The following is a 69,991-nucleotide window of genomic DNA, read 5'->3' as shown; positions in this document are numbered from 1 at the left end:
TCAAAGGGACGTCTAAATCCAACTGACTAATGCCTAAGACTAAATCATTTGGATTTCAGGCTATACATACATGAAGCTTGTTTTATTTGGAGCTTCGGCTATAAATACATGAAGCTTGTTCTATTTGGAGCTTCATGCTATAAATACATGATATCAACTTTAGTTCTAGCATCTTGCATCTACAATCTTTGTCAATGCAAGATGTCAAATATAGTTCAACTTACCATATCATGTACCTTGAAATAAGATCATATTATTTGGTGACACATGAGTGTGGTGCGTAAAAAAGTTTGAGAGGTGCGCCTCGAGACGAGGTGAGGCGACACTTCTGCTGCCTTGTATGAGCCGAAGTCGAGCCGCACGCCTCTTTTCATTTAATGTCTTGATTTTTATTTAATGTCTTATAATAATGCTAATGAAACCCTAATACTTCTCTTTCTCACGGCTCCTCTCCCCTCGCTCTCTCACTCACAGCGTGATCTTCCTCCCTCCCTCCTGCTTTCTCGCAGCAGCAATCACTCCCTCTCTCCTCATGGCTTCTCTCTCACCAACATCCCCTCCTAATATTTGTTTTAGTAAATCAGTTTCCTTTTATATATGATATTTTGAATAGTTCCTTTATTTAATTTCACTCGGTGTAGTTAATTTTCTGATTGATTTTTATATGCATTTACTTTTGATTTGATATGGATTTGTGTGCTGTTTGTTATAAGTTCTATGATTCTTGTATATTGTTGAGGCATGCGCCTCCAGAATTAACCCCTCACGGTACCAAGAGAAAACCCCTTTCCTTGTTTATGTTCTGTCTTTTAAAACATTGGACTCGAGTATACACTATAGGCGGTTGTATTAATAATGTGCAGAACCTATGATGTACTAAGTTAAATATCCAAGATGCAACCTAAAATCATTGGTTTGGAATGATGTGGGCACATGCATGCAACTTGGAGATTAAAAATATAAGATGCTAGTCATAGACAATCTACCTAAGAAGTAGTGTGCATATCCATATCCTAAAATATAGGTGCCAAATCCCATAAAGCCTTTAATATAATCTGTACATCTATGTTACCACAAGTATGCAAACAGAGAGGTGAGTATCTGGAAGGTTGAACCATTCCTGTTTCAAGTTCCACATAGCTATTGCCAACATCTGTAAGTTCTAATCTCTTACAGCCACACTATTTTATTAATGATGGGGAAGTCTAATATTTTTCAAAGGCCACTAACTCTTTGATCTTCCTACTCCATAACTTTGATGCTAGATGGTATACAAAGCAATAGGATGGAAATAAACCCTATACCCTTTCAGCTGTGGACATAATTCTGAAGTACTTAAAACTTCATGAGGATGTGATCCCAACATGACGTTATTGTGGTGTTTCTGAAGAAGACAAGAATGAAAGAACCATAGAGCCGACAAAGGGCTTGATTTTTTAAAACTAATTTTTTGTCTGGTTTAAATACACTAGATTCACATTCTTATTTGCCTGGTCTCTGTGTTCATAAAGTTTTCTGTTTAGTTTCATGCTTATTAAGTTGCATCACAATAAGTAAGCCCTTGTTTGAGGATAAAAAGTCATGTCCCTTCAACTTATGGCAATATTTGTACTTTCATATATTCTCTCTTGCAAAAGTTTTTCTTTTTCCAGAACTTTGTCCCAAAATATTTGTCCAAGTATTTTAGTATTTAACTCCACAAATTCTAATTTTTAGTGTTCTGATGTTTAGATATTGAGAAATAGACAGTTACATGTTCCTATTTGTTAGTGTTGTCAATTCCAAGTACTTTTTCTTTCTTTTCTGATGGTCTCTTTCATGCTTGCAATAAACGTTCACATAACCTCCACATGTTTGTGCTTATATTCTGCATTTGTGCTTACAGGCAGTGACGACATGACTATACAGAGAGCAAATGACAAACATTTGGAGAGGCGTGATAACACATCTAAACTCTCCGACATGAAAGGTATTTACACCACTAATCATTATTTACCTATGCACACGAATGGTCTTCGTTATTTCTAACATCATCATTTGTCTTTTTCCAGGAGAGAATTTAGATTATGCCGATCAACCGAAAGGACTGAGATTGAGAGGAAAAGAGGGGAACACTATCAAAATCAGAAAGTTGAATCCAGACAACTCTGATGTTTACAATGTTGGTGGTGGAGCCAACCTAACTGATGTACAACAGTCTCTTCCTCCCATGAAAGCACGCGTTTCATTTGGTAAAAGAAACACAGAGAAGAGTGATGCTAGTGATGCGTTTGCAATAAGAGGTCAAAAGTCATCTGATGATCTGAATGATGGAAATAAGGGCCCAGCTTCTGTTGCAAATTCTTCGGAGAAGGAACTTAAGCCTTTATTGAGACTCAAGTTCAAAAACCCATATTCCGACAACCAGACCTCCTGGGCTCCTGCTGGAGAGGATGATAGGAGTTCTGTCAAGGGACAAAGATCTAAGAGAAAGAGACCGTCACCTTTTATGGATAAATCATCTTCTGTGAAGGAAGATGAAGGGGTTGGTCACTCATACGAAGACATAGTTTTGATGGAGATCATGGATGCAAATTGGATAATCCAAAAGTTGGGAAAAGATGCAATCGGAAAGAAGGTGGAAGTTCATCAGCGCACTAACAATACCTGGTAAGTAATATTTTTGTATTTTGTTTTATACCCTACCAGTGAGCAAGATTTTTGTTTTGATTATGAAGCATGAAAGTTAATTCTGGCTGTTGAATGGTTCACGAAAGCCAACTACATGTCATCTTGTAGTCCAAATATGTCCCTGCAGGACGGTCTGACAAGGAACACGAATAGCAATTTTGTGACTTATGTTATTTTACTCCACTGTCTCTAAAAAGAATCTACTTGCATATCTAAAAGATAATACTAAAAGATAGTGTATCTTTTGGAAATTCACATATGATTAAATGCATTTAACAAATGACTACGAGACGGGAAGAAGAAATCTGGAGAGATAGAGGATGGGAGTAGGGTTAGTCTGAGTCCTAGATCAGACAAGGGGTGTGTAGTTATTCTTACACTGGTTATGTTTTCTTGTACCTACTTCTATTTGTATGTTTAGTTTGTTTGTGTGTTGTTGCTTACTTCTAACTTGTTTTCAAATTTTAGTACCGCCTTTCATCCATTCTTTCAAGTTCTTATCTTTTCGCACACTTTGCACAATCCGGGGGGTCTTCATGGAAACAACCGCTCTACTATCTAAGATAGAGGTCGGGTTTGCATACCCCCTGCCCCCAACCCCGCCTCTAGGTGGGACATACTGGGCTCGTTTGGTTTATATGACTGCTTGCCCAATCCTTACGAAAGGATGGGTGATGTAGAAACACAAATTTGTGCTAGTGCTAAATTTTGATAGGGGCCTTTTCTGGGAACAAACAGAAATTGCAAAGTGTATTCTATTTTGTGACTTGAAGGGAGCATTGCGATTATTATTGTTAATAAACCTAAAATTAAAGGTCCGGATTCGGTTAGGCGTGGTCTCACTCCTGATCTAATTGGGGTTGTAAACGAACCGAACATTCACCGAACCGGTCGTTGGGAAGTTCGTTTATGTTCATTTATTTAATAAATGGATGAACATAAACTTGTTTTTTTGTTCGTTTAGTTAAATGAACGAATATGAACAATGTTCTTGTTCGTTCATTAATGTTCGTTTACGTCTGTTTATATATAAATATATTTATATATTATGACAATATATAAAATCTATAATTAAATTAAGTTTTTTAGAATTCCTTTTCAGTTTCCCCTAAAATTTACCCGGTTTTACATTTTGTTGTCTTAGAGGAGGGAAATGATGAGTAATGGTGGTTGTTTTCAGTTCATTTGTGTCCATTTTTTTATGTTCACCAAGTTTGTTTAGTATCTTAACGAACATATATGAACACAAAAAATTCCGTTCGTTTATGTTCGTTTCGCATGTTAACAGACGAACATGAACAACCACATTTTCTTAATGAACAAACAAGAATACAAAAAAATTTGTTCGTTTACCATTTGTTTGTTCGGTTAAGTCAAACGAACAAACACAAACAAGCCTCCGTTTGTGTTCGCTCAGTTCATTTACAGCCCTAGATATTCCTCAAACTGTGATGGTTCTTGCAGGCACAAGGGTACTATAATTGAAGTCTTTGAAGGCACATCCATTGTTTCTGTTACTTTAGATGACGGAAAGACCAGTAATGTTGACCTTAGCAAACAAGGAATCCGGTTTGTTTCGCAGAAGCAGAGACGGTGAGTTGATGGCTCGTTGTCCTGTTTATTAATCAGGTTAGTTAAAAAGCTTAAACTTATTTAACTGCAAAATCTGAAGTTATAGATTTGTTTTAAGTTGGAGGTTTTGGGGTTTATAGGCTTGTGGAAAAGCCTGGTATGAGTTGCTTAATGGCTCATTCTGTGCAACCTTTCTTGTACTGTAGCTGTTGTTCCAGTTTATGAGTCTAAAAGTTGTGGTATTTGACTGTTGGATCCTATTCAGATGTTTTTAATTATAAAATTGTAGGCTTTAGAGATTGTTGAAATTTTGTGTGGAATGTGTTGTGCTTGGTAAAATATGTTTGTTTACCTCTTAATAGTTCCATTAAGAGGCAACCTCTGAATTGTTAAGAGGTGAATCTTGTTTGGCAAAAAAAAAGTCTGCCTCTTAATGATTTTAAAACCTTCTGAATAATTTTGTATCCTGGATATCCCTTAACCATTAAGAGCTCTAATTTCATTGTACACAATTATCAAACAATTATATTTCATTTTGCACTATATCATAAGAACCTCGTAATCATTTTGACCACTTAATCATTCTGTACCAAACCATTCAGCAATTGCCAAACAGCCCCCCGTTCATTCATATCCAAATGGTTGTGGGTTCATGCTTACATGGCAGTCCGACTCTCGGAAGTTTCGTGCGTGTAAATTGAACGTTCATTCACTACAACAAAATGGGTGGTTTGGAAATGGGTGGTTTGGTGAGACGTTCAACGGTCGTTGAACATTTTATGTAATGGTGGTGTAATAAGTGGTTGGGATGAACTTAAGAGTTGTGCAATATGACACAAGAGATAAATCATCTTATTAGCTTTTGTGCAATCTGACGTAACGAATAAATGGTTTTATTTTTTTGAAAAGGCTATAAAGATGATTTATTTGTCTTGTTATATTAGATGTCCAACTTCTTAGATTACTTTTAATAATAAATGATTATAATAATGTTGGTTCTATATACATAAGTTGATTTTAGGAGGTGCTTGGGTGGGGTTAGTGTTGGTGGTGGTTTCTTCCAAGTTCCAACCTTGGTAGGGATGGGTTTGTCCTTTGTGATTGGTTTACATTGCAATTGCATCATCTGTATTACAGTTAAAAATTTATATTTGAATTCTGTAGGTATATCTAACTTTAAAAAGTTTATAACCTCAACTATAAAGGTGGTGTCTGATTAGTTTGAGCTTGACTTCAAAGGTCAAAAGTACCAGGAGGTCTTAGGTTCAAATCCAAGGAGGAATAAAAATCTCTTTTGGCTATGGAGGTCAAATGCGGTGACTCTGGGCTATCTGCAAAGCAGGTGGTCGTCTTGGGATTATTCGGCTCGCATAGCGGGTTGGATATCCAGGTTAATCAAAAAAAGTTTATAACCCCATTTATCTCTAAAGTAAGTGGGTTTTATATTTGAAAATTGGTTTGATATATTTATGGTTTCGATTTAGGTTTCTCTATAAACTTTGATTGTTTCATTTCTTTTACCAAAATTTATAGGTGAAACTAAAAAGTTCATAAATGAAACAATGATTTTTGTTTAAAATTCATAGGTAAAATAGTAATTTTGATTTAAAGTTAAAAATGTTTTTCGTGTATGAACTTTGATTGTTCTAATTCTTTTACTAAAATTCACAAGTGAAATCAGAAAATGAATGAGATATTAAAAAATGTTTAATAAAGTTCGTTAGAGATGGGCCAAATCGGCCTGGCCCGGCCCGGGACTGCCGGAGGATCGGGACCGAAACCGACAAAGGACCGGGCCTGGGACCGGTTTTTGGCCATCTCTAGAGTTCGTAGGTGAAACTAAATTGTTCATTAGTGAAACAATGATTTTTGTTTAAAGTTCATCAGTGAAACAATGATTTTTTTTATAGGTGAAACATTGATTTTTGTTTTCTTTATGAACTTTGCTTGTTCCAATTTTTTTTTACCAAAGTTCATAGGTGAAACTAGAGAATGAATGAGATAATTAAAGAAGTTTATACAAGTTCATAGGTTAAATTAGAAATTTTATAGGTGAAACAATAATTGAATGAACTTTAAGTAATATTCCTTAATATTTAAAAAATGTGATAATTTAGTGAAGAAGCCATATATTTTAAGGAATGTTGTAATTAAATGGATGAGATATTTAAGGAATGCGACACTAATATATAAAGAAACAAAAAGCCCCGGTCAACAAAGTTAATACTAATTTTTTGGTTAACAAAAGAATGTCTCTCTCTCTCTTTCTACACACACACATACATACACACACATATATATATATATATATATGTGTGTGTGTGTGTGTGTGTGAAACACCCTGTTAATCGTTCTTCTAAACTGTATGCATATGTGCATATTGGTAATTGCAGTTGTTTCTTGGTTTATATATATATATATATATATATATATATATGTGCATGTTATTATATGTTGCATTTTTATTTTTTCATATTAAAATATATATTGTATATTCAAGCTGTTTTTTTACTGTGATATTATATTTTGAGCAATCTATAATTATAATTAATATGGTATGAAATTATATCAAGATATCATGTATTAGATATCCATATAATAACTCATGTAACAAAAAGTATTTGATATTTATTTTCTAATAAAAAAAGAGTTACAATTTTTCTACCTTATCCTTACCTTAAGAAATAAGAAAATAAGAAACAAAATTCAACTTGTCACAACTACCCTTCAATCAATCACTTGAATTTTACATAAACAACAAACCCAAACCAGGAGAAATGGATTAAAATGGTCATTTTCCCCGTAAGCTTTGCAGATAACCCGAAGTCATCGCATTTGAACTTCTGTAGCCATAAAGAAATTTTTATTCCTCATTGGATTTGAACCTGAGATCTCTAGGTACTTTTGACATTTGGAGCCAAGCTCAAACCAATCAGACACCACCCTTGTGATTTTTTAGTCATTCTCTTTTTGGTTTTACTAGACAATGAAAAGTTGAGGGATGTATTTTAAAAAGTTGATTTAAAATATATAAGAGTCCGCCGGCTCATCTTATATATATATATATGTATGTATGTATGTATGTATGTATGTATGTATGCATGTGTCTTTCTTTTTCACTTTCTCTAATTTGAAAAGATAAGAAGGAGAAAGAAGAAAATAGGTGAGAAGGATATTTTGTTCCATGGTTCGTACAAACAGAAGGAAGAAGGAAACATCTGCGTGTTCTTATCTAAATTTTTGTGTCGGTTTAAAGTCTACCATCTATTTGTGATTCAAGTTGAGTTTTATTTCATAAACTTCATTTGATATGTTTTCAATAAGGAACCATATAGATTTCGAATTTGGGTGTTTTTCGGATACAATTATTTGCTATTTGTTAGCATAATTGGGTTTTTGTTATTGTATTATCAATTGTATGAAATAAAAGTGACATTATCAGGAAATGTGTATATTTTGAAATAATGGTAGAATAATCAGGAGAGATGTATATTTTGAAATAAAAGTGACACAATCAGGAGAGTTGTATATTCTGAAATAAGGGTGGCATAATCAGGAAAGATGTATGTTGGGATATGGGTGACATACTCAACGGTTTTGTTAAAAAATGAGATTTTGATCATAGGAGTTATTGTTATTGCATCAGTGTGATGCGATGAGTTGGTTTTTATCGCATCAGTGTAATGCGATGAAATGAGTTATCGTATCACAGTGGTGCGACAAGTGAGGTTTATCATATCTGCTTGGTGCAACAAGTGGTGGTTATCGCATCAGTGTAGTGCGACAAGTTGTGTTTATCGCATCTGCTTGGTGCGACAAGTGGTGGCTATCGCATCAGTGTAATGCAATAAAATGTGTTATTGCATCTGTTTGATGCGATAAAATGAGTTATCTCATCCTTGTGATACGATGAGTTGGTTGTCTATCTCTTTGGTATGACAAGTTGAGGTTTGATGTGATACATGTTATTTATATGTTAATTTTACAATGATTAGCTTTCCAAAAGTATTTTGGTGATTTTCATCTTGTAATAGTCATCAAGAGATTGTTCACTAGACCTTATGGTCCAATCCAATTTTGTTTTTAAAAATGTGCATTACAGGTTGGATACATATGGAAGGTAAAGGGAAGGGAAAGATGTGAATTAAAGTATTATAACGTTACATATGTGTATATGATGAAAGTGAATTTTGTGGAAGTTGAGTTCATACATGAACTTGTGAAGTTGTATTATTCAAGTCATGTATTTTGTGAAAAAAAAGTTTGTTTTTTAACTTTTGCTAGTAGCAATGTGTATATTTCAGACCAGTGTGTATTAATTATATTCCATGTTATATGAAATATGTATGTTTTATGCAAATATGAATAAAGTGTTACAGTTTAATGACTTAATCATTAAAAATGAAAAAATTTAATGATTTTTTCATTCAAAAAAATAGTCCAAAAACTTAATCATTCAAAATGAGATAGTTCCTTGAGTTTTTTTTTTAACTTTTCCTTTTTTTAATATTAATATATTTATTACCTTAACAAAATAGTAACTTTTAACCAACTTCCAATTTTTTTTGAAGTATATAATATTTATATACGACAAATACAACAAATAAACTCACACACCCTCCTCATATATGGTGAGGTTTGAACCCCTGACCTCCTAGAAGGCCAAGGGCTACGATACCGCTAGGCCAAAGACTCTTTAGTCCAACTTCCAAAATTTTGTGTCATAAATGAAAGAAACATTAAAATTGATCTGATATTTGATTTCATTAAACAATGTCTTGATTTTTGAAAGCAAACAATAAACAAATAAATTCAACTTTTTAACGAAATTAAACAACGATTAATATATTTTCTTTTCCCTTCAAAATTTAAATAGAATTAAATGATAAACCTAGTTTTATAGTTGCTTACAGTAATTTTCTGAAAAATCAAAGATAATAATTATTTTGTATAGAATATAAAATGAAAATACTGTAATCAAATATAATAATTATCCATAAGAGATCTGCAATTAACATATTAGACGAAAAATTATATAAGTAGAGTTAAGGTGAGAAGCTTGAGAAGAGATCTGGACTTTTGATCAACTTTAATCTCAAACCCACACATGAATCGTACTTGATATGAGGATTGATTTGAAGCATCTCGGTGCATTTCAGCCTAATGTGCATCAAATGGTGAAGATCTCTTCTTACGCTTTTTGCCTTAATTCTCACGGGACCCCAACCTAAATGATAAAAAGGACTTGACATGTTATATTTTCCGAAAGTACAGGGATGTACTATTTAAGGTCTATAGGTGTTGCATTCAGACTCCCAACATTTACCAAACAATAAGATGTTCTTGTTTCTTCCATACCTAACTTTTTTTTATCTTCAAAACTTTTTCCATTTATTATTCGTCACATCTCCTACAATTATCATTATCTGTTACATTGCTACTTAGGATAATTTGAGATTATACTGTTTTCGTGAGATCCGTATGACCATGTAAACAACACACATTTTCATAGGAAAACGCTCTTAAATATAAAACTTCACATTGTTTTTGTTGTAAAGGGTTCAAGAGTTTTTATACCTTCACAGTGTTTTACTGTGAAGTTTTAGTGTTATTTTGTGGTCTCATGGTCTCACGAACTAGGAATGACAACAGGCCGGATTCGGACCGGTTATTGGTATCACTGTCCTTTGAAACTGATAACCAAAACCGTTCCTGTAACCGCCCGGTCCCTATCGGATCCTTGCGGTTCCCAAATCCCCATTGAGGAACCGCTTAACGTTAAAAATCTCTGTGCCCTGTTGGTTTCTCCATTCACTGTTGGTCATACCCCAAACCAAAACCGGATAAAAAAGTTACAATATGTTGATTTTCACAACTAAAAGTAAATTATTATTTTTTTAAACATACAAGTCTAAATGTCTCAAACATAATCAAACCGATTATGAATCATGTCTTAGATTACAATATAAAAGTAAAAAGAAGTTCAAATATTATCCAACTAACATCACGATCTTACTATTAGACAAACAAACTAAACTTTTTCATGAGGCTTATTTAGGGTTTTGAGCTAAAGTGTTTAATTTTTTTTAAATTTAATGCTAGTAATTGCTTTTAATGATTATATATATCTACATATGTGTGTGTGTGTATGTGCCCCGAAGGGGATGACAATAAACAAGAAGTAATTGTAGAAGGAGGGTTGAATATAATTACACAGACTTTTTTCAACTTTTTAATTCTTATTGATTTATATCAAGAATTAATACACACAGAAATACAAAAGATTGTTGCGGAAGATAGGAAAGGAAAACCTAACCTAAACAATCTTACAAAAAGAAGAACTTTCAAGAACAACACAAAGAGTTCTTGAAAAGAAATGAAGAACACTAAGAATTTTTTCGCACATAGGAGAGCAAGGGAGAAGAAGAGAATAGCCGATAAGGGAGAAGAAGAGAATAGCCGATTGCCTTAAGAATTCACTAAGTAATATTTTAAAAGCCAGTTATGTGCATGGAAGATGCACACTGCCTTTTTATACTACCTTCAGCATTTAATGCATGGGGACACTTGTCACTTGAGGATAAGAAGGCAGGGGTTGACTTGATCAATGTTGATATCTCATTTTCATCGTACACAGCGTGCATACAACACTGTTCATCTAGAGACAAACTTTGCAGAGATATGGTCAGTCTGTAGGAAGATCTCCTTTGGATGGATATGTAGCTTCAAGCAGCTACTCACAAATTTTCGGTCCATGAAGATTTTCAATCTTCGGTCCATGATCTTCAATCTTGAGTCCATGAAGATTCTCGATCTTCGGTCTATGAAGATCTTCCTTCAATCGGCTTGTAGCATCAAAATATTTTCAATATTCATTTCAGCTATTTTGGAGTCTTGGTATACATATTAGACAGTTGATCCACAACACCATATCGGTGACCTTTTATCTTCACATCGGCTAGTCTTCGATTTTGCCAATGGTTTAAGCATGTACCAAGACACCAATATACAAAGAACCACTAACTACTAAGTGTTGCTAAGGTAGATGAACAGATCAGTGGGTCATCACCAAATCAATAGGTGACCCAACAGTGTGTGTATGTATATAAATTAATAGAGTTAGGTTTCAATGAAAAAGAGAATTAAGGTGAGAAGCATAAAAAGAGATCTCCACTCTTGGATGTACATTAGGATGAGATGCATCAAGATGCACCGGGTCAATCCCCATATCAAATGTCATTCATGGCTGAGTTTGAGATTTAAAGTGAGCAAAGATTCAAATTCCTTATTACGTTTCTCATCTTAACTCTTCTTCTCATATGGTCTTTCGATTAAATTAATATACATATACATATATATATATATATATATATATATAGATATATAGATAGATAGACACAAATATCGGGTTGGGTCGGGCGGTGATCACCACCCCACCCTGGATAAAATCCCCGAATATGCTCCGTCCCAAATAAGAAGTCCCTGAACCTGGCCTGAAGTTTTCTATTTTCAGTTTTCATCATTGATTTCGAGTTTTTTTACCATTCTTAACGAAAATAAACTGGTCTCACGTAAATTCATTCCATATTATATATTAAAAAAACTTGGTAATTTTAATAAAGCTATAGTCAAAATGACAACACTTTTATTGTTGATTTTATTATTGTAGTTTTTTTTGTATAAACTATACATCTATCTATAGTTAGAGGCAAAAAATTTATAAAAAATGTAAAAAAGAAAAAACTAAGGGGCCATTTACCAAATGCTTATCCAAATAAGCGTTTACCAAACCACATTACCTTATCGGATGAATATGGTAAGAACCAACAATCTTATCATATAAAAACGAAATAAGAACCAATAGTCTTACCAAGTAGATGGAGACAACGACTTTTACCATGCTAAGCTCTGTTTTAACAAACTAAAATTTTATATAGTAAATAAAATAATAATGATAACTTTTACCGGTAAACGTTTACCAAATAAGTGCAAAGAATGTAAAAAGGTTCACTGGTACATGTGTAGAGAATATGAAAGCGACTCGTCAGTGGTTACTAATGACTAATGAGGTAAAGCTAGCTGGCTGTAATCTATACGTAACAATATATTTTCAAGTTATGAAAATCGAGTGTCCACCCGAACAAAGGATCTTCACGCACTCCGCCAACGTGTCTGTTTCCTTCTCCAACCAAATATTCCTTGTCGCAAACTCCAAATTAATATTATATATATATATATATATATATATATACATATATACGTATAACCAACAACAGTACAACACCTTTCATTTCATCCACTCACTGTCAGAGAGATAGATGGGAACAATGGCGGAGGCCGGCGGAGGAGTGGTGGTGGTGAGCCCCAAACCGAGCAAAGGTTTTACCTCCAAAGCAGTTGATTGGTTAGAGAAGGTTATAGTGAAGCTCATGTATGATTCATCCCAGCCTCATCACTGGCTTTTCGGTAATTTTGCCCCTGTTCAGGAGGAAACTCCTCCTTGCAAAGACCTACCTGTAATCGGTCACCTACCGGTAATTCACCCTCATCACTTTGATTTCTGTTTCTTATAGAAATCATATTGTTATTGTTATTATCGACGTGTTATTCAATGTGCTAGAATTCAGTAATTGATCGGAGTTTGTTGATAAGTTCAGGCAGGAAATCGGTTCTTTTACTTTTTCACTTTTTAATTTTTTGTATCCATGAGTGTCCTGTCCCAGCTTGTTCCAACCTCAACTAGGACCCTAAAGAATAGCAAGGACTCGAACGGGTGACCTGAGATCCACTGGTTCTAGTCTTATTTCGAGCTAAACCCACAAGGTTTATTAGTTCACCTACTCCATAGAAAGCAAGGAAGGAAGATTCCATAGGCCCAAGTTTTATTGTCGGTTGTGCTGATCCACAAGTTTCGTTAGTTCACATACTCCATGGAAATGAAGGACTTGAATCGGTGACCTCCGAGGAGTATTCCATATGCTCAAGTCTTAGGGGCGTTTGGTTTGCAGAAGGAATCCGATGAAAATGGAATGTTGAATTCTATTGACCAAATTCTATTCCTTCGTTTGGTTCATTCTTTTTCACAAAAAGAATGTTCAAAATCCTATAAATTCCACAAATAAAAAAATAACATTCTTTAGCAACTAGATGGTATTTTGATGGAATGGAATTCTCTATTTTCATAATACCAAATATGCCCTTAACCTGGTATACCCTAATATCATAAAACCCAATATGACCATCTTTGACCACCTTCGACCACCGTCGATCTGAATCACTGCCAACCGTCGAACCTGACAACATTCCAATCTAATTCCTTCAAAGTCAAATTTGTTTAACAGATTCCATTCCATCCATTTAACATTCTGCAAACCTATTGTCAATTGAGCTAACCTCAAAAGGTTTATTAGTTCACCTACTCCATGAAAAGTGCCTATGGCTGGAAAATTCAGGTGTTCCAGCAATGGGAATGGACGAACGGTGCCAAGAAACTGATAGAATCTGGTGGGAGTCAAATATGATTCACTAAGCCGACTGCTGGACTTCAGGAAGTGGGTATTTGACAATAATATGTTGGATATGCACAATTTTGTGCAGTAATACTTGCAACAGATGGAAGATTATTGGAAATTGGGTATAAAAAGGTCTGTTAAATGATCACTGGCCTACAAAATAGATGAAAAGGGAGAAGCTGATGACAGAAAACGACCATACTTTAAACAGGCATTTAGCGAAAATTGTTTTGTTTTAGTTCCAACACTTCTCTTCATTAACTTTCGTGTCTTTTGTTGCTAAATAGACATTTCAAAATCTTTATGATTGCAGGAGTGCCTAAATGGCGAGTTCGTTAGAGTAGGTCCTAACCCAAAGTTTGCTCCTGTGGCTGGATATCACTGGTACATCCTTTCTCTTGGTCAAGTTGTTTTTTGTGCATATGCTGTTTTGTGTACAAATATTTATGGTTGTTGCCTCAAAAGAACAAAAAGGTTCACATTTCATATGAAGCTCTTAAGTTTTGTTATCTGGTTCTTTAATTTACGCCTACGGACTATTGTTGATTAATCTCTTTCTGTTTCAAAAGTAACTCTTTCTAATATCATATTGGTTTTGTTTGTTTGTTTGTGTGCAGGTTTGATGGAGATGGGTATGTGCCATTTGTTCCTTGGCCTCTATTAGTACACTCCTTTTGTCTAGTGTGAAGTCACTGTGTGGTATAAAATTTTATGATTACATGGAAACCGCTTTCTTCTTGAAAGCTCAAGAAAAGAAGTCCAATTTAAAATGCTTTCATATATTAGATCATGTATTACAGTAAGCAATCACTCCAACGATTAAGAGATATGTAGATAAGAGTAAAATTATCATGTTATCATCTCCGTGCTCTCTGCATTCCGCTTGATATCTTTACCGAATATACTTGCACTTTCATCTTCCTATATAGGCTTTTGTTTGATTAGTCAATGTAAGATTCTTGCTACTCTGAATATAAAGCTATAGGTCTAAACAACTTTATCCTCCAGCATGATCCATGGCTTGCGTATCAAAGATGGAAAAGCAACTTATCTATCCCGTTATATAAAGACATCTCGTCTGGAACAAGAGGAATTTTTTGGAGGAGCTAAGTTTATGAAGGTATTCTCATGAAACTGTATCCAAACATCTATAATTTTTCTGTTTTGTGAGTTAACATACTAGGCTATAATCTTGGATGTTTCTTGAAGTCGAACTGTAGTTATTCTCCAATTGCTACAATTCTAGTAGGCCATATCTATCATAAGGGCCTGTTTGTTAACAACTTAATGGGACTCATAGCTTATTCGGTCAGCTATACATGATTGTTTGGCAGTGAGGACTTTATTCACATTTTACTGACTCCTTACGACAGTAAGCTTTATCCATACAGGACTTAATGGAAAACCACCCAAACAGCCCCTTAGTACAGCAAGCGGATACTGTTTCATCCAAATATAATTAAGCAAAAGAATGTCAATAAAGTTCTAGCAAAAAACATTATAACTTGCGCTGCAACATATGGATTCTTAAAGCACCTTACCATCTTCTACAATCCCCAGAAAACATCATAAGTTATAAGTATTTATCTTCTAGCTTTGTGTCTACATCTCTGTGTTCCGGGCCCACAGAAAATCGTTGTATCCTAAAGAGAAAGAAACGTAAAAATGGATCACCAGTTAGAAATTTGTGAAACTAACTCCCTAGTTCTTGCATAGGTTTACATTATCGTCCTATTTACATTTTAGCCATTGCATTTTCAGATTGGAGATCTTAAGGGGATGTTTGGGTTACTGATGGTCACTGTGCAAATGCTTAGAACCAAGTTGAAAGTGTTGGATCTTTCTTATGGCCAGGGGACAGGTTGGCTGATGAACTCCTTTTCACATTTTTTTTCAGTTCTTGTGGATGTGGGCAGCTTTTACATGATCTAATTCACACAATTTAGTCACCAATTCGTATTATTTTCTTTCAGGAAACACAGCTCTCATATATCATCACGGAAAGCTCTTAGCACTATCAGAAGGAGATAAACCATGTAAGTTTTTCGCTCACATTGAGCTCACAAACGAGCAGATGTATTCATAGTTGATACTACATATAATTTCTCATTTTAGGAAAAGTTTAACTATATACTCCTTAACTGCTTAACATTTTTCAGACGCCATTAAAGTTTTGGAGGATGGTGATCTACAAACTCTTGGCTTAATGGATTATGATAAGAGGCTTTCTCACGCCTTCACTGCTCATCCAAAGGTTGATCCAGTTTCTGGTAAAAACCCCTTTCTTCACTAATTGGATTATTGGTCTTATGCTATATATCATTTCACAAAATGGATTTTTGGTTTCAGGTGAGATGTTTACTTTTGGATATTCACAAGCACCGCCATTTGTTACGTACCGGGTGATTTCAAAAGACGGTGTTATGAATGATCCAGTGCCGATAACAGTACCAGAATCGATAATGATGCATGACTTTGCGGTTACTGAGAATTATGCAATATTCATGGATCTTCCTTTATACTTTAGACCAAAAGTATGTCACTCTTAACATTCTCGTCGCTCCTTCAGTTATTATATGTTGTGGCTCGATTTGAACGTTTATTGAAGGAGCTCCTTCAATAGTTTGACCAATGTATGAAATGATATCCTCAAAAAGAAAGAAGAAATATATGATTCCGGGCATCCACAACAATTGTGGCCATTGAGTTTATCAGCTAATGTATTAGAGTCACAATTTCCCAGGATTAGTCTGGGCATAGATTGGGATACCCTGAAAAAGAACATAGCTATTTACATGAGATAATTTGAATTTTTTAATTTTGCTTTCTCTAGAATGGTAATGTAAAATTTTCTTGGAGCTCGTCTACTGAACTAATTATCTTATGGAATTGGCTGATGCAATTTGCTAATCTTAGGATTATTAATAGAAGTTGTCTTATTTTTGTTATTTGCTACTTTTAGGAAATGGTGAAGGGTAAAAAGTTGATTTTCACGTTTGATGCAACAAAGAAAGCTCGATTTGGTATCCTTCCACGGTATGCAAAGAACGAGCTCCAAATTAAATGGTTTGAGCTTCCAAATTGCTTCATATTTCACAACGGTAAGGCTCTTTTTTCTGAATTTCCAATGTCTACACTTGATTCAGAAATATTGCATAACATACACTATATTTGTAATCAGAAATATTGCACAACAAACACAATATTTGTATGTACTTCTACAATGATTTATAAAATTTTTTGGATTTTAAAGTTTGATTCTTAAACAAATGTGACATCATCCAATCATATATGCTATTTTTGAAGGAGTCTCTGAAACAGAAACTTGTCGTCTGAGAACAACTTAGGACTCTTCCTTCTCGTGTTGTTATAAAGGTTTTGAAATTCTGATGCATAACCCTTTGAACCCTCTCCATTTACCAGCTAATGCATGGGAGCAAGGAGACGAAGTTGTTTTGATTACATGCCGCCTTCAGAATCCAGATTTGGATATGGTTGGCGGAGGTGTTAAAGAAAAGCTTGATAATTTTACAAATGAGCTGTAAGATTCTGATCCTTTATGGGAATCGAAAAGATTAAGGATTTCTTGCACTTTTTCTTGATTTCAAATTTATATATGTCAGGTATGAGATGAGATTCAACATGGAAACAGGTCTTGCTTCTCAGACAAAGTTGTCGGTTTCTGCTGTTGATTTTCCTAGAGTGAACGAGAGCTACACTGGCAGGTGACTTAGGGGTTGTTTCATTGGTTTTTCATCAAGTCATGTATGAATAAAGTTGTCTGTGTGGATTAATCTGTCTGTATAGATTTGGAAGGTTTATGTCTAGGATGGTTTTTTCATAGATGGAAGAAGTGTGCTTTTTAATTGGGAGGGGCATATTTGGATTTTTTTTGGCTTTCTGCATAAAGCTTCCTCCTAGAAATTTAACTGAATAAGCCACTTTCTATATCATTAAGCCACTACCAAACAGTTTTGTATAGAGGACTGGATAAGTTGTGAGCCCATTAAGCCATTAAACTGCTAACAAACAGACCCTTATTATGTTATTGCTAGCTTAATTCTATGTAAGCTGTCATCAGATTTTCTTATTGATTTGTGGGACTTCAGGAAACAACGATATGTGTACGCAACTAGGCTTGACAGCATTGCGAAGGTCACTGGCATCGTTAAATTTGATTTACATGCGGAACCCGAGGCTGGAAAAGAAAAGCTTGAAGTTGGAGGAAACATTCAAGGCTTATATGATCTAGGGCCAGGTAGATTCGGTTCGGAGGCAATTTTTGTTCCTCGACAACCTGGATTTGATTCTGATGAAGATGATGGCTACTTGATCTTCTTTACACATGATGAGAATACAGGGTATGCATCTTCTTCACTCGGCTTAATTAACATCACCCTCCTTGTAGAAACCCTATAATACCTTGTTGAATATTTTGGCTGTGCTTGAGGCAAAAAATGGCAGTTTAAATCTCGTACTTTTCTTTGGGGCAATCTGATAACCAAACCAAACCAAATGAGCCCAATATATTCCACCTGAAGATGGGGTCTTGGGGGGAGAGTCCTGCAGCGGCTTTTTCTGTGAAGACACCCGGCTTGTGAAAAGTGTGCGAAATAGATAGAAAGTTTTCCAGAAGTAGAGGGAATATTAGAAGATGAGGGTTCGGAAATGAAGATCCTGAAACTTAGGTCCATCATCATGCTAACTTAACTATTCGACTTTCTGCCTGAATTCTGCTTTAGCTCATTGCTGGTGTGAATATGAAATTGTATGACATATCGGCCAGTATTCAAAATATATCATCATGATATTTGTTTCTTTGTTTTTATTTGCAGGAAATCATCAGTAACAGTAATTGATGCGAAAACGATGTCTCCTGATCCAGTTGCAGTTGTTCCAATCCCCCATAGAGTTCCATACGGTTTTCATGCCTTCTTTGTGACTGAGGTCAGTGTATTAGATTTCTCAATATTCTCCTTCGTTGCACTGTTAGAATAGATGATTTAGCATTCCAGATGCAGGATATTCTTTCAACATAAACTTCCAAACCATAATTTTTATTCAACAAAAAGGACTTCATTTAGGGACCATTTAGCTGTAGGTTTAGAGTATACTTCTTGGATGTGTTCCAAGAAAATTGAATTATATTCTTGTTAGCTGATAATGGATTTGGGAAATCTAGATTCATATCAAACACTCTACATCTACACTAAAATTGTTGGTTGTTAAGATAAACTTCTCATGTGAATAAGGTTCTAGGATATACTTGAGCAAGAAAGTTAGTTCAGTGACAAAGAAAACATGCCTTTTATAAATTAATTATCAGATTAAAAACAAAAAACAAAAAGTCACTTCTAAAACTTTGATTCAGTTGAGTGAGATTGTACCATCTCACCACTTCACTAGCCACTGATCCTACAATCATCAATTGACGGAAGTAGTTTAATGCCCAAAATACCCTTGCAACTCTTCTGCATTCAAGATTGAAGTAAACTGTAGACCAAAATGAGTAACAATAGTAGTTTAAATTTAAGATTGAAGTAAACTGTAGATCAAAATGAGTAACAATAGTAGTTTAAAAGAACATGTATTTTGTGGTTTTGGACTTGTGTTTTCCTTGTATCATCCTTAAAGATTTGTGTTTTTTGATTTTCGTTCAGGAACAAATTAAGGAACAAGCGAATTTCTGAGTGTTTTGGAGGGTAATTGTAGATGCATACTACTACATGTACTACAAGTTCATATCTTATCATCAAGTTGCGATATACGCTATCGTGGTTTCATAATATGAATCCATCGTATACATACCGATACTTTATACGTGATATATAATTGATACTACCACTATGGTATTTATGTCTACTTGTTTTCTTTTCTTTCTGCATTTATGATCTTGTTTATTTCTGGTTGCAAGTAAAAGGGTAAAAATGTCTTTTGACATAATATTTGGTTACCTTGTATTACCTATTTGGCGAAGGATCGTGTCAAAAAGGTGATTTAAGGTGTGAAGCTTAAGAAGGGATCTGGACCTTGATCACCTTTAATCTTAAAACAACCCATGAATCGTGTTTGATATAAGGACTGATTCGATGCATCTTATTCTAATGTGCATCTTGGGATCCCTTACGAGTAAGTGTTTGGTAAAATTTTACCGACATTGTATGCAACAATTTAACGACATTGTATGCAACAATTTTACTGATAAACACTTATCGGGTAAGTGTTTGGTAAACGACTCCTTAGTTGAAAGATGTGGATGGTCTTGTAATTACACAAGAAATGGGTGGTCTCTCTGTGATTATTTGAAACAAGGGTGATCTTCTTGTAATTACTCAAGAGATTGGTGGTCTATTTGTAATTACTTGGAAAACATGGGTGATCTTGTAATTACTCAAGAGATGAGTGATCTTTCTGTAATTATTTGAAACATAGGTGGTTTATTTAGAAATAGACCCGTAACGCGTGCCATTGTTTGCTTTAAAAGCTGTACGCTTCGTTAAGCCCTGAAACACAACAAAACCCTAGAGATCCACTCGCCGAAACTGGTTATCGCCGTCGCAAATTCCGTAATAGCAGCCGAATGCATATCCTAGAATGCGAATCCGTTCAATCTATAGATTCGGTATGCATATATGCTTATGCAAAACGTGAAACAGGTAGGACCTTTTTCGATGAATTCTAATTATGTTCTTCATTTTGGAACTTCCTCATGAACTCCGATCGGTTTTTGAATTATTTTAGTTGCTCATGTTGGTGGATTCTTTTAGTATGCATCGGCGAACATCCTTTTGTTGTGAATTTGTCTCATTTTAAACTATTCATGTTTATCCGATAAATTTTTGTTCTTCCTTATATGCTTCATACATATTTGTTGTCGCAAATCTTATAGACTGTTCTTACCCCTAATAAGAACTTTTTGTTATGTACACTTCTCTTGGATTTCTGTTTGTGTTTAATATCACCACTATCTTTTTTTGGTACAATGGTTTTACACATTTGACCATCTATGTGTTAGGGTACATTTGGTTGTGATGTAAAGCTATTTAGCTTTGGTTTGTTTTTGTTTCTTATATTTGCTTCACTGCTGTATGAATTACATTAAAATTCTCCATACCCCAATGATGAAACATTTAGTAATCTGAATATGTGCATGTAATTTGCAAAGTGGTGCTCCCTTTTGCTTTCTATAAGCGTAAGGTAGAGGAACTGCGACTACATGTCAGGCTGATACTAGGCATTCTGAGGGATTCATGGCAGTCTGCGGGCTGCCCTTCAAATGATGTCCATAGTCTTGTTGAACATGGACATTTTTGATCATTTTATTTTTTAGTTGTAATTTTGATCATAGTAATATGGATGGGTAGTTGGTAAAGACACCCATTTCATTTGGTGATCATTTGTTTCTTGATACCTTTGTTATTTTGATAGTGAGCAAAGTCTTGTTTGTGCCATTCTTCGAATGGTCATGGGCGGTAGCAACACCAACTCTCTTTACTCATTTGGGCAATCTGGGTAAAAAAGGTTGATATTATTGCTGCCCATGATCGTGCAAAGGTGACAAATAGTGTTGTGGAAACTACCATGGTATAAAGCTTTTTAGGCACACCATGAAATTATGTGAGAGTGATTGAGGATAGAGTGCAATGTGGAACGAGGGTGACGGAAAACTAATTCGGGTTCAAGCTAAGGAAGTCACTCATGGAGAAATATAGGGAAGGTGTTTATCGAGTTGGAGAACGCTTATATAACAACGTGCATCAGGTTGTGATTTGGAGGAGCTTGGATGGTAGAGGGATACCTTGGGAGGTATATCACGACATTCATGATATGTATGGGTGATTAAGTGAACATCGACTTGTGTCAGGAATCTTGTAGACAATATTATACTAGTTGTGGAAATGAAGGGGCTGAGTTTTTTTTTTCCGAGATTCAAAGGAGTGTCGTATGATGTATGTATGCACGGGCGACATTTTTATTAGTTGAGGAGACGGAGAGGGAGGTGAATGTTAAGTTTGGAGACACAAGGCGTGTGCATTAGTCGTTCTGAGACATGTTGGGATGTCGTTACATAGGTAGCATAAGGCTGAGTGTGCGATATGAAGGGCGACCGTGAGAGCATTGTGTCCACATGAAGTTCAACGGGGCGATCACAAGAGTATTGCATCGACAACAAGATACAGATTCTAGAGTAAATGCTTGGTGCGACATCCCATGCTAACGATACTAGATACTGTAAGATCCCACATTGCTGTGGAGGGGAACATAGGTTGTCTTATAAGGAACTTGATACCTCGTCTTAGACGTGCTTTAAAATCGTGAGTGCAGGTGTGGACAAAGTGGACAATATCTTGTATGGTTACAAATGGTATCAGAGTCTGGAACCGGAATGGTGTACCAGCATGGGGTGGATTGTAAGATCCCACATCCCTTGGAAGAGGAACTAAGGTTGTCTTATAAGGAACTTGATACCTTCTCTATTCAGACGTATTTTAAAACCATAAGTCCAAGTATGGACAAAGCGAGCGGACAATATCTAGTACTACTAGCTTGAGATGTTGCCCTTCTTATATCACATGTTTTATTGTAAGAGCATCCTTCATAGCTATTTATCTTTACAATTAGCTATTGTAAAAGGTTCTTCCCATTGGAGCAAATGGGGTTTTGAAGAAAAGGTTGGGCATCCTCAACCAGTTAATGGATTCACTTTTTCACATTAAGTTTTCATTTATCTTCTTTTTCAATGTAATTTTGATTTTAAACCTCAGTATAATTTATAATAAAATACATTATTAAAACCTTGAGTATTGCCATTCTCGTGCTTTGCTTAATATTCTGTAATGTCTCTCCATAACAATTATCTTTATCACATTGTGATTATGGGTTTCTTCTTGCATCAACAATTACTGAATTAACCAAAGGGCCTCTGGCCTAGCGGTGTCGTAGCCTTTGGTCTTCTAGGAGGTCAGCGGAATTTCACCAAAGGTGAGGAGGGTGTGTCTACGTTTATTTGTTGTATTTGCCGTATATAAATATTATATACTAAAAAACAATTATTGAATTGAATGACTTGTAAAGCCATTTTCTACAGCTTCACAAGCTCTATTGGGTTGGAAAAACGCCTTACACAATGTATTAGGGTCTATCTCTGTCAAGTGATTATATGCATCAAGGTTTTGTATCTTAAACTTTTCTATGTGTGACATGAAATTTGCCTTAAAAGTGGATGTAGCTGCAAAATGTTCTATACTTAACACCATTAAAACCGTTTACAAAAATTAGCATATATGTCTTGCATATTGTCTATGCTTTGCATATGGTGCCAACTCTTTTACAGTTTCAACAATGTCTTATTGCATAAAATTGCAAAGGAAAGCATAGTTAGAATGAGATGTATGAGGTAAATTTAGTGTTAACACTTCACAAATGACGTAATTAATACAAAGTACATTGCCTAAATGAAAATTGGGTAAGTAACTAGAGTGTCTAAATGGAAAAATTTATCCAAAACATGAACGGATGATCTAAATGGTGATGTAAAGGTTGGAACGTCTTTGAATAAGTTAATATGAAGTGTTAGAAGTGACAGAAGTCGAAAAAGTTGCGTAGATTGTATTTTATGCAAGTTTTACAAAGTACGTTGTTATTTCGATAAACTACGCGCATAACACTCAAATGGGAGGTGTTTGACGGGATGTTAAGCTTTGAAACTAAGTTTTGGACCTATCAGGAGTTGTTGGAAATATTTTACGGGATTCCAAGCTCAAAATCAAAATCAACAAAATTACAAAGGAAAACATAACACCTACAAATATGTAAAAATGTTTTTATTGGGAGGTCTTTTCTAGAATATTTTTATTGGAAGTTATATATTATTTTGTTACAAAAGCATAGGCGAAAACCTCATCGAAAATGAAGATCTGAACAAAAGGTTGTGAATTTTTTAGTGTTAGGTGGTCAAAATGGGTGATGCAATAGTGCATAAACTTGTACGTTGGCATAAAGCATACACTAGTTAATATTAACAAAATTCATACCTTGTGTTGATCAGACATGATGGTAAGCCCTGCTTCTTCTATTAATAGTTCAATAAATCACTTGCAATTCTTTTTGTTCTTCACATATATTAGAACTCAAGCTACATAAGCATTTAACATTGTAAGTGGTTGAACAAATAATAACACTTGATATTAATATAACAAGCATAGTTTGGATGTACATACCTATAGGGTAGATCTGATTATTTTTGTTTTAACCAATAGTCAATATTAACTCTCCTTTGCACACCCCCTTCAAAAAACAACCATCTAGTCTTATAATCTTCCTGCATCCACTAATCCACATATCTCTTAGTGTTTTGAAGCATACATAAAATCTCTTAAATTCATTGCTTTCATCTGACATTATATTTACGTCCATCTTAAGTGTAGATCCTGGATTGGCTCTCCTAATTTCATGTCCATATTCCCAAAGTTTTCTATAGTGTTTTGTCAAAAAACCTTTAATTTCAAGAAGTTCTCTGGACTTGGGCTGGATGCATTGACCCTTGCTAACTTTGACCATAAACTTTTTCAAAATATCATTTTGCATATCCTTGATTTTTATGAACGTTCTTTCAATGAGTTCTTTAACATAATGCTTTGCAATCCAATTTGGTGTCACTAGGGATCTAAAACTATAGTTTCTACTACATATGTGCTTACAATTAATGCTTTTAATTTGAAATGATTTTTCTTCTTGCATCTAAGATGCTCATAATCTAAAAGGACATGTGTGATCTTTTTGATCTTTTCTACATGTAATAAGTAGTCTTTTTGAATCATTTTTCACATATTCTAGTTGGTGGCAATTTACAACCGCATAGTTAGTCAAACATTGTTTTACTTGACTAGGATTCTCATACCTCTCACCAAGTCTGGGCTTTTCATCAACTTCCTAGGAATATTAGGATCGTGTATTGGGTATCAGACACCTTTTTGTATAACATGATTTCCAACATTATCATCATCTTCATCCACATTAAACTCAACATTGTCAATCGTGTTCACAATACAAAGCTTATTTAGAAACTGATCATCAACTGTTTTATTTAAGTTGATTATATCATTCTCGTCTTCAAGGTCTAAAAATAAAGTATCTAACATATGTTCACTTGAATTATCATTTATTTCATAGCTAGGATAATCACTACAATCACCATCGCAATCAGATATCATTATGTAAATAAGAATAACGATTCCATCACGATTCATCGATGAAAACAAAACCTATCATACTCTAGAAAGGATGACACAAAATGATGTTAAGAATTCACAAATAAAAAGAAAACCTATCAATCACAAATGATATCATGGTGTTGGAAATTAGGTTCACATTGCATTATTTATGCTTGCCAACAGTTATGGCCTACAAATTTGGACCCAAAAAAATCAAGTAAACCATTTATCAAGTAAATCATGAATCAAAACCCGAAAATCAATTTATGCTAATAAATTATGCATGATGCTTTAAAGGAATACCCATAAACCAGTAAGTTCACAATATCAATAAAAGTGATCCAATAAATAACATAATGGAACATATTAGACAATCCATATCAAACTTTCTGAAAAAGTTACCAATTTAAGAATCAATTAAACTCTAATGTCCCTAATTTCTAAGTCTTAAATAATTGAAAGTCATTTTATTTGTCTTGTTTTATTTGCTATAATTATAATAATTTGATTCATCACTATTTTTTTGTTTTTTTTCCCAACTTTCTTTTTTGCATTTTATTTTTTATAGATTTATAATTACTGTTATTTGTTGATTATTAATTTTATATTTCTTTATATTTGATTTAGGGTTCTTGAGTTTGTTCTTTAATTTGAGTTTGTTATTTTGATATAGGGTTTACTACTAGTTTATCTTTTATTTATAGCATATTGGTCTTTTGCTCTCTAATTTCTTCTAATTGAATCTAATTTCTTGCCCTCTGATTTCTTGTTATTGATTATTAATGTGTACTGTTAAAAATATATGTACAATGTCTCTGTTTATCCAGAACTAGTAAAAAGTAATCAAAAAAACGAAAAAAATTATATTTATTTGATTAAACTGAACAGTTTATGTGGACAACCGAATAACCCAAAATCGTCTTGGTTCGGATGAGTTATTCGGTTTCAGAATTTTTTTTGACACCCCAACTCCCTAAGTTTGCCCCCAATAATATAATTGTCTGGATCCACCACTGTTTTTTTTGACAAGGATTAGCATTTCTCTTAAAATGGTAAAATTACCAACTGATTTGAGAGAGAGCAGTGTTAGGTATTAACGATAGATTCAAACAATCATGCTCTTATTACTTGTTAAAGGAAATATACTATACCCTCAAGTGTGCTGCTTTCACACTTGGGGAGGTCTAATATATTAACTAGTTGTCTAAAATTCAGTAAAATCAAATGGTTAAAAAACTTTAACAAGTCTATTACATGGAAAAGATTATAACATCAGATCTCACTAACCAAAATGTAACTAGAAACATATACCTATAGAGAGGACCATAGAAAATATGGGGAGGTGTAATGTAACCAGAAACATACATGTAAAGAAAGGACCACAAATTCGAGTTCTAGAACAATGTTGACTCTACCAATAGAACAATGAAGTTCAGAACATTATTATGCAATTTAGAACAATGAAAACGATGTTGGAACAAACATGATTAGATCAAACTACATCGTCGACCGACGATAGGGACGGTGGTGCACGACGAGTGGTGGTGTGGCGGCGATGGGGGTGGTGCAGCAGGGACTGGAGATGGGACGGTGGTGTAGGGCGACGAGCGGTAGTGCAGTAGCGACGGGGGGTGGTGCAGCAGGGACTGGCGATGGAACAGTGGTGTAGGACGTGGTTAAGCAGCGAGAGGGAGACAAGGAGTCTGTTTTTAGGATAGTTTTAGGTTTTTTTTTATTTTTAATTTGAGGTTTACCTCCTATTCTGGTTACACGTTATATTTTTAAAGAACAATGATCTATTTAACAGGTTTTAAAAAGTCTAAGGAGTTATTTAATAGGTTCTGAAATGTCCAATGATTTATTTATTCTAAAAAATTGTCCAAGAACTTAATCGTTTCAAACACTAAAGTTAATTAGGTTTTTTTTAGACTTTTTCCTAAAAAATTATAAAAATCATCGTATAAGACAACCTAAATAGAAGATGATGAATGTTAAAATTTAAATGATAAAAAGCTTTTCAAAAGCTTATTGCATTAGAGAAGGCTTCTAAAAATGAGTTTTTTTTAAAATAAATTAGTGAAAAGCTAACGTGGCAAAAATAATAAATTATTGGATAAGTTATGCAGTTGGGATATTCTAAGGGGGCGTTTGGTTCATAGAATGGAATTCGATGGAATTAGAATTCATTAAAGGAATTTGACTTTGAGGGAATGAAATGGAATCTGATGGAATTTGACCTTGTCCTGTGATTGCGTTTGGTTGCATGAAATTGGAATGGAATTCTTAACGGAATTGGAATTTTTTTGTTGGAATTCAACTTTAGAATCAGAATTAAATATCAACAAATGATCTTTTATGATTTTTTTGTCATTTAAAAAAAAATTAAAATTACCATTAAACCAAATTACATTATTAACATCAGATAAAATTTGAAATTGTTCACTTATATTAATAATATCTGAAATTGTTCACTAAATTTTGTTTAAAGAAGTGATCGGTGCCCTAATTCCATTCAATTTGGGATCGAACCAGAGAGCGATTGAAGATCGAATCAGAGATCAATTGAAGATCGAACCAGATTGGCGATCGAATTTTGTTTACGAGAGAGAGAGCATACCTGGAGATCGAACCAGAAATGCAGTAGATGAGATGGTAAAGGCGTTCAATGAATTTGGATTAGAGGATTAGAGGATGAATCTATAGGAAAGGAATTGAAATCCTAGCATGTTGCCGTGGAATGGTGAAATCTGTGTATGAAGGAATTGACCGGAATTGAAATGATTCAATGATCTTATTCTATTGAACCAAACACTCCATTTGGAATTTGGTCAAAGGATTGGATATTCCAATTCCTTTCAATTTCTATGATCCAAACATTCCCTAAGGGAACACTAGATGACATGGAATTGTTCAACTTCTATTGTTCTTTATATACATTTAATCCTGCCACCAAGAAACCACTAGTTATCATCAATATATCTGGTAAAAGAACTGTTATTATATTCTGAAAGCAAAAATACTTTAAATGGTTAATATTACTTTTGATACTGTAATAAAAATTCTGTATTATCATCCAATAAATATAAAACAGAAAAATCTTATATGTTGACTATGGGTTGAGTTTCGGTAAGAAGACAAGTTATGGTAAGAAGCGTAAGAAGAAATCTTCATCCTTAGATCAATCATAATTGAATGTCAACATTAATGAGGTGTATCGAGATATACTGGACCAATTCTTTTGTAAAAAACAATTCATAGTTGGGCATTGGATTAAAAGTGATCAAGAGTTTAGATCTCTTCTTACGCTTTTAACTGTAACTTTCCTTCCCATACGATTCTAAAGAATATGATGAATCAATAAACATGTATATTAAAATGATGATAATTAACACCTACTATAAGAAACAACTATGTTGAACATGTATATTGATTAAAAGAATATCATACATGATCTCGTTTCTATCCAACGTCAATCAAACCAATTCTTTTTTATGCAACTCAATACAAAACCAAATCTCGAAAGATTTAACGTCAATAAAATTTGGGCTTTTACAACAAATCTAGATCGTCTTGGGATTTCGTCACTGTTTTTTAAGAACATTTCCAATATCTATGTTATATTTTTTTTAAAACAGAGTGTTAAAAGTCAAAATCTCTAAAAAAATTATATTCAACCCCAACAATTACTCTATTTTAACAATTATAATACTGACTATACCATTAAAATATTCGGTACATTTGATAAAATATTATTGAAATTATCTCTTTTTTATTTTAATATAATGGAAATGGAGTGTCGGTAGGAAACATGTGAAAGTGAAAGTGAGTGAAATAAATATTTTAATAATAAAAAAGGATTTTTTCCAATATTATAATTTCGAAAACATCTTTTTAATATATAAAATCTCATGAAGAAATTACACTCAAATTGATTAATACAAAACCATCTGAATATTTAAATTTTAAGTACTTGATTATCTGAATTTAGTTAAGAGTGCAAATGCCAGGTGGCGGGAAAATAAGGGAGATTTGGAGGGAGTGCTGCCTATGATCAAGCCAAGTGCTGCCCCCCTCCCCCTGCCCCTTAAATGAGTCAACGTCAAACTTGCCTGCTCCTATGACGTGTCATGCCACCTGGCCTTCCACCCAAGTGGTCCACACTCCACTCCACCCCACTCTTTATTTACTTAATAAAAAAATAAAAGAGAAAATTAATCCTCACCTAAACCAGATTCACTCTACATCGTCCAATATATTAAAACACCTATATATAAAAATGTTGATGTTATTAAGGGCTCTTTACTTAAATGTTTATCTGGTAAGTTGGGGTATTTATGAGTTGGATTTGATTGGATTGAAGACATTTAAATAACTCAACCTAATGTTTGCGGTTTGAAAAAATCTTAATCTAACCCAACCTAAATCAAAGTGCAACCCAACCCGTACGGGTTAGTCGGGTTGGTCGGGGTTGATACTTTGATATATTAAAATTATTTTTCTAATTTTGAATATGTTATTTCTTTACTAATAATTTTTTTTTTCATCATCAACCATTAGATACAATTTATCCATATTTTTTTACGTATATCAGATTGAGTTAATTTTCTCAATTTACATATATATGTTCACAGTTACAGAACATATATATGAATGAGTTATATAGATACATGAATAGATTGAAAATATGTGTATATGAAAAGCATACATGATAGTGTAATTGTCCATTGTATATATTAATAGAAATTCAACAATCATATTAAATTCAAGAAATAAAAGGATATCGGGTTCATCGGATTATATCAGTTTCAAATAATAGTAACCCAATATCAATCTAATACCTATGGTTTGACAATTTTACAACTCGATTAGACATCGGGTTACTTCAGGTTAAGTTATTTCACGTTGGATTGATCGGGTTTTTGAGCACCCTCAGCGGTAAGTGTTTACCGTTAGAAGCCAACACTATAATCTATTTTTTGAATAAGATTATAGTATATCAAAATGGTATCGTATGCAACAATATATCTGGTAAGTGCTTACCCGGGTAAGAGTCGTCATCCTCATTTACCGGATAAGACTTTCTATCCGCTCTAGATTTTTGGGTCTTGTCATGTTCGTCCAGTGTAAATTTTTTTCCGATAAACACCTACTGGATAAGCATTTAATAAACAATCCCTTGGTAATTTTATTTTCATAAAATTGAGAAGCGAAAATAAATAAATTGTTTTGAATAAACTTGGGGAAGGGGCATTGGTGTAAATAGGCATCAGGACGGTTCTTTTGGGATTTATTTATTCAGTTTTCTCCTTAACAGCGACACGAATAGTGACGTTGGCGTGAACTCTGAATAAAATTATTTTATTTATGTAATAAATACGACAAAAATACAAAACCATTTCTTCGTTAATTATCTCTTGATTTTGTATTTATTTAATTTGTTATTTGTGTTGTGGGTGATTACGGATGAATGGGTTTGAATTCAGTTTCAGTATCATCTTGAAGATTCCAATTTTCTACTCCCTTCCAACAACAGGTCAGTCAATTCTATCGTTTTTCAGTTCGATTAGGGCTTTCTGTTTCAAATGATTGGATATATCTAACTCTATACACGCATCCACTTACAAATTGATAGCGTAATTAGAGATGTATGGATTGGTTCATACTAATCATACTTAATTTATGACTATGTGCTCGTTAATTGATTTGCTGCGAAGTGGGTTGTTTTGAGGAAATTGAGTTATTGATGATGTGGTCTGGGAGAAGAATCTATCATGATTAGCGCACTTGCTGTTTGAGAAAATTTTGTTGACTTGCAGGATATTGTGGCATGAGGGTGATGTGGTTGGTGATTTATACAGGTTTTGGGGTTAGAATTACAGGATTTATGGTGAACCTAATGGTATTTGCTTGTTAATTTTAGCATAATTATGCTCAGGCGTAGTTTGTAATTTGCGGCTGATGAATAGTTGCAATTTTTACCTTGTTATTGTATTGGTTCTTCTTTTTGATTACATGGGGTTTTATTTTTCAAAGGAGTCAAGGACGATGCCTGCAAAACCTCAAGATGAAGATCGCCGTAGAGAAGCTGAAGAACAAAATATTTCTCCGTCAGCAGTCTATTCACAACCTTGGTGGCATGGGATTGGAAATGGTGTGATGTCTTCTTTTGGTGAAACAAATGGGGTTATTAAGGTCGGAGCTCAATTACAAACCACTAGTGATGCTGTTGCTGAAGATACTGATGCATCCACAGTCCCACAGTCTGGTATACATTAGTGAATTTTATTATGGTTACATGCATATGATGATAAGGGGTTATCCTCGGATCAACCGATAAGGTTGCCCCTTTTTGGCTTGAAGGTCATGAAAGGGATATGTTGCATACATAGAGTTCTTTCCCAAGGCTCAAAAAACCTGGAGCTTTGATATATTGGGTTGCTCTTTTGGGTTCATGAATTAAGGTCATGAATAGTAACGACCAACCTCACCACTTCCTCATTTCTGAACTAAATGACATGTTTGGTGATTGCCATAGTTTGTCATGCTATAAGTTATTGTAAAATTCTGCCTAATAGTAGAAGGAATTTCCTTATGTAACTTGATCAGATCTCTTCATGTTAATATTAGGATATATAGTAGATTTTGTTATAGCATTGACTAATTATTGCTACTGAATTGGGGAGTCATTATGGTTGTGATATCTATAATCAATTATCAACTATTCTATTTTACAAGATACAAAAAATACTGAGCTTGAAAGTTGAAACTGTCTTATCAACCAGATAATCACACTCCTTTATGTCCTCATTTTGTATAGTTCATATAATGAAGTGGTGATTTTTTTTATATAATCTGGAGCACCAATATGCAAGTCTTTTTCATTATGAGAACCTTCTAGAAATTGAACCAGGGTAAAAGAAAATCTCATAGCGCTTCTTATTGATACAGTTTCATTAAGTTCTAAACTTGTTTTTCATGGCATACCCAAACATAATGTTTAATATACTAAAAAACTTGTGCATTATATGTTCCCATAAGCTCAGATCATGATGGGAATTTTTATTTTACTTAATTCTTTTGGGTGGAAAAAGTTACACTTGAGCCTGTTATCTTGGCAAGAAAGGGTGAAAGCTTTATCATTAGGCTATCATCTTAATGTATAGCCAATGACCTTGCATGGCTCAGGAATCTGTGCATAGCAGTGTTGGTGAGCTAGAGATGAAATGGTGTACAAATTGTTACTTGCAGAATCTATCTTCAGGCATAACTTGAATCCATCTCTACTGAAGGGGTAATCTACAATATAGCCATTAAACCAACTATGTTGTATGGTCAAAGCGTTTGGCAATGAAGATGGCGCATGAAAGGAAGTTACAAGCTGTAGAAATAAGGATGCTAAGGTGGACTTGTGCTCGGACCATGTTGGACAACATACCGGACAGGATTTTTATGCGGAGTTGGGAGTTGCACTTATCATGGGTAAACTGAGAAGGGGAAGGTTACGGTGGTTTGGACATGTATGCAAGAGGCAAACTACGGCACCGGTGGGGAGGGTAGAGAGTATGATATTCAAGGGGATAAGGAGGAGTAGAAGGCCGAGGAGGCGTGGGATGAACAATTGAGGATGGACATGGCCTTAGACATTTCCGAGGACATGACATCTGATAGGAGGCTTTGGGGATGCATAACTAGGGTAGTGACGCCTCATGAAGCTTAATGAGGATGTCACTACCTATTCCTTTAATTTTTGTTTTACAAGAGGGGGTCTTCATGGAAACAACCTCTCTACTATGTTAATAGCAAGGTTTGCATACATCCTTACCCTCACCCTACCTCTCTACTCTTTACAAGAGGGGGTCTCTTTGGTTTGGTTTGGTTTGGTTTGGTTTGGTTTGATTTATGTGCTTAAATGAGTCCCAATGCAATAAATATACATAGCCTATAATCATTATTATATTCCTAGAACTCTATGGCACCATTTTATTATGTGGTCTTAAGCTTAATGGTCCCTTTACCAACACTTTAGGTGGTATGGTTTAAAATGAGTCCCAATGCAATAAATATAGATAGCCTGTAATAATCATGATTATATTCCTAGAACTCTAGAGCACCATTTTATTATGCAATAAATATAGATATCCTATAATAATCATGATTATGGTCCCTTTACCAACACTTTAGGTGGTATGGTTTAGATCTAGGCAGGCTTATGTGTCGGAAGTATAGACGTTTGACCTGGCTTCCTTTTGGGACTTATTATAAAATTATGTAGATATCACTATATTCATTTGCTGCAACAGTTTCTTAACTTTGCCTATATACATCAAATATCCTTTTTCGTTGTTTATGTCTGAGTTGCTTAGTAACTTATTAAGATATTATAAGACCAATATGACACACCCACACACCTCAAAGTGTCTAGCGTCAAGGTTCAGTGAGAGTGTGCTATCCAGATTTCTACTCCCTTCTCCCCAAAATGCAGGAGTGTTTTAACACAATAAATAAGGGTAGTGGCGTCCTCGTTAAAAGGATAGGTAACTTGACAATCCAGTGATGAAGTTAAAACAGTGATTTTTCCTGCGAATGTTCCCTGATCAGGAAGATAGTATTTTAGGGGAATTTGGATTCTCTTGAGCGGTAAATCATCGAGCCCTTTTTTATTGAGTTGGTTGTTTAAAAAGGAAAATTTGCAGTGCACACAGGGATAAGTCAAATATTAGAAAGTGGTTAGGAGACACATACCTAGTATGGTCCTTTTTTGGTTTTATGCTAGCGATGTTTGGGAAGGTCATTGCAAAGGTTCTATTCTGAAAAAAGAGGAATTTTGAATATAGTGGTTCTATACAAATTTGGCCAGGAAAAAAGGTTTATTATGCTGACTTATTTTAACTTTGAGGTTCTGAGAAGTCTCATACGCCGTCTCATACGCCTGTATCCCATGGGGTTCCCATCATCTCGCTCTGAAGCTCTTTCCAAGCTAGATGATGCACAATAATTTCTAGAATCTGCTGGATATGGGATCTTTATCTGGCAAACTCCCCTCCACCACTAAAATCCAACTCTCTTAGAGAAGTTCTTCCACCAGTTCTCTGGCATAAACAGTACAAGGAAAGGGAAAGTATCAACTTCATGGTATATGTTCCTGCTCGACATTAATCTTAATAACATTTTAGTTGGAAGGCATACATCAGTTGGTTTTCCATTCAGTCCCATATCCTTGAGGGCTTGACTTCTTTGGAGTAGGTATGATGTATAGGAAATCACAGGGATGTATTACTGTGGTTCTTTGGTGACTTTCTTAAGGCCTTTGAAATTATCCAACTGTCTATCATCTTTTTTCTTCATAAATAATGTTAGTCCTTACTATTTCAGCTTGTCATCTCTAGAAGCATATCCTTTCGTATCATGGAATTGTGGGGAAATTGGAGGGATCCCTTCTAGTTTTAACTTTCTTTAGTAGAATTGTTTTGCTATTCAGTGCAGTACTGGCTAATGATCTTGATTCACTTTCCTCTTATGGCCTTCCACCGGCTTTAAATCTTTGTTCTTGAGCTAGGAGGCATCAGGTTATTACCCTAGCAAGCCAGTCTTTTGATGCTTAAAGACTTTGATTGACCTCTTTTCGCTCAACTGGTTGGGACGATGTAGGTTCGCATGGACATCTGTTTCAATTATGCGAGACCTTGAAATTTTTGTTATATGAATCTATATTCTCTATGGTGTTGCCTTTAACCACTCTACTTTTTTCGGTTGAAGGGTTGCCTTCTCTGTGCATTGTTCTTCTACTAGGACTGAAGAATGTAATAATGACATTGAAATTAATATTTCAGGACTGAATATGAATAATGGCCAAGAGCAACAAGTCAAACAAGTTGAAACAAGTTCACCAATGGAGCTTGTGGGCCACTCAATTGTAATCTCTCTCTACAGATATGTTTTTATCGGGCTTCTGTAGATAGTTGTGAAAAATGAGTTCACGTGCACATTGTTGTGGGGCTCTGCTCTACTAACTAGAGATTCAACTTCAAAGTTATAAACAACTGGCTATGTACTTACTATAAACATTTTGCAGGTCTTAACATCTTATCCATATCAGGATACACATTTTACTGGAATGATGACTTATGGAACGCAGGTGAGAATGTGATGCACCCTTTCCCTAAACTTGTGCGGTTGCATTATTTTTCTTGTGACAGCTTACAGAGGAAATTTTTGTGCAATCATTACTAGGCTGACATGTTATGGTAGCAACTGCTGGAATTGATCGACCCTTAACATGTCTATGAGGTAATGTATAAGTGAGAGTTAACCAACTTGTTGAAGTTCCAAGTTCATCTCTCTAGGAACAATCTGTTGTAACCATCAAAAAACATGGGGTTGAGAAAATACTTCTTAGGAACTCCCATTTCAACAAAACACCAACCGTAGGTGTTGTATCACCTAATACTTGGAACCCCCTTTTGGATGCAAAGCACCACACTTCTCCTTATTTCCAATTTGGTTATATTTTCCCCCAATAAAGAAATATTGAGGGTGAAGTATGCAACCGGAAGTTGCATGTTGAAGGTCCTCAGGTTTCATGAAATGACTTGCAGGAAACAAATCCTTAACTCACTTATATTGTGTTTGGTGGTGTAAGGCTTTCAAGGGACACATAATTATTTAAACTTTTAGAGAAGTTGAGTCTAAATGCAATAATCTCTTATGAGGAGTGACCTCTAGGAAATACATATTTATTACAGTCCTCAAGTTGAACATAGATATGAGCAAGGTTCAAAATAGCATGAGGCGTGGCGTGGCCGCGAGGTCAAGCCTCAAGCCTTACACGCCACGGCGAGGGCGCGAGGTTTTTCAAGGCGCGACATAAGGCGGCAAATTTGTATGTCATATTTAGAATTATATATTTACATATATGTTTTCTATATTTTATCTAATTAGATAATGATATTTAAAAAATGTAGATTCATATTAAAAGAAGAATAATCATATAGATTATTATTATAAAAATAGTTTTTGATTAAATATTTAAAATAAAAATAATTTTTATCACTTAGTTTTAACCGTGAGTCCATTGCGTTTATGAATTCGTGAAACTATGAGTGATGTGATTAGATAAATCTATAAAAGTGTAAATCTAAAGCTAAAAGTGTAAAAACACAAAGATAAAAAAAATTAAAGAAGATAAAAAAAAATTAAAAACTAAAAAATTTATAAAAAACGCATGCTGCAGCGTGCCATGGCTTGAGCCACACCTCGTAACGGCGGAGACGCGTCTTGCGCCACATCGCGCCTTTTTGAACATTGGATATGAGTCATGCCAAAAGTCGCTTTGTGCTACAAAAGAATCTAGAAACCATAATGTTGATGAAGATGTGTTAGTTCGTAGAAATTGTGTCCTTACTCATAGTGCAGCATTATACTTATGATTTACATATGTGGGCCATGGCCAAGATTACAATCCCTACAGGAATATTGACATAATTAAGCATACAATCTTAACGCTCCTCCTCAAGTTGGAGCATAGATAGTGAAAATGCTCAACTTGTCACATATATAGGGTTTATCTGAGCTGTAGCAGTTCTGTCAACATACATGCAAGTTAATCTATGGAGCAAACCCAAACTGACCCAATGGTCGTAGAAGTCCCTTCATGCAAGCAAGAGAGCCATTTGGATTTAGTTAGACAAGGTAAACCCACTTTCAAACAGTGGTATATTTACGAGTAAGAAGGTCAGCTAATCCCACGCACTTGGCATCTCTCTATCCTGGATGATCTAGTGTCTCTGAATAGCCTGGGAATATGACATCTTTACATTGCTGAGATATAAGCAAAATGACTCGAATAAATGTTAGTGCAACAAAGATTAGATGATCAAGTTGGATAGTCTATCAATTGGCTTACCTACACAAGTACACTTTTCAATGAGCATTAGGACCATTAGAGGAAGTAGGAAGAGGCACATCAGGAGGAGTTTGGTGCAATAATGGGATATGGAGTGGATTGGAATATTAGAGTAAATTTGAATCAGAATCTGGGGATATTCTAGAACGAAATCAGAATTGGGTGATTTGCTAGAAAAGAAGACAGGCAAGAGGAAACTAGTTTCAAGAAAAAGTGATAACAGTGGAAACAAAATTATGTACTAGATGGGGATCATAACAGCGATAAGAATAACCCACAAAAATGCATCGATTATCCCTAGGGCGAAGTTCATTTAGAGGGTGCCATGAAGTCTAAAATCTGGGTCATGAGATGGTCAAATGATGTTTCTTGGCATGAAATGGAAGGGGAGGCAGTGGTAGATGCTGAAACATAGAAAAACAAGGAATTACATATTTCTTATAGGTTTCAGCTGAACAGTGTTATGACAATCTGAGCATGTCAATCAATTCTTGTTATCCATTTATATGTTTGTATTTATCTAAACTATCTCGTATTTAATTGGGTCATTCGTGGTGGTTTGTTAGATGCTGTATGGATGATTCTCTTTTCTCTAATGCATGAAAACTCTTAACATGCTTATAAGTTGTGTGAGCCTGTGAGGTTTTGATCGTTTTTTGTTTAATGGAGTTTTTCCTACTGTTCTCTGGAGCCAGGCACATCCACGCTTACTCGGAATCCATCAAACTAGAATGCCATTGCCCCTTCAAACGGAAGAGGACCCTGTTTATGTGAATGCGAAACAATATCATGGGATTCTGAGGCGAAGACAGTCAAGAGCTAAAGCAGAACTGAAAAAGAAAGTGATTAAATCCAGAAAGGTAGAATTTTTAATTGCATGCTTTGTTCATAAACCACCCTGCGAAATAAGATATATTATTGCCTAACTGGGATTGGGATTCTATCGAGCCAATGGTGAGTTTCATGGTAACTGTGAGAATGTGTGCAACGGTGGAACCCAAATAGATTACTCTCTAAAAGAGCCCCCAAGTAACACGCCACCAATAGATTACTCTCTAAATGAGCCCCTCAAGTAACATGCCCCTCTAATGGAGGCTAGACGGGCAAATATATCCCAAACGATAGACCTTAGCTCTAATATTATGTGAGAATGTGGTTACTTTTTTGTAAAGTTTTTTTAGGAGAGAGAGGTTTTCCAACATATATTGAGGAGAAAATGTTCGAGTCTAGTCGATGTAAGACTCTCAACAGTAATATTCAGTCACCAAAAAATCACTTTTAGCCAACTTACAATACTGTTTTTCCTGCTCTGTTGCCATGCTCTTTTAGCCGTATCTTCATGAATCACGACACCAACACGCAATGAAAAGAGCTCGGGGTTGTGGGGGCCGCTTCCTCAATACGAAAAAGCTCGGTAGCGATTCAACCGCAAATTCCACAGCACAAAAGGAGCCAAAATCGATGTCAACGCAATCATTCAACTCGGATCATCTATCAACAGATTATGCCGGAAATTCGTCCATCTTTGAGGATGTGCTCAAAAGAAACACTTCCTCAAATGGCAACAACAATGATCACCACAGTTTGTCATCAACATACAACTTCCATTTGATGGGCAGGGAAGAGGGAGTGCATTACTTCAAAAGGGAGAAGGGCAATATGGTAAATCAAGTCCCAAAAAGGGATCCATATTACAAATGAGAAAAGGTCAGTATCCATATAATTTTGACCATCTTTTTTAATGATTCTCCAGTTAAACTATTTTATGTAAATTGATATTGCAGGGAAGAGAGAGAGAGAGAGACTGTTTTCCCCATATGTTCTCAGGCAATTCATTCTTGGCTTTGGTTACTTGTGTTCTTCTTCTGGGGTAGAGATATTGGAAGGCTGGAATGGTTAATAACCTATCTGATCTCATAACCCTCTTTATGCAATGTAGAGTTGTACCATCTTAGTAAAAAAGTTGTACATTTTTGGGATCTGGAAAAGATGACCTCACACTTGGAAGGTGTGATATTGTGTTGTTATCAGGCAGGATTTACCTTATGTTTGGAACTGCTGCTCTTCGTCTCCTTTCGGCCAAATTCTGTTAATTTGGATGACACTTTGTATTGATTTTCGACTCGCTTCAATATTCCACAAATCTTTAGAATACATATTGGGTAAATGCTCAAAAAAGGGATCAATTCCAAAAAAATTAAACCCGGTCCCAGGAACCCCGGAAAAGGCCGGTTAAAACCCAAAAACACCTGGGCCCGGAAAACCCGTCTGGGCCCTTTTTCAACCATAAAGCTTGTCCCGACCCTGGGGTCTTTTTCTTCAAGCTAATTTTTATTACTAGAAGAGTATTTGCATAATGTAACGAGACACATCTCGATTTTAATGTTTTATTTTATTATTTGTCTCTATCAATGTTATAATACGATTTTATATGTTTTTAAGAAAACAATAATGATTTTATTTTTCAATAAAATATAAATTTAAAAATATAATAAAAATTTTAAAAATATATCAATGTTAACATCAAATCAACTATTTAAAAGTTCTCATTTTTTATGTATAATTTAATTTAAGTTTAATAACAAAATAATTTATTTTTGGTTTAATAATATATTTTTTTATAAAGATAATAATTAAATATTTTGTTAAAACTCAATAATTATTTTAATTATATTTTAAATATTTTATATTTAAAATAAAGTATTTATCTTGTATTTGATTCTATTTATTTATAGTTAGTTATACGAATTCACATATAAAGCTTTAATAAGTTATACTTACATACAATCTATTTACAATCTTAAATTTTAAATAATATATATTAATAAATAATATTTTACGCATAAAAAATAATTTTCAATATTTTTTATCAAATGCTTTATAATAAGTACAGTATAGATTATTGTTCGTTGAGCATTCGAGTTTATCATTTTCGCATTACAAACTCGGTAGAATTTATTTTTGGATCTTGGGTTAAATTTTGATTAAGTTTCCACTCGATTTTGGATTGATTCAAGTGTGGTGTGATCGATATTTGCAACATAAACTCTAACCCTAACAATTAAAAATAAAGTAACAATTAGGCATCAATTTAAAGAGTCCATGATATCCATACATCAACAAAAACCCCAAAAAAGAAACAAAGTAGAAATTGGATTTACGATGGTGTTGATTTATTGGCAGTGACACAAGATTTGAGCAATTGCTTTAAGCCTCTCTTTTTCACCACCACCACCTCCTTCTTCTTCTCTTCTTCTCTCCTCCTTTTCTCTGCTTCTATCTCCTCTTCCAACTGCATACACAACTGAAGATGGCACAGTCAACATTCTAACTCAAACCCACAAAACTTTGCTTCTCTTATGCTTTACCTTCGCTACACGCTCTTCCACGTGGATTAGCCTCTCGATCAGCGTCCCCTTCACTCCGGTCTCCACGATCACGTCATCCATCGGCCGGCAGTGCTTCTCTAAGCTCCTCGGAGAGAATTCAAGGGATGATGCTTGACCTTCGCTCGTTAGTGTACAGCTTGACGGTGTTGATGCGTTTGAGCTCTTTGGAGTTCGATTTCCCCCTCTTAGTTCTTCCAATTGCCTCACCTTCGTACAAATTTAAGATCATACATCAACAATAATCATGAATCATGCATATATTACAAGTTGAATCGACAATTCAACTGACTAAATTCATCGATCCGTTAGAAGAACACGAGAATTCGATTAATGCCGAGGAAAAATTAAACAGATAATCTGAATTCGAGAATATGCGACCTGATCTGACCAGGTGATCGAATTTTGATCACGACGGCCGGAATAAAACAGAAATCGATGAGCATGGATCGGTATAAATTGAAACTCACAATGTTATCGAGACGATCAAGCCTGTAAAGCATGGGTTCCTCAACTGTAGCTACCGCCATTGGTGCCAAGATCTTCGTTCAAAGATGGCTTGTTTTTTCCCCGCGAATCAAAATAGAAAGGACTTGAAGCTTTAACTGTTTATTGATGTTAGAAATGTATTTCATTAATTCGTCTTAAATGCAACTGCAGATCGACACGCGTCTGGTGAATTGGGTCTGAAGCCACGTTGCATGATTACGTGTCACATGATAAGATCATAATTGGCGACATGGCGTCTTTTATTAGTTGCTATGTCAAGTCCTTGTACTTTCAATCATTTGCAATTTTGGCTGATAAATTATTTCCGTTTCATGTGGAACATTTTTTGTTAGGTAAAATGTATTAATAAGTAACGATGTTTAAGTTAGGGAGATATCAATTATTTTAACCGGTGAGCATTGGCAAGCATAAATAATTTATCCAGTAACCAAGGGAGAATACTGTCACTCGATAAATGCTTATCGGGTAAAAGGCATGAACTTTAAATCAATTTTGATGGTTAAGAATGTTACCGGATAAGTTAACTGAGTGTGACGACTTCTGTCAGTAAACATTTACCCTATAGATTTTTTATAAATGACCCCTTAATTTTTATTTAATACAATTAATTTTTCACTCTACTAATGTATTACATGTTTAATTTTCCAATTTCGTACATATTTACCTGACAAACGAGTTTTCCAATGACGTGTCATCAGTTGATTTTTATTTAGTATTTTTCGCGAAATCAAGAATTATGGTATAACTTTACAGTTTGACATGAATATCATTAATAGTTACAAGATAGTTTTTGGTTATAACAGATATAAAATAAATAAAATTTAATTTTTTGTTATTAACCTGGATATCCAACCCGCTTTGCGAGCCGACTAATCCCAGAACAATCACCTGCTTTACAAGTAGTCCGGAGTCGCCACATTTGAACATTCGTGACCACAAAGAGATTTTTATTTCTTCTTGGATTTGAACCTGGAACCTCCTACCAAGCTCAAACCAATTAAACATTTATCATACGAATCTCTTATAATATTCGTCATGTTTTACGTTATTAAAAAAATCAACATTTTTCTTTAAATTACTTGTTTATTTAATCATTATAAAAGATCAATGTATTTATTGTCACCAAAAAGTTTTCTCAATTCTTTTTAAAATCATTAAATCAAATATTATATCTTTTAAGGTTCATTATGTAAATTATTAAAACCTCAAGGTTACAATCTGGGTATAAACTAAACTTTAGGGGGCTTAGCAATTGTACGGACTAAGAAGAGATAGGATCTAAACAACACGTGAGGGGTCACGTGATCATCCTCCTTTGCTCTTGAAAGGTGTGTCAAGTACATTATCCACATTGTTCTACGAATCTTTACATTTAGGCCCTTCATAATTACAAAAACACACCAAAGTTTTGGAAATGATGGAAAAAAGTATGCAAACAAGAATTCTAATTTTTTGGGTAAAGAAAATGAATCAATTTATAAATCGTATTTTAAAACACAATATTATAGCTGTTAAATATTTTATCTGAAACCGATTGCTTAAAGCTTTTTTTTGTTATTAACCTGGATATCCAACCGGCTATGTGAACTGACTAATCATAGGATGACCATATGCTTTCAGATAGCCCAGAGTCACCGCATTTGAACCTCCATGACCACAAGAGGATTTTTATTCCTCCTTGGATTAAAATGTTTTTGAACACTTGTTTTAAAATCAGTTATAAGAAGTTTCTAATCTAAAACCTTTGTAAACGCTTTTCTAGAACAGTAGCAGTAAATAGAATGAACCGAGCCGATATAAGTCATTCGTTTACTCTGTAATTTTGTCATCCGTAGGCCACACAATGGTTTCCAAGAGCCTTTCCCGCATCAATTCCAAGTTTTCATCCGAAATTTCCTTGTAGATTTCAGCATGATCGCATTGCTACATCACCGTAATAACAACAAAATTAGATTTCCGTTATCTTTCTTCAACACTCGCAAAAAGACGATTACTTCCACCAACAATGAGGTCACCTTAATCCATTTTCCGTACAGGTGAAGTCGCGTTATCATGACCCGTTCAGCAATATCTTGAGATTCCTGCAAAAAAAAAAAAAAAAAGTAGCGATTTCAAATCCTTCCATGAAATTCAAATCCCTCAAAACCATTCTATCAAACCAAACACATGTTTAATGTTTGAAGATTACCTTTGCAAGAGTCCGGAGAAATAGTTTCCCGTCTGCAGGATCATTTTCAGCAATGAAACTGCAAATTAAACGCCCGAAATCAAACGAAACTTGCGTTTAACGAAACACGATAACAAAAACAAAGTAATGATGGCTTTCACTTGCTTATGTAGCCACATATACTGAGGTGGATTCATCTCATAGAGTTGATAAAGAACAGTTCTAACTGCTTTCGCGGTGAACCAGTTGCGTAATTCCTGCATCCATACCACCATTTTGCTCAATCTTTCGTAGTAAAGACTCGAGAACCGAAAGAAACATAGAATGGAAACAAAAAGATTACCAATTTAACGTCGTTGAAGACCTCTTCGTACTGCCCACCAAGCTCATTGACGATAAACTTTCTGATCTTTTGCTGTTGTTGTTTCCTGAAAGATAAACAAACGATTCTTGCATACCATTCATCATCCAAGAAAGAACTATTCAGACATGAATATGAATTCAAATTCGTTAACTTCATGCCCACTACATTCTTCTTCCTCGTTCTCAAGCTACGTTTGGTTTCTGCAGATAAGCCAAGACATGGGTATGACCTCAAATTTGCAGACATAATAGCTCCAATCATCTTCCTTTATAAAGAGAAAGAATGGGTATCTAAAAGCTCAAAGCTATACAAACAATTCAGACATATATAGCTAGATTCAGACGATCTAGAAGAAGGGTATCTTCTTTGTCTTATCCCCTGAGTCTGTTTTCTATGGTCCAAATTGATTCAGATGGAAAATATCTCTTAGGGTCTGTTTATTACCAGCTTAATAAGCTTAACAGGACTTGCAGCTTATTTGGTCAGTTATATATGCCTGTTTGGTAATGACTTGATGATATAGAAAGTGGCTTATTCAATAAGCCTCTCAGAAAGTTTTTTCCAAACCTGTCCCTCTGGATAAAAAAATGTATCTTTCCATCTATGAAAAAACTCTTCCAAACAAAAACCTTCCCCATTTATAACGATAGATTAATCCACATAAACAACTCTATCCATAAAGATCTTTATAAAAAACCAACCAAACAGCACCTTGATCTTTTGGAAACTAGCAATGAAACAGGTACAACCAGAAAAGCCACAAATGGATTTTAATGAGGGTATATAATATTACAATAAAAGTCCAACAATTGGAAATTACAAAATGCAACAAAGTGGTTTATAGCATACAAAATTGTAAAAAGAATGAAGATAATAATAATACATGTATCCAGTCTTGCAACTATGCAGTAATTTGAGAACTTGAAAAACCATCAATGGGAATATCTCCACATTACAAAAAGCTTAAATATCCAGATGTTAACTTAGAAACAGAGGACCTTCTTCAAACCTGCATTCTATGTTTTTATTTAACAGTTGATTCCACAAAACTGGACATCAGGGCCAGTAACCTTCGTGGTAAATGGATCAATTCGGACCCATAATAGAGAGAAAATGGAAGCAAGAAGAATGGACCACACGACAACAATGGTAGGCGTTCGGTTTTGTTTCCCCATCAGACCCTTGAGGAAGGGGTAAAGATGTACAATCACCCAGAAGGCGAAGAACAGTTTACCAAAGAGTGGACCCCATGATTGGTAGCCGCTATTGATCGCATACGAGATTCCAGCAACCACTCCCACCAAGTTTACTATGAGGAGAGTCGTTGGTGGGATGAGAAGAGTTGTCCATTTGAACATATAAAGCTCGGCAAAATCACCATCTTCATCTGATGCCTTTGATGTGACAGTGAAGTTGGTATCTATTCCAGCAAGTACTTTAAGCAAACCTTGGAAGACGGCAAAAAGATGGGCAGAAACACCACCAATGACCCAAAACTGTTCGTTCCTCCACCATTCATCTATTCCGACACCACTCCACCTCATTTCCAGTATACCCGTGGCAAAGATGGAAAGAAAGAGGGATATAAACCATAAACTAGCAAGGTTACTGATCTGCAGCCATGAAAGATCAAAGATTTAATTAATATACGATAGAGATGCTATTATAAACTTAAATTTTCTATCATTAAACAAAATCAGCTTTATAAAACGCCAAATATGTCTAAATGTCCTAATAGACTGCTTTATAGGACCAAACAGTTGTGCTAAAAGTGTTGCATAAGTTGATATACGACGCTTTTAATCGTCCTTACAAGTTTATTAAAAAATAAAACATCCTATTAGGTTTTTATATGACATTATTTGAAAAAACATCTTGTAAAAATGATTGCCTATAAACAGCCACATTTTTAGGACACTTGTACAAAACTAATATAACACTTCACTTCAAACGTGTCCTTAAAAACTTAGCATGTCCACAAACGTCCTGTCAACTTATTGTAACACTTTCAATTAGGATAAAACAATTGTTTGATCCTATAAATTTAAACCATATAAAGCAATCTATCAAGACATTTAGACACATGTGGTGTCCTATAAAGCTGGTTTTATTGTAGTGCATATATGAAAACATATAATAAGTTAACCTTATTTCAAGATACATTAATTTGTCATCTTTTTCTTTTTAATTGACAAAAAAGGGTTTTTTTTTTTCTTATTTCAAATTTTATGACATCAGTTTAAGGGAGTATACAGATTGGTGTCAGTAAGTCGAAAGACGTTCTTTGTAGTTAAAGCAACTAGGAATAGGTGATGAAGCAAACCTGTGGTATGATAAACTTTCCGGTAAGAAGACAGACAGCTGGCAGAGTACAGTAGACGAGAAGAGGAATTGAAGTGATGGGGTAAATGGTTGTGTTTATGTATGCAAATCTCTCGAGCCATTTTAGCCTTCCATTATAGCCATACCATATAGGACAATGCCGGCTGAAAAGAATTTCCACGGACCCCAAAGCCCATCGAAGCACTTGGTTTAGACGATCAGACAGATTGATAGGAGCAGAACCTTTAAAGGCAGCCCTAGGAGGTATGCAGTATATTGACCGCCAGCCACGTGCATGCATCTTAAATCCTGTAAGAATATCTTCTGTGACGGAACCATAAATCCATCCAATCTGCAGATTTAAAGTTAACATTCCTCTTAGTATAAGCACCAAGTGGAAAAGAGAGTTTCTAGAACGGAATAACCCTGAATAATCAATATTATTCATCATGAATAGCATGCATTTTCATTATGAATAATTTTCATCATTAACATTTATCAAAACATTCATCCTGAGCAAAGCATGAATAGTTGGTTTCTAGGTATTCAAAATATTTATGGTCCTAGTTTGAACCTGCTATACATAAATAGATATAAATATGTGTGTATGATGTATGCATGTGTGTGTAATTCAACGAATGAAATTTCCTCTCCATTTTCAAAGCTTGAACCAAAAACAATGATTAAAAATTATAAAAGCAGCTCACCTCATTTCCCCAATCCGTTTTGTCTTCATAACCACAACTGATAACGTGGATAGCTTCTTTGAGGAGAGTCTCTGGTGCTGCAGATTGAGGCACGCCTCCATTCTCCATAAGTGTGGATGCAACAAAAACAGCTGACTGCCCAAATCTTTTCTCGAGTGACATTTGTGACATAAGCAATGACTTCTCATCATCAAACCCAGCACCTGATGAAGCAAGTGGAGAATATAATTATATATATATATATATATATATATATATAAGATGTACGAAACCAAGAATGGAAGATTTCCTTTATAGCATTCGTCATTAAAAGGTTTAGAGGGCGGAGAATGGACAAGGAGGATTTAAATTACTAACAAAAAACAATGAAATTTTACGAGACATTAAAAAAATGAAGAAACACTAAATAAAACTTGCACTCCTTTATACAATATACATAAAAAGAACTTTAAATAATTATATTTGTGCCAAAGACATGATGTTTTCCGATGACATGAAGAGCATACTTATTCATCTTGAAATCCAAATCCAAACTGAACTATAATCTTAAAATTTAGCAATTAGGCAATCTTATGTACTACGAATTAGTCAAGACCTAAAAACTCAAGTTAACTTCAGTTTTATGGTTAAAAAAGATACTTTCGAGGTGGACTAATGCTGCTGAGTCTTCAGATTAGAGTTGTTAATGAACTCATATACCAAGTGGCCCAAATTCTCAAATCCTCGGGCATAGACATTTTATTCAGTTACTTTAAGAAACCCTTTCGCCGTAAGGTTCTCATAACACAACCAATCAGCCTCAAATGTCGAAGAAAATATTAGATTAGATCTTTTTGTAACCCTACATAACTATTAACTAGTTAACATTTTGTTTCATCATACTTTTATACTTTTTAAATTTTCTCTTTCTTCTGTCCCAATATCGTGGTTAATAACTCAATATTCTGCGAGAAACTAGAAGTACTAAAAATAATAGATACTGAAGAACCGTACCTTCGACCCCCTCTTCAATATCCTCCAGGTTGAATACTGGCACAGTGGGATCAGCATGCTTGCTTGATTTCTTTTTATCTGATCCCTTCTTACTTGATTTCAAACTTTTCTTTCGTGACCCACCAAAGCAGGAAGAGAAGAAACCTTCTTCTCTCTTCTTCTTAGGCTTAAGAGGAGGTTCATAACCATATAACGCTGTTCTGTTGAAGACACATCCAGTACCCACATAAACAGGACCTTGAATACCATCCAAACCTCTCAAGTTAATCTGTTTAAAAATTAACAAGTGTCAAATAAATAAGTGTGCAAGAATATACATTTTGAAACCATCAAGCCCATTTACCCTATAACGAGGTGCTTTTCAACACATAGGAGAAAGTTCAAATGAGAACCGTAAATATTAACTATTTCATGAGTTATTCTTCATGATGAATTACCCAAAAAAATTCATTATCCATCATGAAAATCTATCACGATATTCATCATGAATAGTTGGTTCCCATGTTCTCAAAATAATTACTTTTCTCATTTGAACCAAGCACCCTAAAGAATTACAAGATTGAGATAGATTGGGAGATGAAAGAACTCACATCAAAGAACACTGTGTTTCGGTTAGCATATCGATCGTTTCTGTCAATACCGTCAAATCTCTGTGGAAACTGAACATAACATACATATTTTCCAAGATTTGGATCCATCATAAAGCACATAGCTTCTCTAATAGCCTTACTATTGTTAATGTAATGATCACAATCAAGATTCAACAAAAATGGGCCATTGGTAAGGACTGCAGACACACGAACCTACAAGTATCAATATGGAAAGTTAAAGGTCACCCACATATAAGAAAAAAGATAAACTTGAGTTGGTCGATATATAAAAATTACGCACAAGGGAATTCATGGCACCAGCTTTCTTGTGATGTTGAAATCCTGGACGCTTTTCTCTGGAAACATAAACTAATCGTGGCAACTCATTACCCTCACTGTCAAGCCCTCCATTCTGACCTAAGAAAACCTGAAAAAGAAATTAATATATTTAATTAACCCTGCATTTGTCGCAAAAACTTAAAGCACAAGATAGCGTGTTCATGCTAGAAAGACGCAACCTAACTATTTCGAAGAGGACCAAATCTGATACTCCCTCCGTCCCAAAATAAATGTCCACAACGTAAAAGACAACAGTTTTTTAACTGAATGACAATTTTACCCTTAATAATAGAGGGAGTAATCAAGTTTTTCTCCATCTCATAATTAGTGGTAGAATTGGAAAGTAGACACTTACTTTTGAAAATGGACACTTGTTTTGGGACAAATTAAAATAAAAATAGAAACTTATTTTGGGACAGAGGGAGTATTATTATTACTACAGTAAGGGGTTGTTTACTAAGTGCTTATAGTCTCTTACTAGGAAAGTAGTGCTAACTGGGTAAGAGATAATGTTGTTTACCAACACCTTCTAACCAAAAAATGTTGCTGACTGAGATGTTGACCCGGTGAGAGGCAAACGGCTTACTTACCTGGTCAGATCATCTTACCCAATCAGCGTTTACCCAATTTTTTTATTAAATGGCCCCCGAGTGTGGCAATGAAGTACTAAATTTGACAGCAAAGTGAAAAAAAAATCAAATATTGAAATGATCACACATCAGTCCATCAGCATGAGAGTTAAATAACCTGGATCATTCCGGGATGATCCCTCGTATTATTCCCAGGCCATGGTGTACCATCTTGCATGATCCATCCTTCATCGGGGACTTTCTGAGCCTTTGCAACAAGGCCATTTACACGAATTTTGAACTCTTCATATTCTCTCTGCATCGAAACGGAAAGTAAGAAACAATCCACTAATAGAAAGAGGATATAAAATGAGTGATCTACTAATGGAAAAAAAAAATCCACCTTCATAGCTCTGCGATCTTTAACAAATGTTGGTTGAATTTTATCTTTCAAGTAGTCAATCTTCTGGTTAAAGTACCATTCAGGAGCTCGTGGCTCGATGTTGTATTTCTTGCAAAATGGAACCCATTTCCTTGCAAACTCTGATGTTTCTGAAAGCGACTCAAATGACAACATGGCAGCACCATCATCCGAAACGTAGCAAGAAACCTTGTCAACTGGGTAGTCAACTGCAAGAATGGATAAGACGGTATTTGCTGTGACAAGAGGAGGTTCCTTTAAAGGATCCACAGTACTAACAAAAATGTCAACAGCAGCTAGTTGTGATGGTTCCCCTTCCCGTTCATACCTATCAAATAATTCCGTATTAGATTCCTAATTCCTGAACTACAAAACCTATTAGAAATCTTGTTTTCCTTTTTTTTGATAAATTACCATCTTAACCTCATACAACTTACATAAAGATAAGTTTTTTCAAACAAAAGAACGATCCATAAGGGGATTATGTTACCTTAGAGATAGCCTGTCAAGATAAGTCTCGCGATTTATTGGAAGCCATTTAGGGAACTGATCCAATATCCAAGATACGGCGAACCAAATCTCACAAATAACAGAGAGCAACCATAGTGGATATGCATTAGTTACAGGATTCGTTATACGGTAGTGCAAGAAGATGCAAAGAATAACCAGCCGAAGTACGATAACCATCCTGTATGGATTTATCTTTGATGATGGAATAGACACTTTCCTTGAAAGTGGCTGTCGGGCTTCATCATTCCTTCACAAATAGAATTAGATCATATCAATCGGTCAGCATATAACCAACCAACACATAGTTCAAAACTCACTAACAAGCCCTTGAAAGATGAATCGGGCTTTAGAACTGTAAATTCACCATTAACTAAAACCATTTTGAGAGCACCAAATATTTTCTTTCAACAGGATTAAAACAAAACTTACAGCAATGAATCGTCAACCAGGACATCAGTACTGGCATCAATATCTTGACCTCTTTCGGAGGCAGCACGGCTCGTTGTCATTGGAACCACATTCTTGTCCTGTTTCATCTTCCACCCATCAACTCTTTCTTTCCATGCAACATTTCCTAATCCCGTGGATCCAAACTCTCTCACAGGGTCCACAGCTCTGATATTAGCTGCAAACAGTATACTACTTTTAGAATTGAAATAGTTTATTCTAAAGATAGCTCATTCTCTTATTACTGAAGCACAAAAAACATACGAGATTGATGATATGCAGCATAAGGGAGCGAATGTGTGAGTCTTTCCCCACCGGGTGGAGGAGAGGATACCGAAAGGCGTTGAGGAGAAGCAGCAGACAACTCACCAGAAACCTAGAAAACAAGCAAGATAAAACAGTTCACAACACTTGATTTGCCACATTGGAAAAATGCATGCGTGGAAAAAATCAAAGACCAAAATTTATCAAAACACAACAAAGTTTAGCTTAGTTCCAATTTAGTGTATCGAAACAATCAATATTACAAAGTTCCAAAATTTCTTGTTCTGACAGGTAACCTACCGATCTTATAACATTTGATGACGTGGATATCCATGACTGTTTACAAAATATTTACAAAAGGGTTACAGCAAAGTAGACGATAAACTTCACATCGGCGTCATCAAATATTACAAGATCATCAGTTAGCAGTAAAAATGGGTAAAACATATGAAATCTTGAAACTTTGTTACACTAATAGGAACTAAGGCAAAGTTCACTTCATTTTGATGCATTTCACACAAAATCAAATGGCATACCTCATGTCCATTGGTGAGTAAAGGTATGTGGTTGTGAGAGACCTCTTTATCGTAATTTGGAGCATTAGTATCTTCCCCTCGTCCATACGTCATTTGCCAGTTCAACATGCGCTCTGCAGTCTTCTGTTTCTCATTTTGAGTTTCCGATGAGAAAGGGAAGTTGGTGGTTTCATCATCTACGTCAACATCCTCCTCTCTGTCTCCAGAAATAGCAGGGCTTCCTGTGTCAAAGCAAGTCGATGATAAATTAGATCTATAGAACAAGTCCCACATGTGTTAAATGACAATTCAGAAATCAATTGCATGATCCAAGAACGACAGGTCCTTCGGATAAATGACCTTAAATGAATTTTCAATTAGAAGCTATGACCTTTTAAAAAGAATCTAGTTTGATGACCTTCATCTGCCCTTGCTTCAAAAATGTATGCTCCTATTAAAACTTAGAAATACACTAGATCCATGACTTCTGACAGGTTTTTTAACATTTTTGTGTATGGAAGCCATTTTTCTTCAACTAGGTCATGAATTTAACTAAAATCTCGTTCAAGGTTATATACTTAAATGACCCACCTGTAAGATAAGCAATATGAATATGAGAAATCATGAAGAAGGTGATGAACAAAACCTTTAAGTCTTCTATATCTGGTTTTGCATTGAGGGCAAGACTTATTGCCATCCTTTCGCTCGTATTCATAGCAAGGCCTGCAAACTGGAAATGCACAGACATCACAGGCAACAAAAGGTTCTCCAGTCATCGCGGTGCCAACGTTATCACCACAGATCTGGCAAACCTGAGTCCCAACATTCTTCACAGAAGTCCCCTGCACAATCCAAATGACACAAATATAAAATGCACTGAACCCACTGCCATATTCTAGTGATCGAATCAAATTAACTTCCCCAACCCCCCTCAATCAGAATAATGGTGAAGAAATCGGTGATATAACTTGATCATACAGCAAACAGATACTAATATGTGAAACTGGATTGAATTTAGTAACATATTTGCAGTATTCAAATGAAAACCCAGATCAAAAATTTCAGAACAATTGATCCAAAAAGTCTAATTAGTCGATACAATTATAACCAAAATTAACACTAACCCCAGTTTCTCCTTCCGATTCCATTCCCCTTTGCTTAGAAGAGCGATCAATCAATACGAAATCTCAAGAATCAATCGCATCCGGTAAACATAACCAGGGATCTGAATGTGATATCACCTGGTAGAAAGAAAATCAAAGATTCAGTTCCCTTCTTCACTAAACCCAACTGAAAAATCATTAATCGCAGAAGGGAAAACCCACTGAAATCTTAAATCTCTGATATAAGAATACATTTCAGATTTCATATCAGTTAATCGATCAATCAACGTAAGCGTAGTGACTAATTACTACAATAGTGTAATAAAAATAGATACAATCGAGACAAAACATTTGTACTTCATAAGATCTGGAGCTTACCGTATCAGACGCCGCAGAAACCAAAAGAGTCAAACCCAATTGGACATCAATGGGGTTCGCAGATCGAATCTGACCCAAGAGAAAACAAGTAGGGATCTGGATGGATCGATCAGAGAAGAAAGAGTATAATTGAGAAACACAAGGGTCTGTGAATAAAGATTTATATATAGATATAAAGAGCGTCTTGATTGTGTAATGGCAGTGATACTTCCAGCTGTTAATAGCAGTGATGTAGAAAATGGCTAACGACACGAAAGCGACGCTATTTTTCTCGATTGATGACACAATATAAAGATTTTATATGATCAAGAATGAGATTTGTAACAAAATTCTTGACCCCATCAAAATAAAATAACATTAATATTAAAAAGAAAGTTGTTGAGTTGATGAAAATAATCAAGATTGCATCTATCTCAACTCACCGTCACCGACAGCCATTTTTAACCTTACAAAGGAGTATAAAGACGTTGTTTTACTTCGGAAGCATCTTCCGACAATAAATTTACCTTCTTTTTTTTTTTTTGGTTTTTTTCTAATAATTTAATTTCAGCAAATACCATGCAGATTTTAACCATCGTTTTTAGAGTTTAAAGATTTCTTAAACTATCTTTTTTTTCATTATCGCTGATTAGATTGAATTATTATTATTTTATATTATTTTTTAAAAAGTATAATGAAATGATAAATGATATAATATTTTATAAATATAATTAATATTGAAAATTTTAAAATAAAAATCAGTTGGAGTTAGGTATTGTTTGATTGGTGTAGAATGATTAAGTACTCTCATGATATAGTGCAAAATGAAATATGATTATTTGGATAATTGTTTACAATGAAATTATGGCGCTAAATGGTTAAGGGAGGCCCATGATACAAAATCATTTAAAGGGTTTTAGAACCATTAAGAGACAGACTTTTTTGTCAAACAGATTTCACCTCTTAACAATTCAAATGTTACCTCTTAATGAAACTATTAAGAGGTAAATAAACAACCATTAGGGGATGTTTGTTTACCTCATAATAGTTCCATTAAGAGGCAATCTCGGAATCATTAAGAGATGAATCTTGTTTGCCAAAAAAAATCTGTCTTTTAATGATTGTAAAACCCTCTGAATGATTTTGTATCATGAACCTCTCTTAACCATTAAGAGCCCTAATTTCATTGTAAACAATTACCAAACAATTATATTTCATTTTGCACAACATCATGAGAGTCTCTTAATCATTCTGACCACTTAATGATTCTGCACAAAACCATTGAACATCTGTCAAACAGCCCCTTAGTTTGATTTTATTAAGACAATTCGACCTTTGATTCTCTATTATAAAGAATCTCTTGAAGATGCTCTGAGATCTCAAAAATCTTGTATTTATCAAACATGAATATGTTTTCTCTTGTTTTGACGAAATTATATTGATTTTTTGACGAGATAAAATCAAGTACAATGACTACAAACGTTTATAAGTTATAATTATTTTCAGATCTTTCTAACAAAAGTAAGGTTTTTCATACAAAATATTGACCAAAAGAGTTTACAAAAACAATTTGCTTGCTTAAAATGTGTAGTTGTTGTATTATAAAGAGAGGTAAAAAGATCAATAATAATTTTTTACTTCATAAATATTTATTCACTTATCATTACTATGTAATGCTTCGAGTATAAAGCTTAAACTAGGGATATGGATCGGATGGGTTAGGCGGTCTAGGTGGACAAATTAAAAACAAGATTGGAGTTCGGATACGAAAACCAGCCCTGGATTTTGGTTTCAGATTTCGAATTGCTTTAGGTTCGGGTTGATCGCTTTTTAAGTTGAGGTTGCTCGGGTTTGGATATAGTCATAATGAAAAAAAGATATATATATATATATATATATAATCGATTTTGAGGATGAATTCAATCGATTGAGATAATTGATAATAGATTTAGAAATTAAAAAATAGTATGATCGACTAGGATTTATAATTTTCAAAAGATAATCAGATAAATAAATAGATTTATATAATATTTAAAATATAAAAAGTATATATATTTCAGGTTTTCGGATGGTTGAGGGTAGCCATAATTCAAACCCAACCCAAACCCAAATATCTCCCCAAAAGTCGGGTTTCAGATTTTTGGATTTCGGGGCATTTGGTTTTTGCACAAACACCTCAGTTTTGGTTCGGGTTCGGATTTTGTGCCACTTGAGTTTTGCACATACCCAGCTTGAACCGGTTCATTAAATTCTAAATCAAATTAAAATTATCTTTAGGCCGCAAAGCAGATAGAGAACATATTTGAGAAGGTCGATTTGTGAGGGCAATGCGAGGAGCAGTGATAGATCTACTGAGGAGGATGTGTTTTTCCCAAGGCCGGCCCTGGCCACGTGCAGCCCGTGCGGTCGCACAGGGCATCAAAGCCTAAAGGGGCATCAAGTTGTCATTTATTATTAGGTTTGGGTTTAATAATATGGTAATTGAGCAACTGAGCTTTAACTATAAAAACAGGCCCAAGACTTAGTAGTGATGAATACTGAATGCACATCGTTGGAAAAAGTTGGAAAGTTGGAAAAGTTTTTGTTTTGTATAAGTTGGAAAAGTTTTTGTTTGAGAGAGTTTTTTCACAAACGTAAGGAGCGTTTTTTTAGTTGAAAGGGATATGTTTGGAAAAAAAATTTGGCTTTCTATATAAAGTTCCTCCTAAAAGCTTATTGGATAAGTCACTTTCTATATCATTAAGCTACTACGAAACAGTCATGCATAGTTGAGCGAATAAGCTGTTAGAACCATTAAACTTATTAAGTTGCTAACAGATAGGCCCTTAAACTTTAGTCATTAGACCTGTAACTTTTGAGTTTTTTACTTTTTGCATACTATGACAATAACTTGGATGTAATTTACTATCTTAGTTAAAAACTAATTATGGTTTTTCTTGTCTTTTAAGTCCCATATATTGAAATAAAGTTTCTATTTTGCTAATTTTAATTTGGAAAAGGTAAAACTGGAAAAGAAATAAGCATGATCTTAATCCAGGATTTATCATTTATATTTTGTATTCGGGGTTTTGGTTTTTATGTTCTTCTCATTGTATTTTTTTTATTATTATAATTAATGAAAATCAACATGAGGATGAGATACTTTGTTTGAATAGGTTCTAAATTCTTTAAAAAATCGCATGTTTCGTTGTTTCATTGACTTAAAAAATAGGGTTAGGGGCATATTTTATTATTTTCGCACAGGGCATCAAAAATCTTAGGACCGGCCCTGGTTTTTCCCCCAAGGGTGGTGAGCAAAAGACCAATTTAAAGCAAAACATAAAATAGAACACCAATAATATTGCCTGACTCGCAAGAACTTTTATTGAAGAAACCATAACTCAAAACTTCAAAAATTCAAATCAATCCCTACCCTACACGGTATATATATATACAGAACCCAACACGTTTGTATATATCTAGAATTTTTTTAGTTTAAACCACATAATTATCTAAAAGCAAACCCCCCTTTTTTAGGAATAGATAATTGAAACCCCCTTTTTTTAGGAATAGATAATTATCTCATATTTAAACTTGATGACTTGGACTGCACTCCAATATCATATGCTGACCCGATCCACGCCTCACGCCACAATCGAACTCAGACAATTCGCCAACAATCACCCCCTGAATGTCTGAGTGGAGGGTAGTTCTTGCACACCAAGCAACGATCTCATCTCCGCGAACCTTATACGTGCCAAAGCCTTCGTTAGAGGATCTGCTCGTTGCTTGTCCCCGGAAACATGTTCAACTATCACTTGTTCATTCTCAACACGTTCTCGAATAAAGTGATAACGAGTGTGAATATGTTTGTTCCTACCATGAAAGACTGGATTTTTCGACAGAGCAATTGCTGATTTGTTGTCTATACGAATCAGCACCTTCTGTTTCTTCATTCCTGTCAGTTTAGCCAATAACTCCCTCAGCCATATTGCTTGACACGCAGTGGCTGCCATAAATTCTGCTTCGCATGAGGATAACGCCACTGTGTCTTGCTTTTGTGAGCACCAAGTGATAGGTGAGTTACCAAGGTAGAAAACATGTCCCGTTGTACTTCTCCCATCGTCTATATCAACATTATGACTATTGTCACTGTATCCTAGCAATTTCAAATCTTCGCATCGTTCGTATTTTATCCCAAAGGACGTTGTCCCACGTAGATAACGAAGAATTTGTTTAATGGCACGTGCGTGAGATTCTCTTGGGCTTCGCATATAACGGCTAACAACCCCGACCGAGTATGCTAAATCTAGACGTGTATGCAAGAGATAACGTAAGCAACCTACTAGTTTTCGATAATGGGTAGCTTCAACTTCTGGCTCATTTGCAACTTTCGTCAACTTTAGCCCTAGCTCCATAGGACATTGGGTTGCATTACAGTTCTGCATACCTGCTTCTTTTAGGATTTTCATGGCATAACATTCTTGTTTAACTTTTACACAGTCTGTCTTGTGTAACTTCAATGCCTAAGTAGCAAGTTAATTCACCAAGGTCTGACATTTCAAACTGTATGCCATCCTTCTCTTGAATTGGTTATGAACTCCAAGCTTGTCCCTGTCACAAATAGATCATCTACATAGACTGCGATGATAATAAATTCCCCATTAGACACTTTTTTATAAACTGCATTCTCTTGCAAGCATCGTTGAAAACTCATATCCTTTAAAGTATCGTTAAGCTTTAGGTTTTACGCTCTTGGTGATTGCCTTAGGCCATATAAAGCTTTTGCCAACTTGTAGATTTTTCTTTCTTYWSCTCGTTTMTCAAAACCTTCAKGTTGACTAAYGTRYACTTCTTCTTTCAAATCACCATACAAAAATGYTGTTTTTACATCCAAGTGATGAATCYTCCATCCCTTACCAGCTRCGAGAGCGATCAATAGTYTTATTGTCTMGAGAYGGGCTACTGGCGCGAATACTTYRTCAAAATCAATACCTTGTTCTTGTACATAGCCTTTARCCACTAGACGTGCTTTGTACCTGATAATTGATCCGTTTAGATTCCTCTTGATCTTGAATAACYATCTTAACCYAATTGGCTTAACATYTTTAGGTGGAKGAACTAATTTCCACGTATTATTCTTCTCAATCGAGTCAATCTCAGCTCTCATTGCTTTGACCCATTCCTTGTTCGCTTTGGCTTCATTGAAGTTCCTTGGTTCTTCATCGAATGTTAGCATCAAGTGATCAACATCTAATTCATAGTCTTTTAGCCTGCTTGGTAACACAGATACACGGGTTGAACGACATACAGGAATCACTTCGTCATCTGGGCCATTTTCAAGTCGGGCTGGGCTGTCTGTTGTATGTGACGAGCTATTGTTCCCCGTGGTTTGTGCCTGATCTGTGGGTTGTTCTTGCTCGGTTGCAGTTGGGCCTAGTCCAGTATTGGGCAGCTGATCCGGTGCTACAGCCTGCGAGTCACCCCACTGTACCGTGAACGTACCTGCTCCAACATCAACTTGTTTGTCTAACAGGTTATTCCACTGTCATGCCTTGTTTTCATCACAGACTGCACGGGTGCTTATAATAATTTTATTTTCATGTGGATTGAATAGACGGAATCCTCCTGAAACTATTCTATCATATGCAACGCAGCCAAATACTCTTAGGTCTTCAAGGTTTGGTTTTTCATCATAAAAATTTTTATATGGTATGACACCTACCAAAGCTCGTGTAGGGGTTCTATTTATGATGAATGTTGCATGAAGGACTGCTTCACCCCAAAGGTAGTTTGGTACACCTTTTGCTTTCATTAGACACCGCGTCATCTCGAGTAGAGTCCGATTTCTTCGTTCGACAATTCCATTTTGTTGAGGTGCATAAGGAGCCGTCAACATACGTGAAATCCCTTCTTCATCACAAAAACAGTTCAATTCATGTGACGTGAATTCTCCACCTCTATCTGTGTGAAATGGCTTGATCTCTTTACCGGTTCGTTTTTCTATTACTGTTTTGAATCTTTTAATCACTCCGGATGCATCGCTTTTGTGCTTTAAGAGAAGAGACCACATGTATCTAGAGTAATCGTCAATAAGTACTAAAATATAAATGTTAGCGGCTTGCGTGGGGGGGTCAACAGGTCCACAAATATCTCCATGCACCATCTCGAGAATATTTGTTGCTCTATACTTGGCCTTTTTAGGAAACGACTGCTTCGTTTGTTTTCCAACCATGCAAGATTCACAGAGTTGATCTTGATGTTGGATTGTTGGTACCCCTTTAGCTAGCTTGTGCATCAAGTTTACCGCGCCAAAATTGATGTGACCAAGTCGTGCGTGCCATAACCATGTTTCTTCATTGATTTTGGCTTGCAAGCAATGTGGTTTTCCAATTTTTAATTGGATCCTATAGAAACGGTTTTCATTTCTCGTGACTTTCATGAGCAATTTTCCATCTCCATCTCGCATGGTTAAGAGGTCACCTCGTATACGGATGTCACAACCGGATATTGTAGATTGTCTGAGGCTAATTACATTACTCCTGAGGGATGGAATATAGTAAATATCTTCCATTAATTTTTGCTCGCCGTTTTTCCTTCGAACAAAATTGATCTCTTTCCTTTTATACCAACGCATGACCCGTCTCCGAATCTTACCCTTCCAGTTATGCGTTCATTTAATTCTGAGAAGTATGAGTAATTACCGGTCATATGATTACTGGCACCGTTATCTAAGTACCAGACTCCGTCTTCATCGGTATTGGACTCGACCTTTGGAGGGACGTATTTGGCTTCGTTCAAGAACACAGTTTCTTGAATTGCATTCATCATAAAAAAAATGTTCCTTCTTCATGATTCATATATCCTTCTTGTGTCTCATTAAGGTTTGCTTCATGGTTTCTGGTTCGATCCGGGCATCTAGAAGCGAAGTGTTCGTACTTATCACAACGGTAACATTGGATATTTGAGTGATCTCTTTGTTCGCGTTGTTTTCCTTTTTGGTTTTGATTTTCTCGGTTTTTAGGAGGTTCTGGGTAACCATGGTTTTGGGTGTTACCCCGTCCACGACCACGACCACGACCACGACCACGTATGTTTGAACCATGATCTCTCCCTCTAGATGAATCTCGGCTTCTGTTTGAGGACTCAGTTTTAGAGTAAAGCAGTTTTCCTTGTGTTTCGATCACTTTATCCTCTCATTTGATCCTTTCTTCATATGCCTTTAATCTTCCTACCACGTTCTCAAAACCAATGGTTTTAAGATCTAGTACTTGCTCGAGGGCTGCAACAATGTGAAGAAAGCGTTTGGGGAGGCTTGTGAGGAACTTTTTTACGAGTTTTTTTTTTCTGCCATGACCTCTCCTAGTGTAGCTGATTTTGAAGCAATACCCGATATTTTTGCAGCATAATCATCTAACGTACCATTCTTTGTCATCTTCATGTTTTTGAATTCAGTAGTTAAGGTCTGGAGTCTCGCCTCCTTCACGCGATCAGCCCCCAGATTACGTGTCTTAATTGCATCCCACATCTCCTTCGCAGTCTTCAGATTTCCGATTTGTAGAATTACATCTTCTGGTATGGACTGGAACAAGAGCCCTTTCACGATATTGTTCTTCTTGGCATCATCTAAACCTGGATCGACCACCTCCCAGACACCGTGAATACCGAGAAGTACCTCCATACGCATCTTCCATATAGTATGGTTTGTTGACGATAATATTGGAAATTGAAACGTCAATGATGTTGGTTCCTTCGCCGGCAGCTGCGGAGCTCTTCCTCCTGACATCGTCGGCTGCAAATTGTTTTGCCCTAGCTCTGATACCAATTAAAGCAAAACAGAAAGTAGAACACCAATAATGTTGTATGACTCGCAAGAACTTTTATTGAAGAAACTATAACTCAAAACTTCAAAAATTCAAATCAATCCCTACCCTACACGGTATATATATATATATATATATATACACATATACAGAACCCAACACGTTTGTATATATCTAGGATTCTTTTAGTTTAAACCACATAATTATCTAAAAGGAAACCCCCCCCCCCTTTTTTTAGGAATAGATAATTATCTCATTTTTAAACTTGATGACTTGGACTGCACTCCAATATCGTATGCTGACCCGATCCACACCTCACGCCACAATCGGACTCAGCAATTCGCCAACACAGTTGAAAGTAAACAAGAGCCTTCCTCTGGCTAACTGAATAAGTTATTGATTTCCAGATTAAGCCATAACCGATCAGCCACTTATAGCAAAGCGAATAAGCTATATAGGCTATACAGCTCATTAAGCCACAACCGAACAGTCCTTAGTCTCAAAGATGGAAACAACAAAAAATTACAAACCATAGGGATGAAAATCATAATCTTTCACAAACCATATGCACGAAAATCATAGTTTACTCAAAAACTTAGTAGTTGTTAATTCATCTTAATCGGTTGAATGGTATTAATATGTTATTCATTCGGTTACCTACTTGTTTGTTTACAGCTTAATAATGTACACTATTAGAAAAACATACATTAGCTACAAACATTAGTGACGGTCAAATTTTGTCGCTAATTAGCGACAGCTTAGTGATGAATAGACCACAAACATCTTCCGTCGCAGATATGTCGCTAATTAGCGGCGGATTAGCGACGAACACGTGTCTATAGCTAACTAGCAACGGAATCCATGAGTTTCTATTCTAAGAAGATGAAAAATGAAAAAAAAAATTCTAAGAGGCTGTTGCTAATTTTATTTATTTTCTTGTTTTCTCATGTGTACGTGTGTTATATGTACACGTGTATGTGTGTTATATCTCATTGTTGATCCGTCCTTGATGGCATCATCCACCACTATATTTGGCCGTCGAACTATCATCGATGGAATTGAGCATTTGCAACGGATTAGCGACGGTCTGGTCCATCGCTTAGGTCCGATCTTGTAGTGAATTTGATGTACTAAAATAAGATTTTAGTACATCAAAACAAGGGTCAAGAATCTTACCGGGTAAGCGCTTATCTGGGTAAGAGTCGTAATCTTCACTTACCGGGTAAGTCTCCATCATTCTCATCGCTCTTACCCGATAAGATTTTTGGCCCTTGTCATGTTCATCCGATAAGAAATTTTATTTGGTAAGCACTTACCAAGTAAGCGTTTAGTAAATGGTCCCTAAGTAGCGATAGTAACAATTGTACAATAACTATTTGCATATAAAAAAAGTATTTGGTTCCTATCCTAATTATAGTCGCTAAACACGTACATACCAAAAAGTAAACTTTTCATTTAACCTTATTTTTCATCGTACATAACTTTCTATTTTTAACTTTATTCCGATCATCCAAATCCTCTGAAAAACCCCTTTTATCTATTGTATACAAAGACTACAACTTCGGCTTTCTCCTCTTTATTTATCTGATTTTACACTTCAACTATTCACAGAATCTGTATGCAAACTCTATCAATGGTATTCCCCGTAATATCACATCCCTCTCCGAATTCTCGTTTACGTATCGTTGCCAAAAATCTCCTTCAAATCATGTATCTTGTGCATATATATATATGGTATAAAAAATGGTATGTTTTGAAAAGAAAAGATGGAAATTTTGTTCTAGAAATCAAGATAAGGTATTGAAGAGGAAGTGGTAAAGAAACCCTCCAAATCCCATTCTCCAATTCTGAAGCTTTCTCCTACCCAATGCTTTCCAACCCCAACCACCTCCTCCACTTCCATATTTCCATCACTACCCCCATTCAAATCAGTAGCATTAACATCCCCTTCAGTCACCCTCTTGTTCAATGCAGGGTTAGTAGTGTCATTTTGTTGCATCCCAAAAACATCCCCACAGTCCCCATATCCACCACCTTGTCCCAAGTTCAAGGAACTTGAAGATCCACCATCTGTGTCACTGTAGTTGGTGTTATCAAGGGCAAATGGTGGCAAATGACCAAATTGGCCATCACCATTCATGAGCATGGGGATGGATGATGATGATGTTGTGGATGATGTTAAACATGAATCAATGCACATTGTCATCATCTCATGGCCATGCATTGACATCATCAACATACCACCTCCTTCCATCACATCTGTACTGCTACCATCACTACTCTTGTTGGTCTTTAATCTTTTCTTTATTGTCGAGTTCCAAAAATTCTTGATTTCATTATCCGTCCTTCCAGGAAGATGAACCGCTATTTGTGACCACCTAAATTCGCATAAAAAACATTAACGAAATTAACAAATTAAAAAGCAAATTGATTTCTTACAAAAGAATGAGTAAAATTTATACATACACACATATATATATACCTATTGCCAAGAATCGAATGCAAATGAAGAATGAGATCTTGTTCTTGGGAAGAAAACGTGCCACGCTTGAGATCGGGTCTTAAGTAATTGATCCAACGAAGCCGGCAACTTTTCCCACACCTTTGGAGGCCGGCATTCCTAGCGATATCGGTCCAGCAACCTTGTCCATTCTTTAACATATAATTGATCAACTTGTCGTCTTCTTCAGGTGACCACAACCCTTTTCGAACCTTCAACATTCTTCCATCATTATTACACACTTTTTGTCTCTCTGCAGTACTTTGGTCTGGCTTTCTCATTGCAAGAGGTTTTGATCCCCAGAAAAAGAAAAGACTATATGAGGAGTTTGGGGTTTGATTCAGATTAGATGATACATATATATATATATCTATATCTATATCTATATCTATACATATATATATATAGAGAGAGAGAGAGAGAGAGAAGAAGAGAAGCGGAGAGAGAAAAGGTGACGGTTGGTGTTCTTGTGTTTGACTCCATTAAAGTTTGTGTGCATTTTTCTTCACTCAGAAGGTAATGATATTGATGATATGTGTATGAGAATGAATTCGTAGGCACCATTTTTGCTTCCACTTCACATAATGATGGATGGATGGATGGATGTGTTGTGGTCCACCTCCAATCCGTTTTCTACTCTATCCTATGATTTAACAACACCTATCACAAACGATATTACTTTCATCATCACCATTGCCATTTCAACAAGTCATCATCTCTTCTTTTTTGCCCCCATATATACGTGTAATTCCAGATGATGTTTAATAATCATAATTTAGCTTATTTATTAGTCGATTAAAAGAATTATATCGTGTTTGATTAACACCATAAATCGGTTGATAAAGGTTATATGTTTGACAAACTATATAGCAGATAAATAGTTCTGCGTCAATGTCTGTAATCGTCTTTGCCTAAAAAACTAGTTGTCGGTTATAAGCTAACTAGTTGTTACCTGAAAAGGTAGTTGTTGGTTGGCATGCTAGTTAGCATTGTTGCTAGTTGATAAACTAATCATGATTGGTAAAAGAACTTGTTGACAAGTTAGATGATAGATGTGAATGACCTACATGTTGAAATAGCTAGATGTCAGCTGACAAGCTAGTTTTTTCAATAGTTTACATTTTAGGTCATTTTATATTGTCTGTTAATTTATGAGTTAGTTTTTACCAAACATGACTGGTTTATAAGCCTTAATTTGTTTTATAATACTAGAAATATCTAGAAATAAGATGAATGTTATTTATGGAAGTAGTTGGAGATTACGAGACAAAAGGATAAAGCATGTCTGAGTTTTGATGTAAACCACTTCCTAAGCAAATTAACTGTCGCCAACTAATTATCATCTATACGTACAATTTTTATACATATAATTTTATTTTCCTATAAATTTTCTCATTTTTTCTTAATTACGCTTTTAAAAGTATAAAAATAAATAAAAAATACATTATTCCTATAATTTAGCATGAAAAAAATATTTTTTTTTAATTATTGCATTCCCTTTAAAATATGTTTGAAATGGAGATAGATGAAAAATTAAGCCTCAATAGAAACATAAATTCTTCAAATTTTATATACCTGTTGTAACAAAATCTTATTTAAAATCGTAACCTTATCCTAAGAAAATTCATCACCTAGATATTTATAATAGATAATGAGACCAAATTTGTAACAAAAACCGTAACCAAGCTTTAAGAGAATGTTAATGTTATGGAAAGATGGATTTTATGAATAAATTTACAATGCTTTAGAGATATATCTGATAAAATAAATGTTGAATCATTAAAAGTTGTAGACATGCTTATCTATACTCTCTTATTATATGTATATTAATCATTAGGAAAAAGATCGTCTGAAAACTGAAGTGATGGTAAGAAGAGATCTGAACCCTTGATTACTTTTAATCACATCCTCACCCATGAATTGCACTTTGGAAAAGAATTAATCTGTTTCCTGGCTCAATAGCAAAACGAGAAAAGAGTAGCTTTTTTATTCATTCAATTAAACAGAAATGTCATCAATCAAAGGCTCCGCATCAACCTAATATACATAATATATGATAAATTCAGAAGTTCCATGCTCAACATACAAAAAAACCCACCCTTTTTAGGCATCAAAGTTGATGGGATCGCGCAAGAACCTCTCCATTTGCCTTGCCCTGGTCTTTATCGACATGTCAAAAACCTTTTGCCCGAATTCCACCACAAGCCCGCCAAGAATACTTGGATCAATCTGATGTTCATATGCAAAAAGAAAAAAAAAACCAAGTGTTCAAAGAACAGGCATAGTTCCATTACTGACACAAGTTGAATAACCATTCCCCTTTACAATTGTAGAATTCTAAAGTTGTACATTACCAATTTCAAAATTGAAAGATGTCTCTAGTTTTTGGGCTTTAATGTTTTTTGTTGTTACTTCAGTATAATTGACATAACTTCCTCTCTACAGCCATATTATCAATTTTGGAAGTCGAAAAGTAAACCATTAAGACACTCCAAAGTCGAATAAAGATTTATAAGTTTTTGGGACTGATAAGAGTAATAGGTCAGCAGATCATGATAGCAAGAAGCGGGAACACTACCTTCTGCTCAAGCTTAACCGTCTTCCCTTTACCAAGTATTTCTCGTAAAGTTTCTTTCAGTTCTTTCTCCTCTTCAGCAGGGAGTGGCTGGTAGAATCACAATATTACAGTTATATCAGCAATAGACAAGAGTGCAACTCAATAAAGATAGAAAATTATGAGTGATGAATGGAAAAGAAGAAACCATGCTAAAGATAACCAGCCAAACAAAAAGAAACAATTAACAAAGTGAACTATAATGTAGTCAATCAAAACAGATAAATGGATTGACTAGTAACACTTGAGAAATTTAGAACTTTATTGAGATCAATAATGAACCTAAAACCCAACAAAAAAAACAAATTCAAGAGATGGCAAGTTTGTTAGGTTTATAGCAGGTTCTTTCTAGTTTATAATGTATGTGAATGTAAATTGTAGATACATAGCAGGTCACTTTGTAGTAAGAGATGGAGGTCAAAAGCGAAAAACTATTTAGTGGACTTAAAAGAAGACAAAGATTGAATGGATCAAGTATGAAATGATTCAGGTAATGGCAAAGATTTAATTATGTTTATGACTTATTAATCATAATCAGACTTACAATCACAGTTGTGACAATTGCTTTGACTTCTCCCCTATGTGCCATGGTCAGATCTGAAAATCTCTTGGCAATAGTGTCAACATGTCGGAGCCTCCCATTGTCAGCCAAAACAACTGGCACAAATCACATGAAAGAATTAATCAGAGAAGCTAATTTCATCCTCAAAAGGAATCTGCCATAAAAGCAATACGAGGAAATTGGAATTGATCGATAATCTAAGTTGGATCTGCAGCATAGGACTTATGTATTGCAATATTCAATGTCATGGTACCTAAGAAGTTCTTTGTGACTTCTGAAAATTTAGCTTGAGCACAAATTTCATTTATAGCCTTCACTCTAGTATCTGCTGGTACTGCCAAATCTTTCATGAACTGAGAAAATGTAGAGGCTTTACTAGTAGCCGCAACGAAATCAAGAAGTTCTGATTCAACCTTGTCCAATGCTTTGGCTTTTGCTGCTGCAATGTATAATGCAGAGGCATAGTTTCCAGAGCCCCCAAACATAGCCACAGGCACCTGAGCAGTAGAGATGTCATTGAATATAGAATGAAGATATACTAGAATAAAAGGTTCATAAGAAGCCTCTACAGCTTAAACATGGAATTTATGTAGCAATTGGTTAAGGAAGTCTGAAAAATGTATGGAGATGAAAAGCACATAACCAACCATGGACTTGGCTGCTTCAGAAGATTATATTTTTATATATAGAATATGGCTAAGGGTTGGGTTCCGGTGAGAACGGAAGTCATGGTGAGAAGCGAGAGAAGGGATCTCCACCTTTGGATCAATCCTAATTGAAGATCAACACTAATGAGATGCACCGGATCAATTCCCATGAGAAGCACAATACATGGGATGGGGGTGAGATTAAAAGTGATCAAGGGTCCAGAACCCTTCTAAAGCTTCTCACCTTAACTCCTATTCTCACACAATCCTTCATCATATGGCTAAATGGCTGCCAATTCAACCCTCCATCAAACACAAAAAGTGGTCACCTGGTGCAATAGACCCTAAACAACTTCAAAGTTGGGAAATCCCCCCCCCCCCTTTTTTTTTTGTTCAGGCCTATGTTTATAAAAATATGAACCTATAAGTCTTATAAACCATCCCACCCACACAAAATTAAACAGAGGAACAATAAAAAAAATATAGCATATGTTTTTTTCAAAAACTGGTTAACTATGCAAAACAAGAATGAAACAAAAGGAAATAAAAAGTTATGTTTAAACTTATGTAAACTATATGATTCAACTAAGTATCCATTTGACAATATCACAAAATCCTAACCTTAACTTGCTTTTTATTCAAATCCTCTCTGACTCCAGCTTTCAGAACTCCATATATATTTCCTATAGTACAAAAGAGGCTCTACCTAATTCTACAGATCCTTCCCAATTTCTAACATAAATATGTCCCCGAACATCTTTTTACAGTAACAAGTACACATCACCAGAAAACAAGCAAATATAAAGTGCCTTTTGCCATTTATTTTACCATCCCCGACTATATTAATGATCTTCCTCCATAATCACCTTGTGTACACTGGTACCACAAACATCAAATCTACCTTAAACACATATATCCCTTTCTGTTTGCGAACTTAACAAACCGCTTATATCTATTGTCTGTATGCCAACTGAAACTAGAATTCAGAATCATAATCTCCATACAGATACCAAATATAGAGAAGATGAAAAAAAATTAGAGAGCCAAGTAGGAAGTAGGAACTAGTCAGAATCTGATATTATCTGCAAAAGGAGCATTTCTGTGGGCAAACTAGGACACGTCGTGGGACCACCCAAGTATGTGAATGTAAGAGTAGAGAATGTAAGTGTACAATCAAAGATAGTGCTTTCACATCCTTAAAAAATTCATTATCCAAGTATCTTCATTTACGCTCAGGCCTCTCAAGTATCTTAGGTATTGCCGATGATTATTTGTATATAGTTTCTCTTACAAAAACACTATACGAAGAGAACATCCTAACAAGAGTAATTAGTTCAAATATAACAAAGCAGATGAAGCCACAAATATAGACAGCATTCTAAAACCCTGGTTTGCAAAGAGCTGGACTCAAAAAGGCCATGATTCCTTGTACAAACAAACAAGCAACATCATGAAAAGTAGTTCCAATTATTTCCCACAAAGAGAATTCTTAACTCAAAAGACATCACACATTTCAATACCCAAGATTACAGTGGTCAAAGCATATTAAAGGAGAGTTTTCTTTTGACGCCAAACCTATAAAGAAAAATATTATACAGCAATACAGCATGTTGAACATGATATACTACCTTGATCTTTGGCTCCTTTGGGGCAGAAGCAGAAGCAAAGTTTCTTGATTGCTGCAAAATTAAAATCTTAAAATTAGCTAAAGTTTAACAAAAGATGCAAATGATATTTTCACTTTCTAGTAACCAGAACACACAAACGATAAAGTACAAAGTATGGTGTAAGGTATAAGATAATAAGAGCCTCATCAGAACTCTTCCAAATTAAAGAAGCATTATTAGCATTTGAGCTTGCACCTCTGCACACACAACAATTTGAGCTTACATGCACAATGCAAATGGGAGAGAAAGAGATGGTCAAACCAGTTTGAAGATACGTAGAAACAGCACAATTTGGGTGGGTTGGGAAGAGGGGGAGGGTCGATTGTACAAGTTCGTGAAGAGGGCTGGACAGTGAGAACTAGCTTATAGGAGTGTTAGTCATTTAATCCTCTTCGACATAGACTTCCGAAAACAAGTGTTTGAAAATAAGACTTGTAAAATAAGAGATGATTATTTGTTAACAAAAGTAGTGGTTGGCCAAGATTGACAATAGGGGAGATAGGGAGGAGAGATGGGCATGAGTGGAGCATGCAAAATAAGTTGGACTTAGAAAGGAGTCTGTGGAAGAACATCATTCATGTCCATGAACTCCTGGGATTCACTCATTTTTTGGGATTTCCAGCCAACACCATCTAATTTGAACAACTTAAATTACCATATGAGGGAACGTTTTGAAAAACTGTATTCCAGAATACAAGATCAGGCAAAAAAATTAAAAATATTTTAAAATTTTAACCTAGAAGTTACTACTTACATTCTTTTTTGTTTCTGAAACGGTCAAAATACACACTCTGTTAGTGGCGATTCATAAGAGGTTTTAGAATACAACATCATTGTCAAATGAAGTTCATGGATAAGTATAGCACGATGGATACACCTACATAGTACCAACTTCATGGGCAAAAGCAACTAACTCATAAAACAATTGCAACCTAGATACATAAAGACTGCGACATCTACATGATTATAACTTTTCAAATTGATTCAAGACTAGTGATTTTAATGATATGAACCATTCATGAGCAAAATGCATGCTTGCCCCACTTAGGGTTCACTCAAGTTTTGTTCTGTTATTGTATGAGCCAATCCAATCAGAAGATTTAGGGTTTATTTCCAAAATGAAGTTGAAGGCATCCACCCATATAGTGCTCTTTTTGTAAATGCATGTGTGCGTGACTTCTGTTACTTAAAAGCAGTGCATGCTTTTTGGTTTGTACAATAATAGGGTTAATTCTGTTAATCAAATATTTTGCTTAATGGCATTCAATCCTAAGTTTGATAATCAAAATGACACTTAGTTTTCCATCACATACCATGGGGCAAGATTGAACATAAAATGCTTTGCAAATTTAATAGATTATTATTCATTCTAATATTGTAATGAACTTTTCTTTTGAAAATCATTGATGTTTATAACTTCAGCCCTGCACCATTCATGATTGATCAAGAAATTAGGCATGTCTAATGCCTATTGAACGAGCTGAGCCTAAGCAAGGTTTTGCTCATCCGTTCCAGCCTCATTTACAGCCTTGCCCAAGACGGATGAGACATTTATTCACAATCATGCTATCAAAATGTTAAATATAATAAATAATTAGCTCAAACAAAACGTGTACAAGTTTATTCTGCAATTTTTGCCAACGACGAAATGTAAACCTAAAGAAGATACAGGTACTTGCGATTAGATAGAATAAAACCAGATGTTACAACAAAGATTCAAGTGAACCCTAACGATCCAAAGTTTTGTCCTAGTCCGGTTCCCAAAA

At 35.1% G+C, this 69,991-nt stretch overlaps 8 protein-coding genes and 1 long non-coding RNA gene across 18 annotated transcripts in view; 4 read left to right on the top strand and 5 right to left on the bottom strand.

Moving 5' to 3' along the window:
- LOC112522588 overlaps positions 1-4,481 on the top strand; it is an 18,009-nt gene extending 13,528 nt beyond the window's left edge. For all 5 annotated transcript variants that reach the window (XM_025131812.1, XM_025131813.1, XM_025131814.1 and 2 more), the window contains 3 exons: positions 1,886-1,969; positions 2,052-2,649; positions 4,135-4,481. In XM_025131812.1, coding sequence (XP_024987580.1) covers positions 1,886-1,969; positions 2,052-2,649; positions 4,135-4,267 — 815 coding nt within the window. In that variant the 3' untranslated portion in view covers positions 4,268-4,481. The remainder of the gene's footprint in view (positions 1-1,885; positions 1,970-2,051; positions 2,650-4,134) is intronic.
- Positions 4,482-12,510: 8,029 nt separating this feature from the next.
- LOC112522434 (carotenoid 9,10(9',10')-cleavage dioxygenase 1) lies at positions 12,511-19,630 on the top strand. Its single transcript, XM_025131535.1, has 14 exons — positions 12,511-12,776; positions 14,068-14,138; positions 14,372-14,386; positions 14,763-14,874; positions 15,516-15,615; positions 15,728-15,790; positions 15,914-16,024; positions 16,104-16,288; positions 16,717-16,855; positions 17,178-17,295; positions 17,378-17,479; positions 17,864-18,115; positions 18,590-18,701; positions 19,415-19,630. The coding sequence occupies exons 1-14, from the start codon at positions 12,561-12,563 to the stop codon at positions 19,442-19,444; spliced, it is 1,626 nt and encodes a 541-aa protein (XP_024987303.1). The 5' UTR covers positions 12,511-12,560; the 3' UTR covers positions 19,445-19,630.
- A 330-nt stretch (positions 19,631-19,960) lies between these two features.
- LOC112523242 lies at positions 19,961-21,003 on the top strand. Its single transcript, XR_003070252.1, has 2 exons — positions 19,961-20,410; positions 20,496-21,003. It is a non-coding gene; the product is annotated as an uncharacterized LOC112523242 (long non-coding RNA).
- Positions 21,004-30,362: 9,359 nt separating this feature from the next.
- LOC112522590 (nuclear transcription factor Y subunit A-4-like) lies at positions 30,363-39,021 on the top strand. 3 transcript variants are annotated; one of them, XM_025131822.1, is made up of 8 exons: positions 30,375-30,500; positions 30,784-30,866; positions 31,001-31,232; positions 34,798-34,880; positions 35,040-35,102; positions 37,565-37,729; positions 38,199-38,576; positions 38,654-39,021. In XM_025131822.1, exons 1-7 carry the CDS (start codon positions 30,431-30,433, stop codon positions 38,568-38,570), a joined length of 1,068 nt encoding a protein of 355 aa, XP_024987590.1. In that variant the 5' UTR covers positions 30,375-30,430; the 3' UTR covers positions 38,571-38,576; positions 38,654-39,021. The 3 variants fall into 3 exon arrangements, with proteins under 3 accessions (XP_024987592.1, XP_024987590.1, XP_024987591.1); XM_025131823.1 differs by having other exon boundaries at positions 30,376-30,500; positions 30,826-30,866; XM_025131824.1 differs by lacking the exon at positions 30,784-30,866 and having other exon boundaries at positions 30,363-30,500.
- Positions 39,022-39,902: 881 nt separating this feature from the next.
- Positions 39,903-40,848, bottom strand: LOC112523510. Of its 2 annotated transcripts, none has more exons than XM_025133131.1 (3): positions 40,726-40,848; positions 40,238-40,465; positions 39,903-40,173 (listed from the first exon to the last, which is right to left on the bottom strand). In XM_025133131.1, the coding sequence occupies exons 1-3, from the start codon at positions 40,783-40,785 to the stop codon at positions 40,027-40,029; spliced, it is 435 nt and encodes a 144-aa protein (XP_024988899.1). In that variant the 5' UTR covers positions 40,786-40,848; the 3' UTR covers positions 39,903-40,026. The 2 variants fall into 2 exon arrangements, with proteins under 2 accessions (XP_024988899.1, XP_024988900.1); XM_025133132.1 differs by having other exon boundaries at positions 39,903-40,161.
- Positions 40,849-42,416: 1,568 nt separating this feature from the next.
- Positions 42,417-43,706, bottom strand: LOC112523068 (chaperonin-like RbcX protein 2, chloroplastic). Of its 2 annotated transcripts, XM_025132506.1 has the most exons (6): positions 43,448-43,669; positions 43,276-43,360; positions 43,098-43,189; positions 42,954-43,011; positions 42,781-42,846; positions 42,417-42,688 (listed from the first exon to the last, which is right to left on the bottom strand). In XM_025132506.1, exons 1-6 carry the CDS (start codon positions 43,555-43,557, stop codon positions 42,575-42,577), a joined length of 525 nt encoding a protein of 174 aa, XP_024988274.1. In that variant the 5' UTR covers positions 43,558-43,669; the 3' UTR covers positions 42,417-42,574. The 2 variants fall into 2 exon arrangements, with proteins under 2 accessions (XP_024988274.1, XP_024988273.1); XM_025132505.1 differs by having other exon boundaries at positions 43,276-43,706.
- Positions 43,707-44,042: 336 nt separating this feature from the next.
- LOC112522553 (cellulose synthase A catalytic subunit 3 [UDP-forming]-like) lies at positions 44,043-52,669 on the bottom strand. 2 transcript variants are annotated; one of them, XM_025131750.1, is made up of 15 exons: positions 52,455-52,669; positions 52,098-52,214; positions 51,620-51,815; positions 50,995-51,215; positions 50,459-50,570; positions 50,177-50,372; positions 49,728-49,994; positions 49,220-49,565; positions 48,995-49,132; positions 48,210-48,335; positions 47,909-48,121; positions 47,319-47,586; positions 46,326-46,528; positions 45,620-45,970; positions 44,325-44,909 (listed from the first exon to the last, which is right to left on the bottom strand). In XM_025131750.1, the coding sequence occupies exons 2-15, from the start codon at positions 52,119-52,121 to the stop codon at positions 44,325-44,327; spliced, it is 3,246 nt and encodes a 1,081-aa protein (XP_024987518.1). In that variant the 5' UTR covers positions 52,122-52,214; positions 52,455-52,669. The 2 variants fall into 2 exon arrangements, with proteins under 2 accessions (XP_024987519.1, XP_024987518.1); XM_025131751.1 differs by lacking the exon at positions 52,455-52,669 and having other exon boundaries at positions 44,043-44,909; positions 52,098-52,121.
- Positions 52,670-62,015: 9,346 nt separating this feature from the next.
- LOC112523338 (transcription factor MYB83-like) lies at positions 62,016-63,016 on the bottom strand. Its single transcript, XM_025132899.1, has 2 exons — positions 62,718-63,016; positions 62,016-62,613 (listed from the first exon to the last, which is right to left on the bottom strand). Exons 1-2 carry the CDS (start codon positions 63,014-63,016, stop codon positions 62,016-62,018), a joined length of 897 nt encoding a protein of 298 aa, XP_024988667.1.
- Positions 63,017-64,699: 1,683 nt separating this feature from the next.
- Positions 64,700-69,991, bottom strand: part of LOC112523584 (ATP synthase subunit O, mitochondrial-like) — a 5,649-nt gene continuing 357 nt past the window's right edge. Inside the window, exons 2-6 of the mRNA XM_025133252.1 lie at positions 68,187-68,237; positions 66,165-66,408; positions 65,894-66,006; positions 65,314-65,400; positions 64,700-64,964 (exon numbers count right to left, since the gene is read on the bottom strand). Coding sequence (XP_024989020.1) covers positions 64,839-64,964; positions 65,314-65,400; positions 65,894-66,006; positions 66,165-66,408; positions 68,187-68,237 — 621 coding nt within the window. The 3' untranslated portion in view covers positions 64,700-64,838. The remainder of the gene's footprint in view (positions 64,965-65,313; positions 65,401-65,893; positions 66,007-66,164; positions 66,409-68,186; positions 68,238-69,991) is intronic.

Source organism: Cynara cardunculus (genome assembly GCF_001531365.2).
Source record: "Cynara cardunculus var. scolymus isolate 2C chromosome LG 12, CcrdV1, whole genome shotgun sequence".
Lineage (NCBI taxonomy): Eukaryota > Viridiplantae > Streptophyta > Magnoliopsida > Asterales > Asteraceae > Cynara > Cynara cardunculus.
This window is presented reverse-complemented; position numbering and strand designations above follow the sequence as displayed.

What these genes read in the sequence shown, in the direction of transcription:
- LOC112522434 (XM_025131535.1), top strand. Translation starts at nt 12,561, where the DNA reads ATGGGAACAATGGCGGAGGCCGGCGGAGGAGTGGTGGTGGTGAGCCCC. An exon ending in CTGTAATCGGTCACCTACCG is followed by an intron (nt 12,777 to 14,067) that starts GTAATTCACCCT and finishes TTATGATTGCAG; the next exon opens with GAGTGCCTAAATGGCGAGTT. An exon ending in AACGAGAGCTACACTGGCAG is followed by an intron (nt 17,480 to 17,863) that starts GTGACTTAGGGG and finishes GTGGGACTTCAG; the next exon opens with GAAACAACGATATGTGTACG.
- LOC112522590 (XM_025131822.1), top strand. Translation starts at nt 30,431, where the DNA reads ATGAATGGGTTTGAATTCAGTTTCAGTATCATCTTGAAGATTCCAATT. An exon ending in AGCTTGTGGGCCACTCAATT is followed by an intron (nt 34,881 to 35,039) that starts GTAATCTCTCTC and finishes AACATTTTGCAG; the next exon opens with GTCTTAACATCTTATCCATA. An exon ending in AAGTGATTAAATCCAGAAAG is followed by an intron (nt 37,730 to 38,198) that starts GTAGAATTTTTA and finishes ATGCTCTTTTAG; the next exon opens with CCGTATCTTCATGAATCACG.
- LOC112523510 (XM_025133131.1), bottom strand. Translation starts at nt 40,785, where the DNA reads ATGGCGGTAGCTACAGTTGAGGAACCCATGCTTTACAGGCTTGATCGT. An exon ending in TTGATCGTCTCGATAACATT is followed by an intron (nt 40,466 to 40,725) that starts GTGAGTTTCAAT and finishes ATTTGTACGAAG; the next exon opens with GTGAGGCAATTGGAAGAACT. An exon ending in TGGAAGAGCGTGTAGCGAAG is followed by an intron (nt 40,174 to 40,237) that starts GTAAAGCATAAG and finishes TGCCATCTTCAG; the next exon opens with TTGTGTATGCAGTTGGAAGA.
- LOC112523068 (XM_025132505.1), bottom strand. Translation starts at nt 43,557, where the DNA reads ATGATTGGAGCTATTATGTCTGCAAATTTGAGGTCATACCCATGTCTT. An exon ending in TCTTCAACGACGTTAAATTG is followed by an intron (nt 43,190 to 43,275) that starts GTAATCTTTTTG and finishes GTATGGATGCAG; the next exon opens with GAATTACGCAACTGGTTCAC. An exon ending in TTCTCCGGACTCTTGCAAAG is followed by an intron (nt 42,847 to 42,953) that starts GTAATCTTCAAA and finishes TTTTTTTTGCAG; the next exon opens with GAATCTCAAGATATTGCTGA.
- LOC112522553 (XM_025131750.1), bottom strand. Translation starts at nt 52,121, where the DNA reads ATGGAATCGGAAGGAGAAACTGGG. An exon ending in AATCGGAAGGAGAAACTGGG is followed by an intron (nt 51,816 to 52,097) that starts GTTAGTGTTAAT and finishes TGGATTGTGCAG; the next exon opens with GGGACTTCTGTGAAGAATGT. An exon ending in AAGATCGCAGAGCTATGAAG is followed by an intron (nt 49,133 to 49,219) that starts GTGGATTTTTTT and finishes GTTTCGATGCAG; the next exon opens with AGAGAATATGAAGAGTTCAA.
- LOC112523338 (XM_025132899.1), bottom strand. Translation starts at nt 63,016, where the DNA reads ATGAGAAAGCCAGACCAAAGTACTGCAGAGAGACAAAAAGTGTGTAAT. An exon ending in CATTCGATTCTTGGCAATAG is followed by an intron (nt 62,614 to 62,717) that starts GTATATATATAT and finishes ATGCGAATTTAG; the next exon opens with GTGGTCACAAATAGCGGTTC.